Source organism: Talpa europaea (assembly GCF_964194135.1).
Source record: "Talpa europaea genome assembly, chromosome: 9".
NCBI lineage: Eukaryota > Metazoa > Chordata > Mammalia > Eulipotyphla > Talpidae > Talpa > Talpa europaea.
In genome coordinates this window covers 764,020-830,769 of record NC_140076.1, presented here as the reverse complement: position 1 = coordinate 830,769, position 66,750 = coordinate 764,020, and the positions used below count along the sequence as shown (strand labels likewise).

The window sequence follows — 66,750 nt, the reverse complement described above, 5'->3', positions numbered from 1 at the left end:
CCGCCGGGTCTGAGATGCCAGATCCCGGCTCCCAAGTGTGGAGCCCGCATGACATCTGCTGGCAGGTGGCTGGCGCTCCCCCGTCACCCCAGCTGGCCACGGAGCCCAGACCGTGAAAGAACGGAAAACAGGCCTCGGGCACCTCTCACCACCCCTCCCGGCTCACACCCCAGGGACCCCACACTCCCTGCCTCCCCTCACCCCATCTCGGGATGGCCCTCAAGAGGAGCAGAGCCCCCGCCTCCGCCCTGGAGCGCAGTGCCCAGTGGGCGGAGACGGCAGCAGAGACCGCGGGGTGAAGAGCCTGCTGCCCGGACCGCAGACGCCACCTCCTCCAGGAAGCCTCCCTGGTTTAAACCCCCCAACCCCAGGCCCTTCCTGCAACCCCATCTTCTCTGGTCGGCTCCACACTTTCCGCACTTGCTCCCCCTTCTCCCTCCAGCCCCGCGAGGCAGCCGTCCCCAGAGCCAGCCAGCGCTCCCCCTCTCCACGTGAAGATGCTTCGTGTATTTTTAAGTAAAATGATTCCGCATGGAATGTCTTTGCCTTTGTCACAAAATGCGGGTTTCATGCCTGTCCGGACAGCTCGGCCTCACACCCTGAGCCCGCCTGCTCCCACACAGAGCTCAGCACCCCGAGAGGCCCAGGGGAGCCGAGGAGCCCTGGCCACCGCCCGCACGCCCACCGGGGGGCTCCTCTTGGGGGCCGCCTTTGCTTTCACTTTCTGCTTTTGCCGGTTCTCCTCTGCCCCACCCAGCCCGCCTGCGGGGTGACCTTCCAGGGGAGGCCAGGCTTCTCGTCCAGAGGCCAGACCTGCACTACCCCCCGCTCCTGCCCTTCCTGCACCCCGGCGTGGGGGCCGCAGGGCCTCTGGGCTGCCACCCAGGACGGAGCCACAGCCGAGAATCTTGCCCCGCACGTGTCACCTTGCGGACGGAGCTGCGGTCTCGGTGGCTTTCCGTTTTCCGCACAAACACCCAGGGCGGCGGCTGCGGAGGTGGCAGCGGGAGCAGGTGCCCAGGCTGCGTCTGCGCCGGGGGCGGGAGGGGCCTCGACGCAGCTTGGGGGGCCAGGGCTCCCGGAGCAGATCTGGGCATGCGAGAGTGGTCAGCTGGACCGGACGCCTCCCGCCCTCCCTCCCAGGGCCTCAAGCCCCCTCCAGCAGCCTGATGCCCCCGGGAAGCGGAAGCAGCAGGGCCTGTGGCAGCTGTGCCTCGTCCAACAAACAGGCCACGCAGCCCCCAGACCAGGGCTCCCCCAAAGTGCATTCCAGGGTGGGAGTCTTCTCAGAGGGGGCCCTGCCATGCGCCAGGACCGACCCAGCCTGGAGAGCCAGGAAGACCTTCGGCGGGCGCGGCGCCCAGGCACAAGCAGGGCTGGCTGGACACGCGGGCCGGGAGGTGGGGCGGAGGGGCGCCGGCCCCCCAGAGACCTGGAAACTCAGGGACGCCCGCGTCAGAGGCAGCTGGTGGGGTGGGGCCGAGTCAGGCCCAAGCACCACAGAGGAGGCCGGAGAGGGGCTACAGAGGGTTCCTGGGGCGCAGCAGGCTGCAAGCGAGGACATTTGCTGAGTGAGGGTTCTGAGGACGGGACTGCTGCCCTCCCCGTCCTTGGAGGCGAGGCCAGGCCCCTGACAGCTGTGAGTGACCCTCCTGGGGTCCAGCTCCAACTGCAGGGGCCCCTCCCTGCCATGCCCTGCAGGGTCCAGCCCAGCTGAAGCAGCACCTGGGGACTCCACACTGCTGGGGGGGGGGGGGCTGCCCGTCACCATGAGGCCGGCACTGACCCGCTGGACCCACGGGAGCTAGGACCCCAGCAAATGGATGGAGGAGACGACGTGGGGGTCTGGGTCACCCCCTGCCCCCCCAGCTGCCCAGCTCAGGGCTCATGGCCCCACCTGAACGCCCCCCACCCTTCCGGCACCTTTTCCCTGCTCTGCCACCCGCCCCCACCCACTTTGGGGGCTCCCTCCGGCTCGGGATGAGAGCGGGGCCCCACCTGCCTCCGGGTGCTCCCTCCCAGTGCCCAGCAGCCGCAGCCCAAGCCCCATCCTGGGGGGGCCCGGGCCCCGTTTTCTGCCCACCTCTGCACAGGCTGAGCCCCGCTCGCCACCCCGGGAGAAGCCGCTCCCTGCAGCGCCCCACCCCCACGACGCCCCACTCCCGGCCCCAGGCAGGGCCGGCGGGACCCCTGGGCGGGCCGGGCCCCCTCCCCGGCCCCCCTCCCGCGCCCCAGCCCCGGCGCCCCTGGGCAGGCACCCCGGCCAGCCGGGCCCCGCACGGCCCCGGCCGGCAAGGCTGAGGCCGCCTGGCTGATAAGCCGCCCCGCAAAGTCGGCAGCTCTGTCAAAATATTTTTAGCGTTTGTTCTGTTTAAAAAACCCCGAGGTATTAGAGTGCACTAATCTTTAAAAAGGTTAATTTATTCATAGAGATTTTGACAGAGATGTATGGCGCGGCGCAGCGCGCCCCTTCCCGGGGGGAGCGCCCGCGCGGGGGGGCCCAGACAGGCTGGCGGCCTCCGCGGCCGCCCGGCACCCCCACGGCCCGCCCCGCGCAGCCGCCGGACCCCTCGCGCCCCAGCCCGGCCGGCGGAGGGGGGCTGCGGGCCGGGCTCCCGGGGGCGGACGCGGAGCCTGCTGACACCGGCCTCGGCCGGGACCCCGCGGCCCCCCCTCGTGATCCGAGAGCCGCCGAGAAGCCCCTTCCCCGAGTCAGCCCTGCGGGCCCGGGCAGCAGCAGCGCCGAGCTCCTCCCGGCTGGGCGTCGGGGCCCCGGGCAGCAAGGGTCCGTGGGCACCAGGGGACCCCACGCAGACGGGGCCTCCCCAGGGGAGACCAGCCGGGCCCTCCCGGGGACGGAGGCTGCGGCTCGGCCGTGTGCTCGGGCCTCCAGGCCCACCCGCCGCCCCGGCGCCCGCTCCTCCCTCTGCCCAGGCCTCCTGGGGGCTCTCGCTCGGCCCGGACGCCGCACAAAAGCCCCCTCCTCCAGGAGGCCCTCGTGACCGCGTCTCCTGCCCGGACGCCGGCCCCACCGCTCTGCGTCCCGGCCACCCCTCAGGAGCCGCTGCCTGTGCTGCCCGGAGCTGTCTGCGGGGCGCGGCTGCTGGCGCGGGCAAGGCCTCCGGCTGGGCACCTGCACCGCCCGTTACCCGCCCACAGCCTCCTGCCAGCCTCTCACGGGGCCGGCGCCGGAGCCCCGGGGGAAGCTCGGAGGCGGCGGGGGCGCGGGTGAGGAGGCCCTCGCAGCGGACCCGGGCCCGGCCCCACCCCAGAGGGCCCCCGGCGGCCCCCCGCCGCCCCCGAGCCTGGCCCCGGAGTCCCCGCTCGGAAACCTCCGTGTCCTTGAGAGGCAGGGCCGCGGGCGGTGACACGGGAGCCGCGCCCGCCCGTAAACAAGGCAGGAGAGGGCGGGGATTGGGTTTCCCGGCCGAGCACCGTAAAGTAAATACAGGGCGGCTTGGGGAGCGTCAGGTGAATTAGCCTGATTCGAGCTGTCAGCTTTAGGAAAAGTCTAAATAAACAGAGCCCGCGGCCCTCCCGGCCGGCCAGGGTGAGGACGCCGGCCCGGCAGCCGGCTCATCCTGCGACACGGACACGGTGGCCTCGGCCGGAGACCGCGGGGCTCCCCCAGCCACCCCAGCCACCCCAGCCTGGCGAGGGCAGGGCGCCCAGCGGCGGGGGCGGGGTAGGGTGGGGCGTGGCCCCTGCTGCCCGTCGCACTGGGGCCGGCACACCTGGCCCCGCTGACCAGCGGGGTCACCCCACCCTTCAGAGCCGGGGCTCACTCAGAGGTGACACGCGTGCCTGGGGCGTGGGGGCCCGAGCGAGGGGCCAGCGCTCCCCTGGGGGGTGCAGGCTGGCAGCGGGCCGCGACCCTCCCCACCTGGCCCGCTGCTGCACGGACAAGGGACAGACCCAGGTCCAGGGCAAGGAGGGGCTGCCCGGCCTCGGACGTCCTCCCACGCAGCCCGGCAGCGCTGCCCTTTCCTGCGGCCCTCCCCAGGAAGCCTGGCCGGGCCCGGCCCAAGGGGGGGACCCCGAGGAGGGTCTCAGGACCCCCCATTCCAGGCTCGTCCGCTCCCCTCCCCGGGCCCCGCGCACCCTGACGCCACCCCGGCCCGCCCCGGCCCGCCAGCAAGTACCACGGCTGCTGCGGCTGGGCCAGCCGGAGCGGGGGCCGGGCTGCAGGCTGAGGTGAGGGGGCAGGCGGGGTCCCGGGGCACGGCCAGGAAGCCGCTTGGTCTTCCCCACACGGAAGTCTGTTCACCTCCGCCGCCTCCCCGGGAAGCCGGGTCCCCAGACCGGGGCCACCAGCAGCCTCAGCCCGCCGGCGGGTCAGACCAGGACGGCCGGCCCCGGGGTGGGCGGGCTTCGAGGTCAGCGCCCTCCCGAGCCAGCCGGGCCTCCAGCGCCGTGGACGCATCCCGGCCCACCCGGGCCCGGGTCTTCGGCCGGGCCCAGCTTCCTGGGCGCCCCGCACCCCTCCTCGGGCTGCAGGGGGGAGGGCAGGGCTCGCCGGGGGCCCTGGAGGGTGCGGGTTGGGCCTGGGGCTCTGGCTCCCCGGGTCTCCCTCAGGCAGAGCCCAGCGGAGGCGGGTGTCCCCAGGGAGGCTGCGGGCCGTCCTGCGCCACGTGCCCGGGCAGCCCCTCTCCAGCGCGGACTCGCCCCTTCCTGCCCCCTCGGGGCAGCACCCCGGTCACTTTGTGGCATTTGAGAGTCTCCCCAGCAACGCCCCAGGTCACGGGAAAGAAGGGGAGCAGAGCTCACCCGCCACACGCAGCCCAGCTGGGCCGTCCCTCCCCGCTCCCCGCCTGGCCGTGGGCCCCAGCAGTCCCACCACGTCCCCAGACTGGGGTGGGGGGAGCCTCGCAGCAGCGAGCTCAGCCTCAGCCCGTGACGAGGCGCCACCAGAAGGGGGCGCACCGCCCAGGACCAGAGCCCCAGCCAGGCCTCACCCCACTTCCAGGCATCCTGCTCATCGAGGGGACCCCGGGGCCCAGCCCCGTCGCGGCCTCCTCGGGGCGCACGGAGCAGTGGCGTGGGGGGCGGGGGAGTGCCCAGAGCCCCGGCAGGTGGCGTCCAGGGCCGCCTCGGGGCTTCATGAGTCGCGCACACCCACGGCCCCAGCGCTGGCACCTCAGCCCCAAGCGAGCAAAACCCTTGAAATCGCTGCTCGATGACGCCCGCGAGCCGACACCCGACGAATGAAATTGCCGCCGGGCCTGAGCTCCGGGCGGAGGGGCCGCGGCCGGGGAGAGCCGCTGTGCTGGGCTGGGGTCCCCCAGAGACGCCGGGTGAGTCAGACCCGCAGAGGCCCCGCCAGGAGCGGCGTCTCCTGTCCGTGCCCAAGAGTCCGACGCCCTGCCTCGGGGCTCCCAGCGCGTGCGGCTGGGTGGGCTCCAGCCCCTGGAGCTGGCACCCCGGCAGGAGAGCACCCCTCGAGGCCCCAGAGACACCAGGCCCCAGGCCCACCCCTGCTGCCCACACCCAGCGCCCCCAGGAGGGCGGGCGGCGCCACCGTCCAGGTGCGCGTGGGCGCCGATGGCGGCTTCCGTCCTCGAGGCCACGCCCAGGCCAGTGTCCGGCTCCAAGCTGGGCCTCAGGAGGCGGAGGTGGGTGAGGGAGCCCTGCCCTCGGGGCAGCCACGCAGCCTTCTAGAGATGGTGCCCACGCGCTGGACCGGCCTGCAACCCCGCCCGCGGGAGCCAAGCAGGCCAGAGCCGCCCCACGGAGCTGCCCGGCCCTACCCCGGGGACGGGGTCTCCGCGCCCCTGCTGGAGCTGACTTCAAGGAGAGGCGTCGTGGTCCAGGGAGGGGCTCACGGGGGCCAGAGGCCGCAAACCACCAGCAGCGTCCACCCTGGAGAGCTGCCCAACAGCACCCCAAGAAGAAGGGGCGCCCGGGACAGGCAGAGGCGGGCGTGCTGCAGCCCCTCACAAAGGCACAGCCCACCATGCACCCACCTGCCCGGGCCCTCACACCTGACCCCACGGGGGCAGCGCCAGCACCCCGACAGGGGAGGAAACTGAGATGGCCCCGCTGGACCCACGACCCCTCCTCGGCCCCGTGGGCTCCAGAGGGTACAGTCTCGGCCAGACCCAGAAACCCAGGGGCTGGGGGCGCCCGGGACGTCCTGATCACAGTCACTGGGGTCTTCGCCCGCGAGGCCAGAACCTGGTGGGGGGGGGACATGGCCAGACGCCTGCCCGCGCCGCCCGGCCCCTCGGGCACTCCAGCTGTGCCCTGCAGCGCCTGTCGGGGGCGACACCCGGGTGGCCCCTGCACGTGGGGCCACACCAAAGCGCCCCCAGCCTGGGAACTGGGGGGCCTCCTGGGGGGTCGAGGGAGGAGGAGCCCCAAACGCCCCTGAAAGCCCAGAGGCGGCAGAGGTGGGAGCCCACGCCCGGGACCCTGCGGCAGCCTGGGGGCCCGTCTGCTGCCCCCTGAGCCTGGACCCTCCTACCGGCCGGGGTGGGAGCCCGGGAGGACCCCGCTGCTTAGCACCACGCGCCCGTGACCCCCCGGCTGCGTCTGCCCCCAGATCACACTTGCCCTTGCGCCTGCCCCAGCCCTCGAGCGTCAGGCAAGCCCCGAACGTTGCACGATCCTGAGCCCCAGGGCCTGCGCCCCAGCAGCGTGGAGGCTGCCTGTGCCCCCCCCCCCCGCCCCGCAGCCCCCCGAGAGGCACGCTGGGGCGGGCGGCGGCGGGTCAGTGCGCACACGCGCGGGCGTGGCAGCGGGGGGCACACGCGAGTCCACACGGCAGGGCACACGTGCGTGCAGCGGGCGAGCACGGCCCGGGCGGGCAGGTGTGTGGGCGGCTGGCGCGTGTGGACGGCGGCTCTGCGCCCCGCCTGCGCCCCGCCTGCGCCCCGCCCTCACCCCGCAGGGCGCCCCCAGCCCATGGCCGCCCGCGCCGGCTGCCCAGGGCTCGGCCGCAGGGGGGGCGCAGCCGGCTGGTCCGCGTGTCCCCCAGGGCGGCCGGGCGGGCCGAGGGGCGACCCCGAGCTTATGAAACAAAGGCTCCGGCCCCCCTTGGGGTCCCGGGAGCCGCCCCAAGGACTCCCAGTGGCTGGAGCTGGAAAACCCAAAATAAATCACGCAGTTAAGTGGGTTCCAGCGCCCAGTGTAAATAAACACCCCGAGTTCACGCGACAGAGAGAAATCCTGGCAGGGGGGCAGGAGGGGGAGGGACAGGGAGGGGAAGGGGGAAGGGGGAGGGGCAGGAGGGGGAGGGACAGATAAGGGGGGAGGGAGGGGTCACCCCTTCGAAGAGGTCCCCGAGCCCGGGCCGGGGCAGGTTCAGGCCGGTCTCCCCGCACCTGTTGGGGCGCTGGGCGCCCCGGGACCAGGCTCTGAGGACCGCGCAGCCCCGCACCCGAGGGCGTAGGGCCGGGCCGGGCCGGGGGGGCGGGGGGGGCGGGGGGCTGACCCTCGCGGCCCGGCCTGGCCCCCAGCCGCCCGGCGCCCCCCTGCGCGGGCCCTGCCCCCCGTGCGCCCCGCAGAGGGCGGCCCGAGGCCTGGACGCGCCCCTCGGCCCGACCGGTTGCGCGCGGGCGTCTCCCCGAGGCCGGCACGTCCCTCGCCCGCCCCGCCGAGGCTGATTAATGCTAATGGCCGCCTCCCCGCCGGGAAAACGCATTTTCCATAATTTAGCTGTCGGGGCGGCGCGGGGTTTATAAAACACGCGCGCGCTGGAAGGGCCCGGCGGGAGCGCCTGGACGCGCGGGCAGCAGCTGGCCCTGCCCCGCCCCTGCGCCCCCCGCCGCCTCTGTGCACCCCGCCTACCCTGCGCCCTGGCCCCTGCGCCCCGGCCCCTGCGCCCCGGCCCCTGCGCCCCGGCCCCTGCGCCCCCCGCCGCCCCTGTCCCCCACCCCGCGGCCCCTGAGCGCCCCCCGCCACGGCCGGGCAGCGACCAGGGCGGGCGCCCCGCCTTTCTCCGCTGTCCCAGGGCTGGAGGGGAGACTGGGGTCCTCCGAGAGCACCCGGGGCCTCGCGGGGGGGCTGGGGCGGCGTCCCGGCGGGAGCCCCGAAGGGTCAGGCGCTCCCACAAGGCCGCGTGGCGGGGGCGGCACGGGGTCACCCCACCCCGCTGTCCGGAAACCGGGGCGCGGCGGGGCACGGGAACGGGCCGCGGTCCATCGGCGGCTCCCGGGGCGGCGCGCGCGGAAACCCCCTCCTCGCTTTAATCTCCCGGCCGGCCCTTCGCCCCCAGCCCCCCTAATTGAAACTAATCTTCGCGGGCAGGGCCTGTCTCCCCCCTAATCCCCTCCGCGGACGCGCACATGGTCCCAATTAGCCGCTCCGGCCCGCACTCCCGCGGCGTGATTGGCTCCATGCGCGCTCGCGGGCAGATGCTATCGCGGCTCGGGTTACCCGGCCCCGGGCATCGCGGGCCCACAAAGGCGGCGGAGGGCGCGAGGGCCGCGCGCCGGCCCTTCTGGAAGCTTCCTGCGGGCGGGGCGGCCCCGGCACAGCGCGGGGGGCGCGCGGGCCCAGCCCCTCCCGGGCGCGCTGGCCGGGCCAGCGGCCGGCGACGTCTCGGGTTCATTTTTCCAAAGAGAAACTGAAATGATCGCCCCTTCCCGGCGGCGGCCCGCGCTCCCCGGCCGCGCACGAGCACAGGGGCGGGAAGGGCGGTGCGCGCGCGCGGTGGCCACGGGGCCTGGGGCGGCTGGGGGTGTGGTGTCCTGGGCTCCCCCAGACCCGCACCCCCCCCCAGCCGCCCCAGGCCCCGTGGCCACCGCGCGCACGGCCCACTCACCGCACCCTTGATTTAGGAGTGAGGGGCCGCAGCTCCAGCTGCGCGAAGCACCCACCACCAGCACCCAGGGGTGCACACCCGGTGGCCGCAGCCTTGGTGTCTAGAACAAGCCAGATGGGGAAGGAGCTCCCCACAGGAAAACCCCCCAAGACCCACTGGATGGACCCATCAGGCAGGCTCCCCGGCAGCCCGGTCCCCTCGCACTGACCACAGGCAGCCTGGCGCAGCCGGCACCTCCCTGCCCTCACACCCCCTCACAGATGGGGGCACCCCAGGTGGGCATCTGAGCCCAGCCTGTGGCACAAAACTGACCTCCCATCCCAGGAAGTGGGGAGACACGTGCTGAGAATGTCCAACGTGACCCACCAGCGCCATCCCCTGAACAGGATGGCCAGTCCAGAGGCCAGCCTGCCCTGGGCCCCCAGGCTGCCTCCTCCTGGCAGGCCCAGGAGTCACTCCCAGGACGCAGAGCAGGGGTGAGCTGGCAGCCTGGCTGACTCAGCACCCCCCTCCTGGTCTCTGCCGCTCCCTGGCCTGGAGGGCAGGGTGGAGGAGGGGACAGGAGGCCGTGGGGGCGGGTAGGAAGCCACAAACATCCCGCTGGAAAGCAGAAGACAAAAACTGGGCAAAGTAAAATGAAACCTCAGGATCGGCTGAAATCAAAGCAGCAGCAGCGCCAGGGGCTGGTGGGCGTGGGCGCGAGGGGACGCAGCATGACACTGAGTGGCTGGAAAGTCCAGCAGTTTCCTTCTGAGTTAAGCCTGGACACGCCCTGGGACCCGCTGCCGGGGCAAAGAGCAGCCGGAAGCCCAAAGGCCAGCCCGAGCGCTACAGGCCTGCAGCTGCACGGCAGTGGCCAGAGCCAGTCAGGGGCAGGGCCCGACAGAGGGCACGGCCCGTGGGTCTCACCCACGCACAACTGCAAGACGCCTCAGCCCCAGGAACTCACGGAGTTTTTTTTACAAACAAGGGACACAAAGAGCTCACTGTGGCCACACTTGGCGGCCACCTCACCCAGGGAGTGTCCACCAGAAGCACAGGTGGGAGCAGAGGGCCGCTCGCCTGTCAGCAGAGCTGGGCGGCACTGGCCAGTAGTGACGGTCACCACGGGGGACCCAGAGGCGGTGTCAGAGACACCCAGGTGAACAGCTCTTTGTGAGAAGCTGGATGACACCAACGACAGCTCTTTGAGACCCCAGGCTTGGGCCTCTGGGGCTCTTTCCAGGCCACGGACAGGCAGGACGGAGGCCCCATTCCTGCAAGACCTTGGCTTCTCTCCCTCCTTGGAGGGCCGAGGCTTCTTTCCTCAGAGTCCAGAAACAGAGTCTTCCCTTCTCTGGAGGCTGGAACAGTGACGTCCTGCAGCGCCCACCAGCCCTGGCTTACATCCTCCCTCAGCATGCTCCGCCCACAAGTCTGATCTGATTGGACCATTTTCAGTCCTGTGGCTGATTGGACCACCTAGCACCAATCAGCTCATAGCTCACACCTGATTGGTCCATTCCACAATCCCAGCACCACATATAAAAGGGAGGTTGCCAGGCTCCAGGAGCCAGAGCCAGAGCCAGCCTGTCGTGGAGCAGCAGGTGAGAGGCCTCTGCTGCTGCGGGCGCCCGCCCTGAGGCTGAGGCGGGGTTCCAGTTTCATCCTGAGTCCCCACCCACAGAGTGAGAACTTGTCAGAGTGGTGCTGTGCGGCCATCCCAGGCGGGTAGTTTCATTGTCGATTCTCACAGATGAAAAGAGAGTTTTGGTGCCCTCGGTAGATTTTACAGGCCTTAAGCACCGAGTGGGGGGACGGGCCAGCAGTCAGGGAGCCAGCGACAGCCCCCAGCTTCAGGGTGATGCCACCCCGCACTCAAATGAGGAGCCCCTTTTATCCCTCGCTCCTGGGCACAGGCATCTGTATCTCTGTATATATGTGCCCGTGCTCACCAGGCCCAGGCGCCCACGCACCTCAGCTCCGGGCGTCCCAGCCTGGGAGGAAGGCAAGACCACAGAGGCAGCAGTGGGAGGCAGGAAAAAAGCCTAATTTAACTCCATTCTCCCTACAAATGGTCAAAAATAATACTAGACATTTACCCAGCGGAGACCCTGATAAAGCAAAAGACACACGAAGTCGTGGACATCAGCAAACACAGTGCGGAAGCGGAGGGAGAGGGGTGGGGGAGACTCCAGGGCGGGGGTGGGGAGACTTGTCAATTTAGAAAGGGAAATGAAAGCTTGTGTTCACCCGCCGGACCCCGCAGCACCCTCCCCGTGTGCCCCCATCCCACCCCCAGGCAGGCCACGGGGCTGAGTACAGCCCCCAGGCATGCAGGGGACAGAGCTGCCGACGAGTGCTCACCCATCTCTGGGTGCTGGAGCAAAGGGCTGGACGGTGGACGGTGTGTCCCAGGAGGAAGCATCCCAGGTTCCAGGGACCCACTCAGGGGTACCGGCTGGGAGGCCCCCCAGACCCATCGACAGTGGCAGGACCCCAGTGCTAACCTGCCTGGCAGTCTCGCAACCCACAAGCCAGCTCAGCTGCCTCCACACACCCGCGGCCTGTGCTCTGAGAACAGTGTCGTGCACGGGATCTGGGGCCACGCCCAGTCAAAAGGAAAGAGAGGCCGAGAGCTGAAAGCTGGCCCCCACTGGACACTCGGGTTCCAGCTCTGCTGCGGGGAGCACATTCCTGACCAGCCCTGAGGAGTCCACGTCTAGGCCGGAGGGGGCTGCGGGGCTCAGAGCTGAGGGTCACCGATGGTCACCGACGTGGCGAGTCCCGGCTATGGACGGGAAGGGGAGAAGCTTAACCAAAGAAAGTATATTCAGAAAGTGGAAATTTTACCAGAAACTTGGAATCTATGAAAAATAAGAAATCTAAATCGTAGAGTTGAAAACTGCTTTCACAGGAACAGTAATAAGGCTGGCAGTGGACTTTGCAACAGGTGACGGAGGACAGTGTAGGGCCTGAGATGAGAGAGCTGCCCTAACGCTATGAGCAGCTCCTGTCCTCGCCAGACATCCGAGCGGGAGAGGAAAGCTCGTCCCCACAGACGTGTGTGCCCAGATGTTCCCAGCAGCACTGCAAGCGCCAGGGAGAGGACGCCCCGGGGCCCACTGGCAGCTGATGAGAAAACGGGCATGTCCACAGGTGGAATATTACTAAGCCATAAAAAGTACCGCTTCGTGCGGTTCTGTGTGGAGGGACCTCAAAAATATGTTCATAAAAAGCAGCCAGTTGCAAAAGAGCCCACTGTGTTATCCCGTTTCTACAAAAGGTCCCAAAAGAGGGGAGAGAGAGCAGGTCAGCAGCGGCTGTGCGCCGGCGCAGGAGGGAGCACCGCACGGGCGGGAGGTGGCCTTTTGGGGTGATGAAACCAAATTGATGTCCAATTTGAGTGCAAAGACAGAAAAATTCGTTGACTTTCTGCTTAACGTATGACTGGCATACGAGTCAGGCTGTTTTTTAAGAAGAGCTAAAAGCATTTGCAGACAAAAACAGAGGTGACTGCACACACGAGCCAACGGAGGTGCCCCTGCACTCACACACGCACGTGCACTCACACACATGCAGGGGCACACACGTAGGCACACACGTGCATGCACTCGCACACACGCACACACGCACGCACACAAATACATATGAACAGTTCCCAGACAGCAGCAAAATTACCCCAAACTGGAGAAATGAAATTCCTGAGGCGGCTGAACCCCAGAGGGGGAGCGGGCTGAATCGGGGTGAAGGAAGCTTCACTGCACGAAACAACAATCACGTCACCAGGAGTTTCGGGCGCCGCAGAATGACGCGCTCGCAGCGGGGAGTCGAGATCCCCCGGCGCGCAGAGGCGCAGCTGCAGCGCTCAGTCAGGGCAGAGCCCACGAGCTCGGCGGGATGGCCCGGCTCGGGCCTGAAAGAGAAGAAAGAGCAGCCAGGGAGGAGGCGGGCGAGTGAGCGGGAGGCTCAGAACACCCAAGGGGCCCGCATGAGGAACTGAGGCAGGTAATAGGGCGAAACCCCCAAACCCCCAACTGGGGATCCTGTCACAGCGAGGTGCTCCGTGTCGCGGTTACAAGATGCGGGGAGTCGCGCTGCCTGCGGGAAAACCAGCCGCCCGCGGCTCGCCCTCACTCAGGTCAGAGCCAAGAGGCGGGCAGCGGGTGGGGGACAGGGGCACGGGGAGCTGGCGAGGGCAGACGTCGCAGCCCGGAGGCCAGTCGGGGTGACCCTTCGGTCCCCATTTCCGCGCACCTAATAACATGACAGCCCCAAACAGGCGCCTGCACCGGTGGGAGGGACACGGGTCACGGCTGCGGTCGCAGCTTTTCCCGCCTCCTCCGGAGCGGCGGGGCGGCCGGGGCCGGGGCCGGGACAGCACGGCCGAGACCAGGCACGCAGCGTGGCCACCCTGCGCCCCGAGCCCCAGCGCCGGGCTTGAGTGCGGCGGCCGTCGCCGCGTTTATCCGCCGGGAACAGAAGGCGGCGGGCGCTTCCCGCAGGCGGCCCCAGCCCGGCAGTGAGGAGCCCCCCGGTCCTCGCAGGACGAAGGCCCCACCGGCCTCACAGAACTGACCAGAAAGCGACCCGCGGAAGCACCTGGGAAGCCGGGACGGGCGCCCTCAGAGACCAAAGGCCTCCGCCTGACAGCGGCCAGCAAGCCCCAGCGTAGACACCGCGCTGGGTGGTGAGGCCTGGACGGGGCCCCCAACTCAGAAACGAGGCAGAGGTGGGTCCCATCTATGAGCCCCTGGAGGCCCGGGGCGATGACGTGGAGGGCCGGCTCCCAGGCGGGACAGTCACCCCGGCCGGCCCCTGTGTCCAGCGCCTGCTCTGCTCCGGCCAGAGCTCTGCAGCCCCGACTCCAAACCCACGATGTCTGCGCTCAGAAGCTCGGGGTCCCCAGGGCCTCATACGCTGACCACACTCCCGGCTGCTGGGAGGCTCCAGGCGTGGCTGCAGGGGCGGCCGTGCGCTGCCCGGCTGGTGGCCACGCGGGAGGCGGCCGTGCCCAAGGCGCCCTCCCCCGACCCTCCCCCCAGAAACCCCCGGAAGCCCCTTCCCGGCAGCTCTCCCCGCGCAGCCCCGGTGCCCTCCACTGGCGCTGCCCCTGCAGCCAAGGGCCTCTCCACCGCCAGCGGCAGACGCCGGGCCCTGCCCGCCACCAGGCTGCTGGGCAGGGCAGGCTGGCATCTGGGGGAGTCGTGACAAGTGGGGTCCAGGCTCCCCTCAGGAGGGTCCCGCCTCTGCGGACGTCCCAGCCCGGGCTCGTCCCCCAGAGGGACGGGAAGGCCGGGAGGACGGTCAGTGGGTCCCGCGACCAGCAAGGGCCTGTGGACAAGCAGGCGGGGCCCGCGCTGGGCCGGGGTCCTCAGGCTGGCGGGCGCTCCTCCTGCCACCTGCACTCGGCCACGGCGTCTGCGGGCCCCGGCCACGAGGCAGGCGTGGGGGCGGCGGCAGCGGCGGCTGGGGCAAAGGGCAGCCTGCACCCCACCTGTGCCGCTTAGCCAGCCACGGCCCGAACCCTGTGGGGTCTCCCCGGCACGGCGCGGCCGGGCGCTCAGCAGGAAGGGGGCTCGGCCCCGCCGCGGGGAGAGGAGCTGCCCGGAGTCCCCTGCTCCCGGCGCTGCTCCCGGCGCTGCCCCCGGCGCTGCCCAGCGTCCACGGTGGGAGGGGCGTGTTCTGAGGGGCAGGTGGAGCGAGGGGGCGACCACCAAGGACCCGCGTCCCGCCGTCCCAGCCCGACCGGCTCTATTAGGAGACCATGTTTTATTAATCCTGGATATTAAAGTTTAATGCTGTGATTACAGGGAAATGGGCTGCACCGCCGAGGAGCAATGGAGGACCCCCAGAGAGCCCGCGGGGGGCGACATCCGTCAGGGCCGAGCAGGCGGCGCCGTCCATCACGCCGCGGCCCCGCCCCGCACAGCCTTGCCCCGGCTGCCGGGTCACTCCCGCGGGTCCACGTCCAGCCTGGGGCCAGGCCCAGCCGCTCGTGCCCCGCAGCCGCTGAGATGGGGGCCCGCCTGGCCTCCCCACCTGGACGGAGCCGCTCGGGCGCCGGGGCTGCAGAGTCCAGGAGGCGGCGGGCCCTGCTGACCACCACACCCAGGCGGAGGAACCGGGGTGCAGGGCCGTGGCCAGGCTTCATGGCCAGGAGGCAGCTCACTCAGCTGGGATCACCCCGGCACAGCCCTGGGGGCTTCCCGGGGCGCGGGCGGCGTGAAAAGCAGGAGCGTGGAGCCAGATCATCAGGGAGGCGGCCCACGGGGAGCAGGCCCGGCCGTCCCCAGCGCTGACCGCTTGACCCCAGCAGCAGGGCAGGAGCAGGCCCCCGGGAGACCCCAGCCCTCCTGGCAGGCAGGGGAGGGCCAGGGAGATGGATCCCCGGGGGGAGCCAAGATGGGGACTCACCGGGCCCAGGGGCGGGGAGTCAGACCCAGAGGCTGTCCCCCGAGGGGGCAGCTCAGAACCCAAACAGAATCGGGGCACAGCCAGAAACGCCCCAGGGCACCGGTGGCACCCCCATGTGCCTGGTGTCCCTGCAGCCCCCAGAGGGACGGCCGCCTGGAATAGCCCCTCAGCGGGAGGCAGCTGGCTGAGCCTGTCCTGGGGCCGCAGCTCTGCAGCCGGACACGGGCCCTGCCCCCCAGGCCCACGGAGAGACGGGTGTGGGGCTCAGCCCAGAGCTGGGGCGCCACAGGCCAGGGGCCCTGCTTCTCCCTGCAGACCCCGCGTGCCCCCAGAATCTGTCCTGCCCCTCACAGATGCCTCCCGGAGGACGCGCAGCCCCCGGCGCCTCTGCCCGCACCCCGGCCGGCCTGCCCAAGCAGCAGCGCAGGGACGAGGGCCTGGCCGCTGCGGCCCGCTCCCCTCGCCGCCGGAGACGCTGACCGGGTGGTCGCCAGAAGGCAGCCCGCCCTGAGCCTCCGCGGCCACCGGCAGGTGATTTCAGTTCAAATTAATGAAAATAAACAGTGAAGCGGCAGCCCAGGGGGTCCTGGGCTGCTCAGCAGCCGCCGAGGCCGGTGCCCGTGCAGGGGCAGATGCGGGCGCCCGCCCGGCGGGCCACTCCAGGGCGGGGCTGGGGCCTGCACCACCTGGGCAGGCTGGGCAGCGGCTGCCCATCCCCCAGGGCCCTGCACACAGTAGGCCTCAACGAGTGTCCTTGTTTGCGACTGGCACAGCACGTGAGTAGAGGTGAGGGGCCGGTCAGGGAGGGCTTCCTGGAGGAAGTGGCGTGTCAGGCGGCGAGCGGGCGAGCCAGCGGGCAGGATGGCGGAGGGCCGGGTCGGAGACCAGCACTGAGCTCGCGGCGGGGCCCCAGGTCCAGGGCCGCCGGCCAAGGGGCACACGGAGCCGAGCGCCCTCCGCACGCCCCGCTCCTCCCGCAAAGCCTCCGGGAGGCTGGAGGCGGAAACCCCCGCTGGGGGGCCGGGGCCGGGGCTGGGGGCGGCTCCCTGCAGGTCCGGTGGTCCAGCCGCTCCTCCGGCCCCGGCCCGGCCCGAGAGCCCCGCCAGCCCGACTCCCGGTCTCACCTGAACCCGGTGACCGTGCCTGCAGCGGGAAGGAGCACACAGTGCGCGGCAGAAAGTCCCTGCCTGGTGTTGTGTTTTTTATTTAATTTTCCAACGAGCACGCTCTTTTATCATCCCAAACCGTGAAAGTAAATTAAGAAGAAATGGGTTCCTTTCAATTAGGCGCCGCGTTGCTTTGAGTAACTGCCTATAATTCTATTTAATGAAAAAATAAAATCATTATTCCACGTCCCCTGCCCTGTCACAGGCCCACAGACGGGCTCCATTAGCGTGCACCGTAGATTTATTTAATTAGAAAAATATTTTGTTTTCTCTGATTCTTTGGGAAAAGGGAAAAAAAACCTCCAGGCACAAAATTAATCAAATCTGTTACCTGGTTAATGCCCCGCGCGGGCACCTCGCCACCCGCGCCGGTTCCGCCCTGATTTCCACCACGTTGGACGCGCGCCCGAGCGCTGCCCGCCTCCCTGGCTGCGTCTGCCGCCTCGGATGCCAAGGCCGGGCGGCCGGGAGGGGGACCCCGTGGCGGGCGGGAGGGGCGCGGGCCGGGCGGGCCGGGAGGGGCACACGTGCTGCTCGTTACCGCGGCCGCGGGCGGCTGGGCCCGACACTCCCGCCCTCCGGAAGGGGTCCCGGGACCCGCCGCAGCCTCGGTGCCCCCACCGGCCCCTGGGGCGTGTGCTTGAGGCCGTGGGGCTCCCTGAGACAGGCCCCGTGGGCCTGGGGGAGCCGCTGGGGGCCCGGCTGGGGTGCTGACATGATTCGGGTTCATCGTGGGGTGCCGGCGGATGGAGCTGGCTCCTCCTGCCCTCCTGGCCTGGGCGCGGGGCACCCGGTGACGCGGAGGACGGCCGCAGCTGGGCAGGACGGCCAGGAGAGGCAGGAGGTGACGGCCCGGCCACCGTTTCCCTCTCAGGCCCCACGGGGAGCTCTCGGCAGGAGCCGGGCCCTCGGGTGGAGGCTGGAGCCCCCCACCCACCGCGGGGGGCAGGGGCTGGGAGCCGCTCCGAGGAGCCTGGGGCGGCGGGACCGGCCGGCGCTCGGCCCCGCTCGGGGCCATGCGGTGCCCCTTCAGGACGCGCCTGTGCCAACACCAGCGGCCACGCGACCCCTGTGGACGACACCAGGTCCCGCGGCGGCTGTTCGGCACCCCGTGAGCCGGCCCCCGAGCCCCTGCCCCTGCGGGACGCTGGGGCCGGCTCCCACGCTCGACCCATGGCCGCAGCCTGCCGAGGCCACTCCCAAGGCCCCCCAAACCCCAGGTCCTGCTAGAGACAGGAAGTGGGAGGTCAGTGGTTTCTGGTCTGAGGTCAGGCCAGGTGCCGGTCTCTCCGGCCAGCCTGGACACAGGGCAGGACAGGAGAACCGCTGTCCCCAGCACAGCACTGAGTCTCTGGGCGCTGGCTGGCCCCCGCCGCCCCCACCAGAGGCCCTGACTGCTGCCCCAGGTTCAAACGGTCCTGCCAGAGGAGGGGTGTGGGGCGCAGGACAGGAAACTGTGGCTATGCCTCAGCCTTGGGGACCCCAAACCTGCGTGCACCCCAGGCCTCCAGCAGCTCAAGGGCAGGCCCTGACCATTGCCCTCTGCAGGGCTCAGGTCTCCCCAGCTGACCTAAGGGGGCGTCCACGCCAGCATAAGGCCATGAGCACTGCGGGCGGCCAGGTTGCCAGGCGACCTCCCTGCTGGTCTCCACAGTCCACAGGCCAGGCTGGGCCGGGCCAGCCCCACGGGTGTGTAGGGGGTGGTGGGAGGGGGCAGCAGAGGCACCGCAAAGCTGCAAAGCTGGAACCAGCCCGGGGCATGTGCTCACTAGTCCATGCACATGGCACACGCAGCACACACGGGCACACATGTGCGCGCACGGCCCCTGCCCAGGCTCAGCAGAGACCGCAGGAGAGCACCCCCGCCCGCGGCCATTGGAGGGGGCCTGTAGGGACAGCTGCCCGCCTTGCCCCTGCTGTGGCCTCGGGAAACCTGCAGAGCCTTCCCGTCTGGCACCTGGGCAGGCACCCTGCCCACCCGGGCTCCCCTGGTGCCCACGGCCCTGACCCTGCAGCTGGGAGGGCGGCCTGCGCACACCTCGGGAGGAACGGCCAGCCCACGGGGCCTGGGCCTCGCCTGCTCGGACCACACGCACATCCCCCAGGGACCAGAGGGCGCCCCTCCCGGGAGACCCGGGGCACGCAGCAGCCTGGTGGGAGTGGGCGCAGGCGAGGGGGGTGGGCAGCCCAGCGGCCTGGACCTCACAGGCCCCTGCACCCCCCAGACGCTCTCCCAGAGCAGACCGTGGCGGGCCCAGGGCCTCCTGACCCCGGCCCAGGCAGCCACCCTGTGTGTCCCAGGGTAGCCCCGAGTCCAAGGCCGCCTCGGGCAGCAGGGACACGCGCTCCGCCCACTAGCACCACCAGAAACCCGGGCACGTCCAGGGAGGCGGCAGCCCGGCCCCAGGGGTCAGGGCCTGCTCTCCCGCCGCCGCCGCCCGGCAGCTCCCTGCGTGGTCCCAAGCACCGTGTCCGCGTGTAGTCAGCTCGGCGGCGGCCCCCAGCGATGCCTGGGCACCAAGCCTGGCACCTGCGACGTGTCGCCTCACCTGCCGCTAGTCAGGGGGCTCCAGAGAGGGGGCGCTGGACAGATGGACAGAGTGCACCCCGGGGACAAGGGACGTCGCTGTCACAGACGCGCCCGCAGGACACCCACACGGAGACAGCGGCTCCCCCAGCCTGCACCCCCAGGCCACCGCCTGAGCGAGCCCCTGCCTGCCGCCTGGGGTCCCAGCCCCAGCGCCCCGGCCCGGCCCGGCATGGACACGGCCCACCCCTGACACGCCCACCCCGGAGGACTTGGCCCACCCCAGAGGACACCGGGCACCAGCGCAGCCCAGCCCAGCCCTGCGCCTCCCCGGCACCGGTGAGTGGGGCCGCTGTGTGGAGCCGGAGCGCCCTCTGCTGGCGGCCACGCACAATGGCCACGGGGGGAGGCCCCGGCCACCGGGTCCGCCGGCCCCTGGAGCAGCGGGCGCTGGGCTGCCGGGAGCCAGGAGGGCAGAGCCCCCAGACCCGCGGCCTGCAGGAGTCTTGCCAGCCTGGCTGGTGCAGCCCGTGAGCTGCCCGCCCTGAGGGCGTGCGGGAGGCCCGGGCCCTGCCGTGGTGCTTGTGACGGGCTGGGGAGACCCCGGCAGGAGGCAGGTCTGAGCCAGTGTCCCTCGCCTGGTTCTGAGCCACGAGGGCCTCAAGCTTCTGGGCACCGAAGGGCTGGGGTCTCTGCTGTGCTGGCCAACAGGAGGCCCGGCACCGAACCCCACTCCCAGAAGCCTGCCTCCCAGCCGGGCCCGGGCCAGCCGTTCTGAGAGCCGCGGCCTGGAGCACGGGCCGGGCAGCCGCCCGCTGCAGTTAAAATCCAAATCTTCTTTACTTCGTGAGTCAGAATCAGCGACTCAAGGACTCGGTTTACACAAAAAGCCAAACCCGCACGGAGCCCCCCAAGTCCAGGAGCCAGGGCTCGCCGCGCACCCAGGCCCAGCTCCAGGCCAAAGCGCCTCCTGTGGCCTCAGCGTCTGGTCCGGAGACGCCGCCCCTCCTCGCAGGGGTGTCACCTGCCTCCCCAGAGCTGGCATCCACCCCACAGCCACGGCCCCAGGCGCCTGCGGGACGCCCGGGAACAGGCTCGGCCGGCCCGCTGGACAGTGAGGCCCGGGGGAGTGAGCGGAGGTCCCCGGCGCCGGGCGGCACTTGGGCAAGCTCCTCGTTTCTTTTTCTAAATGGAATGTGGCACCTTTGAGAGGACCCCCGCTGCAGGCCCCGGGCAGCACGCAGGGCCGCCTGTGGCCCGGGGCTCACTGGCCGTCACGGCCTGAGGACACGAGAGCAAGGCCCCGGGGGGCGCCTGCTGGGCCCCCAGGCCCCTGAGCACCCCGGGGCTGGCAAACTCCCAGGCCAGCGGAGGGGGCAGCCAGGCGCCGGGGGCCAGCAGCTGCCCAGGCCTTGCCGCCCGCCAGGGCCCTGGTCCTCACCGGGGGGAGCCCCGCTCTCCCTGCGCGCGGTTCCGGGTCTGGATGGAAGCATCTTATTTCCGTTCAAACCCTTCCGTGGTCGATAAATCTCCCCAGTCCTGGATAAATCACTCTTGTTAATTCTAATAAATTAAAATGATTAATTTAGAAAATCTTCAAACTCGCCTAAAATTCCAAAAACGCTCCCCAACTCGGTGGAGGCATCTTGTCCACTCAGGGGGAAATGGCCGGTCACGTGGCTTCGTTACTAAACTTGGCCGTGGAGCCGGCAGCCGGGGTGGGGGGCGCACGGGCCTCCGTGGCCCCAGAGGGAGGGCGGGCGCCGGGCAGGGCCGGACCGGGGCCGGGGCAGTGGGACGGGAGGCAGCGGCTCAGGAGGGACAGTGCATACGGGGTGCAGAGGTGTGGGGGAGCCGAATTTCCTGCCTGGCCGCCCTTGTGTCCCCCACTCACCAGCTCTGGGGCTGGGCCAGCAGCCGGGAGCCAGGCCCTTGCGCGTCCCCGAGCCACGCCCACCAGGACAGCCGCCTCCCGTGGCCTCCGAACCCCGCACCCCGCCCCAGCGCCCCCTAACCCAGTGCCTCCGCCCAGCCCAGCGGCTTCAACAGCAGGAGGCTCTGTGTCCGCCTCTGGGAGCCCTGACGCCCTTACGCTGGCCTGATGCCATGGTCAGGACCCCTCCAAGCGCCAGCCTGGGGCCACGGGTCACACCCTGTCCTGCCGGCGGGGCTCCCTAAGGCCCTCGGCCTCGACCCACTGTCCCTCCAAGCGGCCCCTGGCCTCCCCTGCCCCACACCCCCTCCTCCCTGCAGCGCCTCCCTCCTGCCCCCAGTGGGCACTGCTCCCGGCTGGCCTGGGCACGGCAGGCAGAGCCACACCCCCCGGAGAGGAGGCGCCGGGCCCGGAGCTGGAGCAGAGGCAGGAGGCTCACTGGCCAGCACAGGCCCTGCCTGGGCAGACTCCTGGGCTCAGCACCTCGTGTCCTTGTGGCTTCAGGGGGCACCTAGGGTGTGCTGGGGTGCTGAGCGGAGGGCAGGCCCAGCCCAGGGCGAGTGAGCAGAGCCGGCGCCTGGCGGGGGGGCTCCGGCCGGGGAGGGGCAGGCGCCGCAGAGCTCCACGCTGGGGACAGAAGCGCCCTCCCTGGCTTCCTCCGTCGCCAGGTGGCCTTTGGGACAGCAGCCTGCCACCCGCCCACCGGCGCCCGCTGGCCCCCTGCAGCAGGACACCCCCGCCGGGACGTCCCCTCACTGGGCCCTCCCGCAGCCCCTCGGCGTCAGCCCACCCATCCCTCCGCTCCCCCTGCCGCGGGGCCCTGGACGCAGCCTTCCCGGCCATCCTGACGGCACCGGCCACCCCGTCCCTCCATGGCCATGCCCCGGGCTCGCCCAGCCCAGCCCAGACTCTCCGCTGCCCTGTCCAGCCTGGTCGGCCCCACCCGGCCGCCTTCTCCGTCGGCGCTGCATCAGCCCAGGTGCCGCTCCCAGGGCGCCCCAGATGGTGCCGAGGCTGGACGTGCGCGAGGCCCCCGCGCCGGCCACAGGAGGGCGGCGCCGCCCGACTTCATTAATCTCACCCCGCGCGGCGTCCCAGGGCACACGGTTCCTTGTAAAAATGATCTGGCGGCTAATTAGACTGTTTATAACTTGTTCCCCGATCGCTAATGATAATTAACATGCAAATTAGCTCCGGGAGGGGAGACTCGGGGCCCCGGCTCATTACCACGTTAATTACTGTTTGCATGCCTAAGCGCCCGGACGGCGGCGAGTAATGGGCAGCGTGGCCGCCACGCAGCCGCCCTCCGCAAAGTCATCCTGCCGCCCGCTCCGGGTGATGGATGGCGCCGCCCGCCCGCCGCCCCGGCAGGGGGAAGGGGCGAGGGCCGGAGGCTGGCAGGGCCCGCTCCCCGCTCCCGTCGGCGCGCACCGCTCCGAGCCTGCGCTGACAGCTCTTGCCGAACTCGGGGTGACCCGTGACTCCCGCGACCTTCCCCCTCCCTCCCTGCACCCCAGGCGCTGCTGTGCAGTCCCGCCCGGACACCCAGGGACCCGTCAGCGGCAGAGGGGCGGGTGGTGGGGCCACTGCAGCAGAGACCGGCCAGCCGGGCCTCCCTCCGGAGGAAGAACGAGCGGAGGCCGAGGAGGTGCGGGGACGAGGCGCGGGCAGGGCGAAGGCCCCGGGCAGGGACGGGCCGGGAGGGCCGGGTCTGGTGCAGCGGGGGCTGAGCGGATGACCAGGTGCCGGGAGATGGACGGGAGGGGCGAGCCCTGTGGGTGGAAGCTATCGTTTAGGGGCGCCCCAGAGGCCCCTGAGGGAACACAGAAGGGCATCCTGCTCCCCCCACCCCACCACGCTGCCGCACCAGCTGCCCCCGAGCGGACACGCCCACGCCAGGTGCGCAGGCCTCCTGCTGCATTATTGATGGGGCGCACGGGGAGAGCAGGTGCGGCCCCACCCCCGCCAGGCCTGCAGGAAGCCCAGCCCCCAGGGGAGGGTCAGGCACCCGCAGCCCCCCGGCCGCCCAGACCGGAGGCTGAGAGTCCACGGTGCCTGCGGCTCCTGCCCGAACCCACCTGCCGTGGCCACGGTGAGTCTGGGCCTGGGCAGGACGGTCAGGGACCAGGAGGCCGAGCCTGGGGCAGGGGCACCGGGTGGGCCCAGCCCCCCTCCGAGAGCGCCGGGGCGACACGAGGTGCTGGGTGGCCACTGGGTTCAGAGAAATGGCCAGTCACGCCTGGCTCCTGGTAGAAGGGAGGGGAAGGGACGCACCCCAACAGAGCCAGAGCACAGGGCCACCCTTCTGGGGAGCCAGACGCAGTCATGGCTGTAGCTGAGGGCCCTTCCCTGCGGAGAGCCAACAGGTCTGCCTTTCCAGACAGGGCACCTGGGGGGAAGGGAAGGTGGGGTCCCCAGGGGGGCTGAGCCCTCCCGCCCCCACATAGGAGACAAGGCCGGCCAGCGGAGGTCAGGGTCTCCAAAGGCCCCTGGGTCTGCCCGCTGGGGGCAGCTCAGACACTGGGGCTCAGAATTCAGCCCCTACCCTGGTCCTGAGTCACTGGGGTGGGGGCGGGGGAGCTGGGCGCTGCAGGCAGAGGGCGTGGCAGAGCAGGTTCCGACCCGCCTCCTGGCCTCTGGGCCTTCACTGGGGTAAGGCCTGACCTTGGGAGCCCTGGGGTCATCTAGAGAGAGGCACCGGAGTGGCCTAAGACACACCCGCTGGCCCTCCTGAACCTCCTAGCGGCCAGACACCCCCGGGGCTGGCCGCTGACTCAGACAGGCCCAGCGAGCCTGGCCCTGGGGGCGCGCTCACTGCTCTCCACCTCCTCGGCAAGGACTTGGGGGGCCTGGCCCACCCCCCACGCTGGAGGGAGAAGCCGCAGACCCGAGGTGAACCCCAAGGCCCACACCAGTCATCCCCGTTCCTGAACGACTTCCTGCTCCTGCTTCTACCTAAGAAAGTTCTAGTAACAGGATGTTTCCAGCGGGTGGGTCTTGGTCCCGGAGTCAGGGTGCAGCTGGGGCAGCACCCACAGCAGGGCCCACCTGCTCCCACTGGGCCAAGGCCTGACCGCCCTCGTCCCTCAGGACAGGCACCCCCTGGCCTTGGGGATCCGCATGGGGGCTGGTGGTGTGCCCCACCCTCCACAACACTCTGTCAGACCTGGCCACACCTGGGGGCTACTGGGCAGGGACACCAGCAAGCGGGAGCAGCAGCCCCTGGGGGTAAGAACTCCCTTGCCCCCCTATTCTCGTGGGGTTACCCTGCCCCAGGGGCTGTCTGGTGCAGGCACCCCCAAGTGCACACTGCCTGGACCCAGCCGCCCACCAGAACCAAACCATCCCCCTCAAGCCATGGGTGTGTCCCCAGCTGCCCAGGGGCCGCCCGTCCATCTCTGGGGGTCCTGGCAGCTGGGTGGGGCCAAGGGCAGATGCCCCAGACATGCAGAGTGTCCTCTCCGCGCCCCACAGGAAGCTGCTGCCTCAAGTCCAGCTGCCACGTGCGGCCGAGCAGCTCATCCCTGCCGCGCTGCGGCCTGACCCCCCCACACCCCGCAGCAGCAAGCGGCCCCGCAGCCGGGGCAGCCCCCGGCGGCCGGACTCGGGGCTCAGCTGCCAGCGCCCGAGGGCCTGCGGTGCCAGCGCCGCCAGCTGGGGGCCCGTCAGAGCTCCAGGCCCCGGGTCCGCGCCGCAGCGCAGACAGGCGCTCCATCACGCTCCCCTAATGGGGTCATTAGATGGAAGTGATCAAATCAATGGGAAATCTCTTAATCAACTCCCCGCTGCGCCCGCGGCAGCCGCTGCGCCTCGGTGAAGGTCAAGGCGCGCAAGGTCGGGCCAGGAGCAGGGCGGGCGCCTGCTGCCCACGCACCGCAGACCCGAGCCGACTCCCCGTGGGCCTCAGGCCACCCCCCAGGGTGCCCGGGCCCAGGAAGGACCCCTCAGCACCCCTCGCCGCTGGGAGCTGCGCCTGTGCCCTGAGTGTGGGGGGGCACGGTGTGTGGGCCCTTGGGGCGCCCGGGGCCTTGCACTGGGAGGGGCCTTCAGAGCAAGCCTGTCTCTCCAGGGGTCACTCACCTCTCCCCGGGAGCCCCAGGGCGGTGGTGCCAGGATGAGCGTGGCCACCCCCATGTACGCCCCACCTGGCTCCTGCCACCCCCCACCATGGCCACCGGGGAGGGGTCACCCGTGCTGTGGCCCCACCACACCCCAACCCCAGCCGAGATGGGGGAGGCCAGCAAGGTCCTTAGAGCCACCCCCTCTGTGCAGGACAGGCTGCCCGTGGGAGGGCCGCGGGTGTGGGGGCGGGAGGGCCGCGGGGAGCAACCCGTGGGCACAGGGTCCTCCGAGGGGGCGTGGGGCGCAGGGGCGTCTCCCCAGCAGCCTGCAGCAGGAGGGCGCCAGTGGGGAGAGACCTAGGCAGCCTGCTCCGGGTGCTGAGGGTGAGGGTGAGGGGCCCAGGCCACCCCTCCTTCCTCCCCGGGAGAATGAGGCGCCCTGGAGCCGGGCAGCAGCGCCCTCCTGCGCTCCCGCCTGGGCCCGCGCGGGGGCGCCCCCGAGCACCCCACCCCGTGTTGACGCGCTCCCGGGAGACCAGCCAGCAGGGCGCGGGAGGCAGCTGGAGCCGCTGGCACCTTCCCTCGGGTGCGTGAGCGCGTGTGGGGGTGGGTGTCTGTGTTGGGGGGCATTTGTGGGGTGGGGGCACCTTTGAGAGCCCTGTGGGACCCCGGAGAGAAAGAGCCGCGGGCTGCTAGTTCTCTGGGAAGGTTTGGGGAGAAGGCGGGGCGCGGCAGGGGGAGTCCCCAGCCCCGGCCACCCCCAGGCAGATGCCCCTCACCACCCAGCACCCCGCCCGCCCCTGCACTGTCTGGTGGGCCGTGGGCAGAGGGGGAGGCGCCCTGACCACTCAGATCGCCCAGCTCCCGCCGCCCAGGGGTCTGGTGCCCGCAGCAGCCACTGCTGAGCAGGGGAGGGCCGGGGCCCCACCCTGCGGAGGAGGAAGCTGAGGCCCAGAGGCCACACCCCAGCCCCACCGGGCGGCCTGCTGAGCAGGCTCCAGGGGGCCCCTCGCTGCTGCGTTCGCCCCAGCCACCCGGTGGGGTCCGCCCTGCCCTGACACCAGCCTGGGCGGGGAGGGGCGGGAGGCCCTGGGAAACAGGCAGCGGGGCGACCCAGAGGGTGGGGGGCTGGCTGCCCGCGAGCGCTGACCACGCTGCCCCCACCCAGGTGGCCACGAGGACCGGACACGGACCGTGCGGGGAGCCGGCGTGATGTCCGCCCAGGAGCTCGTTGCCTGCCTCTGCCGGGAGGGGGACCAGCACCTGGCCCTGGGGGAGCCCCCGCTGGCCACCGCCTTCTACCTGGCGGCCTTCAGCTGCCACGGCCCCTCGGCGGTGCGGCGCGTGCGCGCGGCCTTGGCGGAGGCCCGGGGCGCGCCCGTGGTGGCCACCCTGGAGGCCTGGTGCCGCGGGGACGGCCAGATCCCGGCCATCCACTGGGACGGCATGGCGGTGGTGTCGCTGACCGGGGCGCAGGCCTCCGCCTTCCTCGCCACCCTCTGCCCGGACCACCCGGCCGCGGCCCTGCACTCCCTGGCCGGCCTGCTGGCCCGCGGGCGCCACGGCGAGGTGGTGCGGCGCTGCTGCGCGCTGCTGGACGCCCGCTCCCGCCAGAGCCTGGAGCTGCGGCTGACCCGCGCGCTGGCCCGCGTGCTGTCCGGGGCGCAGGCGGCCGATGGCGTGGCTGACTACCTGCAGGCCTTCGCCGCCAGCGCCCGGCGAGCCGTGGCCTTCATCCGCACCCACCAGCAGCCCTACCTCCCAGCGCTGGTCCGCGCCCTCCAGGACTACAGCTCGGGGCCAGGGGAGCCGGGGGCCGGTGCACAGGTCGGCGAGTGTCAGGCGCTCCTCACAGCCCTGGCTCCCGAGGGCACCTGGGGCGACGCCCCGGCCCCCGCAGCTCTGCTCCACGCGGGCAGGTACGAGGACTGCCGGGCAGCCTGCAGCCGGGCGCTGGACACCCGCCCCGCCGGCGGCACACCCCAAGGTAGGAGAGCGGGCAGCCCCAGGCGCCAGACACAGTCCCTCCAGCCCGGAGGAGTTCTGCTCTTGGGGTCGGGGGCGGCCTGTGCTGGGGCTGGGGCTGGGGACCCCACAGTGACCAGGCAGGTCCCTGGCCTCACAGAGCACCCAGAAAAGAAACACCGCCAGGCACTGCCCGAGCCGGTGGTCAGGGAAGGCTTCCTGGAATAGGAGGCACTTGAGCTGAGCCTGGAGGATTCCAGGCAGATGAAATCCAATGTGCCAGTCCCTGCGGGAGGCAAGAGCTGGGTGTCCGGGCCACTGACCGGAGGGGAGTGGCTCCGGGGCAGGGGTAGCTGCCAAGGGACTTTGGATTTTACGCTTGGAGCAGTGAGGAGCATGGAGGGCTCAAGCTGCAGGGAGGCCATCGGGGCACTTCTAAAGCTTCCTCTGGCTGTGGCTGCAAAACATGCCGTGGGGACAGCCTTCCGGGTGGTGCGGGCGGGCGGGGGCAGGTGCTGGTGCAGGTGGGCAGAGGACACCACCAGAGATGGTGCAGGCGGGCCGGGGAGCCCACCCAGGGCGGGGCCAGGCGGGAGGTGGGCTGGGCTGGGAGGTGGTCCTGGCAGTGGGGACCGGGCTGTGGTTTCTCCGATCTGGACAGGGTCAGGGAGCGAGGAAGGGGGGGCGGGGCGGGGCGGGGCAGTACAAATGGCCACGGTGGCCGGACTCCGTGGTGGAGGGAGGGGCTTGGGGGTGGGCAGGGAGAGTCCACCTGAGCCCACCTCCGGCAGCGGGGCTGCGGGGCTCAAGGGGTGTCGGGCTCTAGACACACCCGGTTTGAGGGACGTGCCCTGCCGGTCCCCTTCTGGGTCCTCCTCCTGGTGGGCAGCCAGAGCACAGGAGCAGCCCCGGAGCGCCCCGACACCCCCAGAGCGTCCAGGCACTACACCCTGTGGTTGCCCCCTCGCTGAACCGCCGTGGGAACAATCGCCCAGCGCCGGCCACCGGTGGGCGCCTCATTAGGTGCTGGACACGGGAGCGCTGCCCCCAGGGGTCCAGTTGGAGCACGGGGTTGGACTGTCCCGAGGAGGGGCTTGCGGGGCCGGGGGCCGGCTGTCATGGGGGAAGGGGGTGCGGGAGCAGACTCCTGGGGAGGCAGCGCTCCCGGCCACTCATCATGCATTTCGAGGCGACCCCCATTTTAGGGTTTGATGAGAACTGTTACTGACTCCGCTGCTGTCCCCACTGGTCACGGGGCTGCCACAGGAGCACGGAGTGTTTGTGGCGCCCAGGAGAGCACGCCGGCCGCCCCACCCCGAAGGGGGAGCCGCAAGGAAGGTGGGAGGAGGGGGCGTGAGGCGGCGTGCAACCAGCAAGGTGGCCGTGTGGGGTCCCCCCCATGCCTGAGGCTGCGGAGGACAGGCGCCCACCGCCGGGACGCCCGAGACAGTGGCCACGCAGCAAGGAGAGGCTGTGGCATGCGTGGGCAGAGACGTGCTGGACAGGATCCCAAGAGCCCCGTGGAGGTACCAAGCACGGTCGCCAGGTCAAAGCTCGCAGGTGCCGCGGCAGGCCTGGGAGGAGGTGGCAGGATGGGGAGGAGGCGCCCCACGTTAAAGGCCAGCGGAGGCCCCCGCAAAAGCTGGGACAGCTGTGGAGCCAGATGCTCGCCCGGGAGCCCGGCCAGCAGCCCACTGCCCTGCCTGGCCCCTGAGGGTGGCGCCTCCCGGCCCTGGCGTGGGGCTCGCACGCGGGGCCGCGAGCAGGCTCATGAGCGCCGCTAACGAGCGTCTACTAGAGGCTTCCAGCATAAGGAAGGGCCTCTCGGGGCATTTTACCAGCAGCCCTTGCAAGCGCTGAACGGGTCCTGCCCTGTGTTGGAAAGTGGCCTGGCCCCCTGGGTGCGTCCCAGGAAAGGGCTGTGTCCAGCACCAGGCAGAAGAGCTGGAATCCAATCTCCAGGGCGTCAGCGTCCAGGCCCAAAGGCTGGTCCGCCCAGTGCCAGACCCAGCGTCTCCCACCCCTTCCAAGTTTATGGGGGGACGGCGGGGTCCAGCTGTCACAGCCCCCTACACGGGTTTCGTGACCTCGAGCCTTGCCAGGACCTGCAAGAATCGGAAGTGACGTCATATGGCTCCAGGAGGCCCTGCAGGTCCCCCTTCCTCCTCCCCGGACAGTCTCAGAAGCTGGGCCAGTGAGGGACAGAGCGCCCAGGGTCCTCAGCCACGGCCAACACCAGGCCCAGACGTGGCAGCGGGGTCCTTCCGGCCCCGCCCAGTGGAGCACCAGATGGCTGCAGCCAGGAGTGGCCCACAGAGGACCAGCAGCCAGCCCGGCCCCAAGTGAAAGGGGACTCATGAGCCGCTTAAAATGCATGTTGCGTCAAGCCACGAGGTTTCGTGGTGGCTTCTGGTCACCAATAGTTCACAGGCGCACATTTAACTGAGCCAAAGCATCAGTTTTGAAGCATGTTTTAGCCAAAACTGAGCTAAATAATGCAGGTCTTATCGTTTTATGTTTCCGTAGTAATATGTGTGGTGGAAGACTAGATCTCATCGCAGTCTGCACAGCTTTTTTGATAAGATTTAACATTCCTAAAATTTAAACAACCGAGAAGAAGAAGGGAACAGGCTTAATTGAAAAAGACTGTTTCTGTCCAAAATGCACCCAAAATACCACGCTTGATGGTTTTTTTGGAATCTTCCATTTAAACGCAAGAATGAAGAGGGTCTCGCTCTCCCTTGATTCATCGCGGCACCAGAAGTCCCGGCCGGCGCAGCCCGACGGGAAGCGGAGACTAGGAAGACAAACGCGCGTGTCCGGGTTCCGGCGACACGGGAGCGACACGGCGCCACCAGGGGCAGCAGCCGAGCACGGGCCCCGAGGGGAGGCCCCGAGGGGACTTCACAGGAGGCACAAAAAGTGTTTCTGTGTAGAGGCGACAGCAACAAATACGATAACTTCATGGCTTAAATACATGCACTTGCCGCAGCGACAGAACAAAACTGATCTCAAGAATCGTGTGGTTGCAGGGCCACCCCGGTATAAAACGGGCTGCCTGACGGCGGGTGCTCGCCCGCGCTGAAGGGGACTCGCACCGCAGGCCCACACTAAAGCTTGATCAAAGGATTATTTACAAGGAAAGGGGAAATGAGGAAATGGATAACTCAGGGAGAAAACGAGGGAGAAAAATTCTGACATGCCTCCTACCCGTTCCGCTGACCTGGATCCCAATGACCCGCCGAGACCGGGTGCTGCCCGGCCAGGAGAGAGCGAGCCCCACGCGCACGGCTGGTTATGTTCCCAGACAGAAAGACACGGCCGCTGAAGCCCGCCCCAGCTCCTCGCAGCTCTCCCTTGGGGCATGCTGGGATCTGCAGTCCCCGGTGTCTGGGTGGAGTCGGGGTGGGGGCCACAAAGCCTGTGTGGGGTTCGCTCAGGACATCCTCTCCCCCGACAATGTGACTTTAGGGAGAAAATTATACAAACAAGTGAAAAGACACTGAAGAATTCCTATGTTAATGGAGACGTGTTCCATGTCCAGTGTTGGAAAGATTTGCTCTTGGGGAAGAGCACAGAGCCAACAACAGACAGGGCAGGAGGGGGGGTGGGGGAGAGGAATTTGCTCGGCCAGTTGAATTGAAACAGACTATACTGATCCGTCCAGAAGGTTATTGGCTTGAAGGACAAAGGAAAAGACCAACCAAGGACTTAGAGAGGCCAGGAACAGACCCAGCTGCCCCTGGCTCTCAGCAGGGGAGTGAGGGCATTGCAAACCCACGGGGAAAGACAGGGGCACTCCCCGCGGGCAGAGCGGATTCCCTACGTCAACCTTGCAAAAAGGCAGAATTCCACGGGAGTAACCATCTGTGTTTTCTCTTTGGAAAAAGGCTGCTCATTTCTAAGGAAAATATAAGAAAATCTTTAAGACGCATGTTCAGCTTCTTAAGATACAAAAACCAGAAACAATAAAGGAAATGCTGATACGGGCGATGGGATTAAAAGCTCAGGCTCTCTGTCTTGTCCAGAATGATAGAAAATGAAAGCACAGTCCACAACAGAGAAAAAATATTTGCAAAATATATAATGGGCAAATCAGTACCCAGAGTATTTGAAGAATTCCTACATGTCAATAAGGGGGGAAACCAACACAGCATTGGCAAAGCCTTTCCCCAAAGAGAAAACACAGATGGTTAATACACATGTGAAAAATGTTCACCATCAGGTAATGAGACGCTTGCCAATTCAAGCAATGAGATACCCCTCTCCACCCACCAGATTGGCAAAAGGGGGTGAGGGGGGAGAAAGCTTTTCTTTAATAAATGGGCCTCACTAGTAATCAGGAAAATGAAAATTGAACCTATAATGGGATAGCACTTTATATCCCGCCAGATTGTCAAAATGTTTTAATCTAACAATAGAAGATTCTGCTCCCGGTAGTGGCAGGGGAGCGGGACTAGGCCATGTGCTCCACAGACAATATAAGCGTGGATGAAATATAAAATGTAAACATTTGGCAACCGAATAGTGACCAAATGCAGGCAGAAAGTGGAAACGGGCCCTTGAAAGATGCTGCTGCACACGCCGAAATGCGCAGAATTGCCACTTTCTGCCTGATGAATCACCTCAGTCCACACTTTGTCCATGAAAACAGAAAGCCAGAGATGTCACAGACAGAATTCAGGGGTGAGGAAAGTGAATGGAAAGTTAGAAGGGCTATTCTGGAAAGCAGGGAGCCACCTCCAGGGGAGGGGGGTTGAGACCCAAACTCCATGTATTAAATCAACTTGAATCCTTGAATGGTCACACCAAACCACATACCTGAGAGAGACAGGGAGCCTGGAAATGCAGCAGGTAGCTATTGCAGGAACTCAGCGGAGGTTTCAGCTGTTGCCACCAAAGAAGAGACAAAGACTGAATTTGATCTTGGTCCCTTTAAATGCCTGATTAAATAAAATGCATCCTCTTCTGGGGAACATATCTCAATCCAGAGTCTGTACAAAGAATTAACCAGATGTGTAAATAAAAAAGGACTAGACATGCAAAGAAACAGGAACTTAGAATGTGAAACAGAAATAAAAAACAAGCTCAAGATAATGCAGATGCTAAAATTATGAGGACTTTAAAGGAACTATTGTAAATATAGGCAAGGGCTAGTGTAAAATACAATCATAATGAATGGACACATGTGAAATCTCAACAGAAAAATGAAAACTTTTAAAAACAAATGGAAATTCTAGCCTTAAACGTCAGAATAAATTAAATGGAAACACCATAGAATATCGGAGACAACGAAAGAGTAAATTTGAAGAGGGAATGAAAATTAGCCGATATGAAGAACAGAAGGAAAATGCCAGGGCCTTGGTGTCTGTGGGACAACGTCACGGCGCTTAATGGAAGCTCAGAAGGAGAGTCCACCCCTGTCCCCCACCCAGGCACCCAAGGGCCCCCGAGCTACTGCAAAAGCCAGTGACAGGTCAGGATGAGAATGGACAGGAAGCACCCGAGCGTGTCTCTAGGCCTGGCCTGGGGGACCGGCGGGTGGGGAGAGCTGGTGCCAGGGGCTTCCTGACAGGCTCAGCCCTGACGCGCCACTCACCCGCCACGACAGCAGGGCAGGGAGGCAGCATCTGCCCTCCAGACAGGGGTCTGGCCTCTCCTGTCTCAGTGATACGATTGCTGGACTCCTGGCACAAGCACTCACATGAAGGCTGGGAGACAGGAGCCTCAGCCCCGACCGGCCAGCGGAGCCCAGGAGAGGACTGGATCCTGACACCATCATTAAAAGAAGCGGGGGGGGGAGGGCTTAATTAAATGTCCCTGTTGGCTGAACTTTGGGCCTGTGCAGAGTGAGGGGGCTCCCCGCGGGGCACGCAGGCACTGCCCCCCTTGGCTGTTACCACTGCACCCTCTTGTCGCTCGCTGGCCTCGGCCTCCAGGCACTCATCTTAAAGATGCCAGCGCCTGGGAGACCCCGAGGGCCCATGCGTGAGCCCGAGGGCTTCGGCATCCACAGCGCCGGCGGGCCGGCTCCACAAGGCTTCCCCGACGCCGGTCTCTTTCCCCAGGCGAGCATCTGGCCGTGCTGCTGGTCACCCGCGCGGCCGCAGCCTTCTTCCTGGAGAGCGGGGTGCACGACGTGCTGCGGGACCTGCTCGAGGCCTTCCGCCAGTGTCCCTCCGGGGCGCGGAGGCAGCTGCAGGCCGTGCTCTCCGCCGGGGACCTGGCACGCTTGCGAGCCCAAGCGCAGGAGGCCGTGGACTCCGGCTTCGCGGGCTTCCAGGAGGTCGTGCGGCGCCGCCCAGAGCTCCGCGAGGACTCGGGCCGCGAGCTGCTGGCCCCAGTGAACCAGGCGCTCCGTGTCCTGCTGCGCGTGGCCCCACCCGGGGCGCGGCCGGCCCTGGGCGCCCGCCTAGCCGAGTGCCTGCTGCTGGGGGGGAAGGCGGCCACTGCCCGAGCGCTATGCGAGCGCCTGCTGCGGCCCGGGCGCCCCGCCAGCCCGGGGGGAGACGACGCCGGGAGCCTCGCGCCCCTCCTGGCCCTGCGCGGGTTCTGCGCGCTGCACACTGGCGACATGCAGCGTGCCCGGGAGGACTTCCAGGAGGTGGTGGAGCGGGGCCCGCCGCATGCCAACAGCTGCGTGCGGGCACTGTGCGGCCGAGGCCTGCTGCGGGTGCTGGCGGGCAGCGCGTTCCTGGGCGCGCTGGACTATGTCACCGCCTGCCGGCTGCACCCCGAGGACACCCTGCTGGTCGCCAAGGCCTACGTGCCCTGGAACCAGCGGGGCCTGCTGCTGACCGTGCTGCGGGAGGAGGGCCGCCGCATGCTGCAGCGGGGCGCCCCGGGACGCCAGAGCAAGGGGGCCCAGCGGGACCAGCCCGCCGCGCAGGAAGGGTAAGGCAGCTGCGCCCCCTGTGGGCTCGGAAAGGTCCCGGGTGTTTCTTCCTGTCTCACCAACGAGTGGCGAGTGCGGGCGGCTGCCCCAGGGCCTGGTGGCAGATCAGCCCCGGAGCGCGGGGCCTGCCCACCGGTCAGACTAGGAAGTCCAGGAGGCTCTCGGCCAGCGCCCCCCTGCGCTGCCTTCTGGGCGTCTCTGTGGGCGCAGAGCAGCGGGAGGCGGGCCCTGTGCCCGGGTGCAGTCGACGCCCCTTCTCTGCCCCCTCGCAAAGGCCCCCGCGAGGTAGTCAGCCCATCCCGCACTCACATCCCAGCGCTGCTCCTGGATTCTGGTTTCCTGGCCTTAGGGCAGACAGTGCAGCCTCCCCCAGGGGCCCCCCCGCAGGCCCAGCTGCCGCTTGCCCCAACCCTGAGGCCCAGTTGAGGCTCTCGGGCCCCCCAACGTGAGCCTCAGCTGTTGGACCTGCCTGCCAGGCTGCTGGGAGGGGCAGGAAGGCGTTTGAGCAAACTTAAAAGTGCTTGGTCAGGGCCCCCCTGGGGGGCTGTTTGGTGCCAGCACCCCCACACTTCCTCCCCCCTCCCACCCTGGCGCCGGCAAGGAGGGGCCTTAGCTCCTGCTGCTGCTCCGGCTGAGCTCCCTGGGCCCTGGCCCTCCCCTGGGGACACAGCCACCCGCCCTGGGCCCCAGAGCACCCCGAGTGCAGCCAGCCTGTCATCCTGCTCTACACCCCAACTCTGCAAGCCAAACTTTTACCCCGCTTTCTGCAGAAAAAGAGTAGCTGACCAGCACAGCCTCCACCCTGAAAACACCTGCCTGGGGTGGGAGGAGAGGGCCATGGGGGGCAGCTGTAGGCCTGGGCTGGGGGGCAGTGGTCCTCCCAGCAGGGGGAGCTCCCTGGGCTGGCGGGAAGCAAGCCACCAGCGCAGGCTCGGGGCAGGGCTCGCGGGAGGCCAGCCCCCCGGGCCGGTGGAAAGGGCGCGGGAAAGGGCTGACCGCCCCGTCCGCTCCCCCAGGGATGCCCGAGGCGTGCACCAGCTGGCCACGCTCCTCCTGGGGCTGGACGAGGAAGACGAGGCCTCCTGCCTCCTGGCGGCCGACGCCCTGTACCTCCTGGGCCGCCTGGCCGACGCCCACAGGACCCTGCTGGTGGCCCTGGCCCGCAGGCCCCAGGCGGCCCCCGTGCTGGTGCGGCTGGCGCTGCTGCAGCTGGGCAGCGGCTTCTCCTACGACGCCGACCAGGTGAGGCGGCCCGGGCCGCAGCCAGGCCCGCGGGCCCCGACAGCGCCGTGCCCGAGCCCCGGTTCTGGACGTTGGCGCAGCTCCCAGGCCCAGCCCCGCCCGACCGCCTCCCGCAGGCCCTCGTCTCCCCATCTGGCCCGGTCCTCGGGCTGTCTGGGGAGCCTCCGGGCCAGCACCCCGGGCCAGCACGAGCCCCGCTGGAGGTGCTTTTGTTGTGTCCAGAAGAAAAAGGGCCGAGAACTTCCCAAACCTTCCACCAGACTAAGCGTGGCCTGGCCCTGCCCTGGAAGGGGGTGGTGGGGGGCCCTGTCCCCTCCCCTGCCGAGCCGCCTCCCCTGTGCTCCCAGGAGAACAGGCCTCCCCCCGATGTACGGAGGGCCGGGGGCTGCACCTGGTCAGAGGCCATACTGGGGGGGCCTCAGCCATCAGCTCCCACTTCCCGTCCTGGGCTTGGTTCTGGGCGCCGCGCCCCAGGGTGCAGGCGGGCGGCAGGACACCCCACTCGGACCGTGTCCACGGCCAGCGGCCAACAGGGGGCAGCATCGGGTCTTGGGGAGGACCCACCGGGTGAACATCGCGGTTCTGTCCGCCTGGGCATGTCCCACCCCAAAGGCCAGCGGCGCCTCCCCCCGCCCCCCCAGCGCGCACCCCCCATGCGTCATGCTGTGACGCCCCTGTCCTCGCCCTCCCATTTGGGCTTCCTGTGGACAGCTCTGGAGACGCCTCGACCAGCGTCAGGGAGTTGGCGCGCGGGGACAGCGCCCACGCCCCACCCCGGCCCCCACCAAGCAGCAGGGGAGCAGCCCCCTGCTGCGGCCCCCACCCTGCCAAGGGGGTGCGCTGCTGGCACAGGCAGCCCTGCCTGCTTTGAGCTAGGCCCCCCATCTAGCCCCCTGGCCCCCTTAACATCCCCCGCGAGCCGCGCCCACTCAGGACCTCCCCCACGGGCCACCCGCGCCCTGCCTCCACAGGCCACGCCCCCACAGCCCAAGGGGGCCCCCTCCCTGCCCAACCCGAGGGGGATGGGGTGCACTGCTGGGCGCGGGGTGCCAGAGGAGCGCACTGTCTCCCCTCGCCCCGCAGCTGCTGAAGAAGGTGGTCCAGTCCGGGGACACGGCCTGCCTCGCGCCCACCCTCGACGTCTTCTGCCCCGAGGACCGGCAGCTGCTGCGCGGCCACTGCCACTCGCGCGCCCTGGCCATCCTGCGCGCGCGGCCGGCAGGGCCGGAGAGCGGGGCCCACACCAGGGAGGCCATCGCCTACCTCTCTCTGGCCATCTTTGCTGCAGGTGCTGCCCGCCGCCCCGGGCGCCACACCCTTGGGGGCAGGGACCCGCTGGTGGGTGGCGGGCCGGGGCCCCGGGCAGGGCTCGGCTGGGCATGTGTGCCCCACCGTGTGCCCCTCTGCTCTCCCAGGGCCCGGACTCCCTGGCCCAGGCGTCCAGGCGGCCTGCTCAAGCCTGCGGTGGGCCAGGTGGCCGCACCCTGGGCTGCAGCCCTCACACTGCGCCCCGAGGGCGGGCAGGGGTGCCAGGCTAGGGCCTGCTCTCTCCACCCCAGGAGGCGAGTGCCAGCTCCCGGCAGCTTCCAAGAGCAGCAGAGCTTCTGTGGGTGTGCACCTGCCTGCTGCTGGCCCGGACCCCCCGCTCCCGCAGGCCCACAGGAGCCTCAGAGCTGGGTCCCTGAGCCCCCTGGTCTAGGGCACCCGCCCCCAGAAGAGGGACTCTCCAAAGGACCAAAGGACCCACAGCGAGTTTCTAGGGTGCGAGGTGTTGGAAGTGCAACCTTGGGGTCAGAGTGCCAGGAGGGGCCAGGTGGCCCTAAGGGCCCTCACGCCCCGCTTCTAAGGTGGGGTGAGGGAGAACCCAGAGGGCTGAGAGCGAAGGCCACTGTTTCACTGGGCGGGTGTGCCTGGTGCCCACAGGCCCTGGAGGGTTTCTCCCAGGACAGCAACTAGTTACCTAGCCAATTAATTATCTGGTTAATGAGCTGACTAAATACCCAGCTCACTATTCAGCTAACTAGATGACTATCTGACCTAGCCAGCTAACTAGCTGGTTAACTAGATAGTCAGCTAGTTGGTCAGCTGGTTAACTCTACTTTGGTAGCCAGTTAGCGAGTTAATTAGCTAGATAATTAGTTATTCACTTAGTCAAGTAGATAACTAGCTAGCTAATCAGCTAGTCAAGTAGTTAGCTATGTAACTAGTTATTCAGCTAGTTTGTCAGCTTGTGAACTAGTTAAGTAGCTAGTCAGCTCGGTAGCTTGTTAAATAGCTAGTGAGCTACTTGTTAACTAGTTAGCTAGTCAGTTTGTTAGTCAGCAAGTAAGTCACTAATCTACTGGTTTTTTGGCTAGTTAACTAGTTAGCCGAGTAATTAGCCTGTTACCTAAGTAGTCACCTAGATAACTAGTCAGCTTGTCAGAGAGTGCACAGTTAGGAAATTATTCAACTATTTAACTGGTCAGCTAGTCAGCTGGTTAACTAGTTAGCCAGCTACTTGACTAGTTGCACAGCTAAATAACTTGTTAGCACATTAGCAGTTTGCTGGTGGGTTGCTCAGCTAGTTAACTAGTCAGCTAGTTTTTTAGTTGGCTGCCCTCAGAAAGATTTCTGTGGTCAACACACTCATCAGGGAACCCTCCGGAGCCTGGGGGCCCGGCTGCTGCACCTGCGGGAACACCTGGCAGGGCAAACACCCCAGCCTCAGGCCGGTGACCTGCCCCCAGGCTCCGCTTTGGATCACCCAATAAATTCTTGTCAGCTAGCCAGTCAGCTAGGTAACTAGCCAACTAATTAGCTCTCTACTCGCTAGTTAGCTAGTTAGCTAGATAACTAGTAGGTCACTAGGTATTTGGCATGTTGGCCAGTTACCCAGCTAGTTAACTAGGATTAACTAGTTGGGTAGCTAGCTAGCTAGTCAACTAATCAGTTGGCTAGTTAGTTAACCAATCAGTCAGCTGTTTAACTAGCTGGTCAGCTAGCTGGCTAGTCAGTCGCAGCGTGGGCACCGGGCAGGGCACAGTAAGTGCAGGTGAGGGCGGGAGGTGGCGCTGACCCGGCCCTGCCTCTAGGGAGCCAGGCGAGCGACAGCCTCCTGGCGCGCGCGCGCTGCTACGGGCTGCTGGGCCGGACGAAGACCGCCCTGTTCGACCTGGACCGCCTGCTGCAGGCCCAGCCGGGGCACGTGCCCGCGCTGTGTGGCCGCGCACTCCTGCGCCTGGCGCTGGACCAGCGGGAGGTAGTGGCACTTGCCCCCCGGCACTGGCAGGGGCAGGGCACGCTCGGGGTGGGGGTGGGGCACCCGGGAAAAAGGGGCCTGCCTTCCTCCTCACCCCCGAGGAGAGCAGCGGCCGGCCCTCCGTGTGAGCCCACGGAACCCCCACCCCACGCTGGGCCGCGGACCCCCGGGGGTTCCCTCGCACCCAGAGACCCCGTCCCCCACCCCCCACCCCTGCCGGCAAGAGTGCGTGCGCCAGCCCTGGCCGCTGGGGCCTCCGTGAGTGCGACCCCGGCCGCCTCTTGGCCCCCCCCTGAGCTGTCCCCAGGGGCCTGAGGTCAGCAGGCAGCGGCAGGGCCAGAGCGGCGCTTTCCCAGAGCAGCCCGCCGGGGCCCCACAGCCAACCCGGCGAGGACCCTCCCCGAGCGCAGCAGTGTCACCGCGCGTGAGTGAAGCTGGCCTCCTGCCGGCCTTGCTGGGCGGGGTGCGGCCCACGGGTGGCGGCCTGCCCGCGGTCTCGCTTCGCTCCAGGGCTGGCGCCTTAGCAGCGGAGGCGACCCAGGACAGCCCGGCTGCCGGTGAGAGGGGCGGGGCCGCCCCCACGTGGGGGCCGCTCGCTGCGCCAGCCAGGCTTGCACCTGCGCCGCCGGGGCCCGCCCCCAAGCCCTCCTGTGCTGGGCAGACCCCACGGTTCGCGGGGACAAGCCCATTAATCAGAGATGGGGTTCAGCCAGGAGGGCGCTCCTGCTGAGGGGGTTCCGAGGACCTCCGAGGCGCCGCAAACAGCCCCTCTGAGAGCCACCTCGGCAATGTCTCCTCCTGCCCCCCAGGGCCGAGGACACGAGGCAGGGTCCTCCTGTTGTCTGAGAGTCGGACGTGGGAGCAGGGGCTGTGCCGCCTGATGCCCACCTGGAGCCACCCACGTGCCCCGCCCACCCCATGACGGGAGGCTCAGTGTGCGGAGCCCCGAGCCCGCCACCGGGTCCAGAGCCCCGACCCCAGCAGCGCCAGCAGTCAAGCGACCCCTGCGCTGCCGCCAGCACCGGTTAAGCGGCATGGGAGGGAGTGCCCATTCGGGCTGTGGGTGCCCCCAGCGCCGGCCCACCACGGGGGCTCTGTGCGTGGCAGCTCTGTGCGTGCAGACCAGGGCAGTTTTTTTCCTGCGAAGGTAAACCAGCTGCTCTGGGGGGACCGCGGGCCTGCGCTGGGGCAGGAAGGGCCCAGGCCTGGCGTGGGGTCATGGAGACGGACCGTCTTTCCATCCACCCATCCCAGGGTGCGCTCCAGGCCCCACACTTGGCACTGGGGGGTGCTAAAAACAAAAATCTGGGTGATGTACACGGCACCCACCCTAGGCACGGCACACCAGCCCTGGGGAACTGCTTTCCCTGAGAGAAGGGAACCCCGTGGAGCCCCCCTGCACCGGGGCCTCCTGTTGCTGCACAAGGGGTGGGGCGTGGTCTCCGGGGTGGAGGCCGAGGCCGGAGTTCACGGGCAGCGGTGGCTGGACTGTGCGAGGAAGGACGCTGCCAGAGAGGAGCGCCGTGCAGAGGGCGCAGGAGTCTCCCCGGGGCCTGGGCTGCGCCTGCAGGCAGGTCTCGGGGTCCTGGTCTCGGGGCTGCGCCTGCCGGCAGAGCCCCCCTGTGCTGAGGCTGAGGCTCCTCGGCGACCCAGAGGCAGGCAAGGTGGGGGGCACCGCAGCTGCGGCCCAGCCAGAGCAGAGAGAACTTTCCGGACACCTTGGAGGCTCAGGTGAGGCCGCACCCCAGCAAAGGCTGTCCCCTGAGACGACATTCAAAACCAGACGGACTTGCCCTGGCGAAGGACAAAACCAAATCTGGGAGGCCCAGAGCGACCCCTGGATTCAGCCGCCCACCCGCGGGGCGGCCCCCAGCCCCCGCAGCCCCCGCTCGGCCGCAAAGCAGCAGCTGCCGGAGACGCGAGCGGCCGCCGAGGAAGGGGCGCCCCGCGGAAGCAGGCCTTGAGGCGGCCCCGCCGCGGCCCCGGCAGCCCCGACCAGCAGGCGGCCGGCCGGGCGGACACGCCGTCGCGGCAGACAGACGCGCGCCGGGGGCCGGAAGCTCCAGGGAGGCTGGCAGGGGCAGATTTCAGATTTCACGTGCGGCGCCACCGCGGACCGGACCGGACGCGGCCCAGGACGGTCAGCGCACCGTCGCCGGCCAGCAGCAGGAGCCTCCGGGCTGAGGAGCGGGGGCAGCGGTCCCACAACGTGAGGGCGCGCCGGCCGCAGACAGGCCCCGCGCGACCCGGGCCCAGAGGCGAGGGGGAGACGCCCGGTGCGTGTGCGTGTGTGTGAGGGTGAGTGTGTCTGTGTGAGAGCGAGTGTGTGTGATGTGCGTGAGAGTGTGTGTGTATGTGTATGAGTGTGAGTGTGTGCTGTGCGGTGCATGTGTGTGTGTGTGGTGTGCGAGTGTGTGGTGGGTGTAGGAGTGTGGGGGTGTGGGTGTGCGTGTGGTGTGCATGATGTGTGTGGTGTGTGAGTGTGTGATGTGACTGTGAGTGTGAATGTGTGTGTGAGTGAGAGTGTGCAGTGTGTGTGTGCTGTGTGTGAGTGTGTGTGTGGTGTGACTGTGAGTGTGTGTGTGAGTGGGTGTGTGCAGTGTGTGAGCGTGTGGTGTGTGCGGTGTGCGTGAGTGAGCGTGAGTGTGAGTCTGAAGGAAACGAAGACACAAGCCCCGAGGCCGGCACACCCGGATGAGCGAGGAGCCACCCACCCCGGGGCCCGCGTCTCCGGGGAGGCGTCTCTCAGGCCCTGGCGCCCGCGGAGGCTGACCCCGTCAGGGGAGGGCGGGGGGGCCCAGGACAGGTCAGAGCCTCGGACCTCAGGACGGGGCAGAGGCGGGCCGGGCGCAGAGCCCAGAGCCCCAAGGGCGGCGCCTGCAGGTCCACCAGGCGGGTCCACCAGGCGGGTCCACCAGGCGGGCAGCGCCTTCCTCGCGGCCGCTCCGACCACAGCCAGGACATTGGGCCTCAGCCCCGCGTCCTCCCCCGGCGCCCAGGGTCTGGGAAACGCGCAGGCTGTGACCTGGGGGTGCAGGCTGTGACCTGCGGGGCGCAGGAGGGGGGCCCGGCGGAGCCCCACTGCAGGGAAACACCACAAACACCCCCCAGCGCAGGGGGCGGAAAGCGGGGGACAAGGCCCAAAGCAACAGGGCAGACAGAAGCGGGGCCGGGACCCCAGGCAGGGTTGGCGCCTCCAGCTCCCTGCGGCTGCCCCGCCCGCTCCCCGCCCCGGCCTGGGCTGTGCTGGGTGACCCCTCTCAGGCCCCCGCCTCCAGGAGCGCCCACCGCGCCCCGCGCCAGCCCCCCGCACCCCCCCCCAGGCCTCACTTTGGCGGACACTCCCAGGGATGGGCGGTCAGGCCCTGGGCCGTGCGCTGGGGTGTCCCCGGCTGCCCCGCCCTCACCCTCGCCCCACAGGCTGCGGCCGACGACCTCCTGGCGGCTCTGCAGCTGGACGCGCGGGCCGCGCTGGCCGAGATCCACGCTCTGAAGCCCGAGGCCCGGGACCTCGTCGCCCGGGGCCTCTGCTCCCGCTGCCGCGCCGACCTGGGCCAGCAGCTGGACGCCGGGGCCCGGCTCGGCCCGGAGGACGCCCAGCGCCTGCGCGCCGCGGGGGAGGCCCTGGTCAGCCTCGGCGGGGGGTGCCCGGGCCCGCAGCTGCTCCTGGTGGACGTGCTGACCGCGGCGGGTGAGTGCGCGGCCCGGGCCTCGGCTGCTGCTCCAGGCGCTGGACCCGACTCCAGGGGTCAGAGCCCGGCAGCGGGCGTGGGGGGGCTGGTGTGCACGTGGCCACAGCTGTCCCCGCGCGGAGCCTGCAGGGACGGAAGAGGGTCCCCCAGTTTCAGTCGCTCAGCGTTTCTGCAGCAGAGCCCCAGCCCCAGCCCCAGCCCCAGCCCCAGCCTGGCCTCTGATGTGAGAGGGGGGACCCTGCAGCGGCTCGTCCCCCCCCCCCGGCACGGTGACCAGCCTCAGGGGCCCCGGGGTGCTGGCAGGAAGCAGGCCCTGGGGGGTCGTGACAGGGGCCTGGGGCTCAGCCTGGGGGCGTGCAGCTCAGTGACCCCCGTGGGGCGGGGCCAGCAGGTGGCCCTCTGCGCCCCCTCGGCTGCCCCACCGGCCCGGCCCCACCAGTGTCCTCCAACCCGCAGGCAGCTACGAGGAGGCGGGCGCCCGCCTGCAGGAGGCCCTGCACCCCGCCCCGGCGTCCGCGGCGGCCCTGGCCCGGCGGGGTGTGCTGGGGCTCAAGAGGGGGGACGCGCCGGCCGCCGCGCGCGACCTGCAGGGCCTGGCGGAGGCGGACCCCGGGGACCTGGGCTTCCTGCTGCGGCTCCTGGAGCCCGCGGAGCGCCGGAGCCTGGCCCAGGTGCGCGCCCGCCGCCCCCCGCGGGCGCCTGAGGGGGTGGGGGGCAGGGGACCCCGGACTGGGCTGGGGCTCCGCGTCGGCCCCGGGGGCCCCAGCCGCCCCGGGGCCCAGCAGCCCCCCCTCTCCGCAGGCGGCGGGAGCCCGGGGGCGGGGGGCGCCTGCCAGCCCGAGGGCTGCTCCCGAGGCGAGGGGCGCCCGCGCCCCCACACCCCTGCAGAGGGGCGAGGGCCCCGCCGGCCGGCGGCTCTGGGGCGGGGCGGTGGGGGGTGGGGGGTCCCCTGAGAGGGCGGGGCGGGGACGGCCCCGGGAACCCGCAGCTCTGAAACCCCGGCCGCGTCCAGGCCGCCGGCCCGGGAGGAGGCGCGCGGGGGCCGAGCGGGCGGCGCCCTGGCCCGGGGCGCGGGGGGGCGCGGGGGGGCGCGGGGGGGCGCGGGGGGGGAGCGGGGGGGCGCGGGGGGGCGCGGGGGGGCGCGGGGGGGGCGCGGGGGGGCGCGGGGGGGCGCGGGGGGCGCGGGGGGGCGCGGGGGGGCGCGGAGCCAGGCTCTCTCGGGAGGGGCCCGGGGGCTGCGCTCCGGGGGGCGCGGCGAGGGGGCGGATTCGGGGGGCTCCTGGGGGCGCCCGGGCTGCCGCGGGGCCGCGCCTGACGCCGGGCCGTTGCCTGGCGACGCGGGTCGACCCGGAAGCGAACCGGAAGCGGTGCGCCCCGTTTCCGGCGCGTGCCCCGCCCCGGTGCCGGCCCGCGCGGTCCGACCCGGCTCCCGGCTGGGCCGCCGGGCGTGGGGGGTCCGCGCCCCCCCCCCGCCGTCGGCCCTGGGGGGGCAGCCCCGGCGCGCGGCCCGGGCGCGGGGGGAGAGAGCAGGGCGGGGAGTCCCCCGGCCCGCGGCGCCCCCTCCTCCGGCCCGCGGCCCCCCTCCTTCTGCGGCCCCCCGGCCCGCGGCCCCCCTCCTCCTCCGGCCCCCGGCCCGCGGCCCCCCTCCTCCTCCGGCCCCCGGCCCGCGGCGCCCCCTCCTCCTGCGGCCCCCCGGCCCGCGGCCCCCCCTCCTCCGGCCCCCCGGCCCGCGGCGCCCCCCCTCCTCCGGGGCGCGGGGCAGCGGCGCCCGCCTGGCCCGGCCGGTGGGTCCGCCCCGGGGTCGGGGCCTCGGCTGTCGCGAGGGGCCGGGCGGCCTGGGCGCCCTGGACTGGGCAGCGGCCCCGCCGGCGCGGCCCGTGGGGAGGTGGCCGCAGGGGAGGCCGCGGGCGGGCAGTGGCCGGGTCAGCAGAACCTCGGCTGCCCCGAGGCGGGGCGGGGAGGGAGGGGCGCAGGCCGGGGGTGGTTTGCTGAAGGGGGGGCGGGGGGGGGGCGGTCCTGGCCTCCCCGGGGAGGGGGTGTCTCCAGGCCTGGGCAGTGCTGGGGTCACCACTGGCTCCCTGGCCCCTCTGCAGGTGGCGGCCCGGGAAGCTGCTGCCCTCCTGGAGGCCGGCCGGCCGGGGCAGGCGCTCGGCTACTGCTCGCTGGCCGTGCTGGCCGGCGGGGGCAGCGCCCACCACCTGCGCCTCCGGGCCGCCTGCCTGGCCGAGCTGCAGCAGCTTGAGCGGGCCCGGGGGGACCTGGACCGCGTGCTCCGGGAGGCTGCGGGGGACGCCGGGGCCCCGGTGCGGGCGGAGGACCTCTGCTGCCAGGGCCGCCTGCTGCTGCGCCTGGGGGACGAGGCTGGGGCCGCGGGGGCCTTCGCCCAGGCCCTCCAGCTGGCGCCCGGCCCCGCCCGGGGCAGCCTGTGGGAGCGACCCGGCCGGGCCCCCACGGCCCGCGTGCTCCTGCGCCACGGCCAGCGCTGCCTGGAGGAAGGACGCTTGGCCGAGGCCTGGGGGGCGGCCCAGAGCGGCCTCCTGGCCGACCCGCGGCACCGCGGCCTGAAGAGGCTGAAGGCAAGGATCTGCAGGGCGGCATCCCCGGGCTGCCGGCTGCACTGACCGGGCCTCCCGGGCCTCCTTCCCGGGCCCCTTCCTGGCCCCGAAGCCGCCGCCTGCAGGGCCTGCCCTTCCCCGCGAGGACGGAACTCCTGAGCCGGGTGGTCACTCTGGCCGCCACCTCCTCTGCTGCCCGCCGAGCCGCCTGCCACTGGGCTCCTCCTGGCCGCCGGCCGGTGGCCCAGTCTGCACCCACCCCTCACGGAGGCCCCGTGCCCAGCCGCTGCCAGGCCCGGCCCGGGAAGCTGCGCGAGGTCGGGACGCGCCCAGCTCGAGCAGAAGGGGTGGGGAGGCCAAGGCGGCCTCGGGGAGCACAAGGTCAATAAAGTTGGAGTGGAGGCGTGGAGGCGTGGAGACGTGGCGGGCGGTAAATGCATCCGGGGCACCGCGCGTCGGGAACGAGGGGACCCCGACAACCAGTGCAGTCGTGCGAGGCCCGAAATGACACTCGTCAGTCCCACCAGCCTGAGGCGCTCTCGGGGGGCCCCCCCACTCCTCATGGACGTCCCGGCCGGAGCCGATGAGTCGGGGTCAGCCTGGTGGCGCCTGCTCCGTCCACTTCAGCCACAACCGGGCCTGGAGGACAGGCTTTCCTGCTCGCGGTCTGCAGGGGATGAGGGGTGCCCGCGCTGTGAGGTCACGGGGGCGGGGGCTGCCTTCTCGGTGCCCCAGGGGTACGGAGCACTTGGGGTTCCGGGAACGAGGGCCCATGAGCCTGGAGGGGCCCCCGCAGCTCGTTCTCCCGGTCCCCCGGGCTCGGAGAGGGGCCTCCCCAGGGTGGGCCTGGGTCCTGCTCCGCTGGTGCCGGCGTCTGGGGAAGGACACTCGTGGCCAGCGGCTCGCTGTCCGGCTCGCGCCTCAGACAAAATCCAGAGCGCGGGAGGCAAAGGGGCGGTGGCCGCCCCCCTCGGCTCAGCACAGAAGCGCAAGGCCCAGGCGGGGGAGCCCTGGGGGCACTACCTGACCAGGTGGACTCGGGCCCGACGGGGCCGGCGCATGGGGGGGGTCCCGGACATACATGTGGGTGGCCGGGCACCGCCTGCCAGGTCTGTCCCCCTCCCCCCCACCCCCGCGCTCGCTCGGGACACTGCAGTCCCCTCCCGAGAGCGCGGTCTCGGCAGAAGCGCCGCCGGCTGGCTCGCGGCCCCAGGTCGAGAACCCGAAGCAAACCCCACGGCCGCCCCAGCCCTCCCAAGCACCCCACGGGGAGCGGCGGGGGCTGGAGGTCACACGGCGGGCGGCCACCGCGGTGGGCCGAGTGGGGTCAGACCTGGGGTGCGGCCACGTCACACTCCACACGACCCCACCGCCGTGTCCCGACGCCTGCGCGGGCGCTTGGGAGTCTCAAGTGCGGTAACCAGCCCAGCTGCGAAGGGTCAGCCGCCCAGCCGGCCAGCGCTTGTGCCGGGCCTGCCCAGCGCCCCCTGGCCGCTCTGCCCCTCGGCTGTGCCCACACGCGAGCACCCCCGAGTCTCTGGGAGTGAGAAGTGTCAGTTATTGGGGTGCATTCGCTGCCAGAAAGCCACGCCGCATGGGCTCCGGCGTGAGGCTGGGGTCGGGGCTCCCCAGGGCCTGGAAGGGGGCCCCAGCTCTGTGGGCCCCTCCCTCTTGGCCCCAGGCACCCCGGCACCCAGGAGGGCCGGCGCCAGCTCCTCTCCCCTGACCGTGGCCTCAGCCCACTCCTGCCAGCCCCAGGCAGCGGCCTCCAGGACGCGCCGGCCCGCCTGGGGGGTGGCTGAGCCCACGCTGGGGCAGGCGGGGGACAGCCAGGGGCTGAGGAGATCCTGTGTCAGGCTGGTGGGTCTGGGGTCGGAACCCCACGCTGCTGTCCCCCCCGGGAGCAGGCTCCAGGGGAGCCACCCAGACCAGGGCCGGACTCCCCGCTCTGGAGAGGGCTGTTCGCTCAGCCCCAGCGGCGGCCCTGCCCCCACCCCCTAGAGACCCGGGGTCCGGGGACCACTCGGCGCATGGGGTCCCGAAATGGAATTGAGGCTTCAAGGGCGACCAGGGGCCCGAGGAGGGAAGTGGCTTCGGGGGTTATGCCCGTCATGGGGTAGATGCCCGGCCCACACTCAGGAGCCCCTGGACCGCCAGCCCCTGAGGATGGGGTCTGAGGAGCCCCGGGGTGGGGGCCAGAAAGCCAGGCCCCATGCCCGCGGAGGAGGGTGGGACCCCACGCTCCCATCCTGCATGAGCAGGGACGCCCCCCGTGCCCTGGCAAGCCCCAGAGCCCACCACCCTCACTGGAGCTGAGGCGAAAGGAACCCCCAGGAGTGAGGGGCCTTCACAGCCCAGGGCCAGTGGGCCCCCGGCCCCGCCTCACGGGCAGCGGGCAGTAAGAAGGGGCCAGGCTCCTTCCCAGCAGCCCCTGCGGCCTATTGGGACTAGGGGGTCTAAACACGGGGGGGGGTGGGGGGAGCAGGGCCTGCACCAGGGAGCAGGGCGCCCGCCACCCCTCCCCCACGCCAGCCCAGCCGGAACTCGCAGGCCGAGCAAGAGGTCACTGCCTCCAGGGAGCCCACGCCTGCATCACAAAGGAGCCCGGAAGCCTGAAGCACTGTCCCCCGCCTGGACACCCTCCCCCTGACCCAGCTGACCAGACCCAGCCCTCAGACACCTGCGCAGCAGCCGCCGTCCTGAGCGGCCTGAGGTGAGCCCAGCCTGTCCCCTGCTGGCCAGCTCCCCTCTCAGCACCCCACGGGCGCCCGTGTCCAGGCCTTCCCCGGGGCAGGCCGGCGGGCATTTCACCTGTGGCTCACCCGTGCCTGGGCCAGGCAGGCCCCTCCCCAGCACCGTCCCTCCGTAAGGGCCGTCCCCCCCCCAGCAGCCTGGAGAGCCCTTGGCGTGTCTCCAGGACACAAGGCCCCCGCAGCCGCCCGCCTGCACTACCTCTTGGCACGTGGCTTCGTCCCGGGCCTCAGCGCCGGGCTCAGCGTTCGTGCGGGCTCACACTTGTCATGTGAGGTCCCCGGAACTCAGCAGGGAGCCCCGACCCATAAGCGGGAGCTGCACTCGCCCAGCCGGGGCTCCACCCGCCCAGCCCGGCACGCACCGGCCATCCCTCGCTCGTCCGCTCATCCTGCAGATGTGGGCGACCCCTTCGGTGGGTGGCAGCGGGGTGCCAAGGACCAGACGGAGCCCTGCCTGGCACTGAGGTCCCCAGGCCAGAGAGCCACGGGCATGCGGGCTCTGTGCGGGCTGTGCCGGCTGCCGGCAGGACCAGGAGGGAGGGGGCGGCGGCGGGCCCTGGAGGGAGTAGCCCGAGGTCAGAGCAAGTCTGCGTGTGAGTGTGTGTGGTGCGCACGCCCGCTTGGGCGGGTCCCTGGGCGGGGACGCCCAGACAGGTTGGGCACGCCTGAGCCCCCTGCAGCAGGCCCCGTGTGGGCAGGAAGGTGCCCGCGCTCCCTGGCTGGCGTCACAGCGGGGGACAGGATGGCACCTCAGCTGCTGCATAACCCCCAGCCCGTGGGCGCGGGCGCACAGAGCCGCAGGCAACAGGCCCAGAGGCTGGACCCGGGCGGGGCAGGTGCTGAGTGTCCACACGGAGGCCCGAGGGCCCTGCACATGCACACAGCACAGGGACCACGTGTGTACACACGTGCACGCTCACACACTCACAGGCACTCACGCGCAGGGAGCTCGCTCAGGCCGAGTAGGTGTCAGTGCCCCGTCCCGGGCCGCGGCCTGCCCCTGACCCCGCAGCGGCTCCTGTATCCCTGGCAGCTGCCCACTGCCCAGCTGGCTTGAGAGGGGACCCCTGTCCTGCTGACGGGGCGTGGGGGGGACGGCAGGGCCTGTGGAGGGAGCGTGGAGGTGCCTCTGCCCGTCCGACGATGCTGTGTGGTCAGCACCACCTGGCCTGGGCTCCAGGCAGGGAAGGTGGGCAGCAGATCACAGCCCAGCACCCCCGCGTGAAGTCCTCAAGCAGGAGATCGGGCCTCCAGGGTCCCTGGGCCGACCCCAGGCTGTGATCTGGGGGGGCCGCAGACAGCCCTATGGGGAGCTGGCACAGGACAGGATGCCCCGGGTCAGCAGCCCGGCCTCCTGGGCACTCCCAGGCACACCCAGACCCCCAGAGCCTCTGGCCAGGAAGAGTAAACCCATATGCCCGGAATGGAGAGGGGGGCTGGACCCCAAGCCCCCCGCACCGGCCTTCCAGCCTGGGGCAGGGCTGCAGCAGCCGCCAGCCCCACCCCGCCTGCAGGCTGCCTTGGCCTTGGGGTGTCTCAGCCCTGCGCTCCTGTCTAGACTCGAGATGGGGGAGCCCGAAAGCCCGGTGGGGACGGTGGAGATCGCCGGCCTGTCGGGGCAGAAGCGCCGAGACTTTCTGGAGGGGGGGCTGCTGCTGCTGCTGCTGCTGCTGGCGGGGGCCCTGGTGGCCGTGGGGCTCCTCTACGCCCACGGCGGAGGTGAGTGAGGCCCCTCCCCCAGGCCCGCGCCGCGCCGCGCCCCTCCCGACCCGGGGTCCCCGAGCCCCCACCCCGCAGCCTCGCTCCCGGCAGGGTCTGTGCTGCGGCCGGGGGCGGGGCACTGACCTGCGGGGCGCAGCCCCTTCCAGAAGGCTCTGCGGTGCGGTGCTGCGCTCCTGCGGGCTCCTAGCGCATAGCGCAGGCTGGGAACTCCAGGGAGTGCAGGCGCCCCGCCCCGCGGCACCCCTGCCCCTCGGCAGCCTCCCCCCCACCCCCACCCCCACCCCCGCGCGCTGCAGACCCCGTGGCCAGCAGGAGCCCTCGCTGCGGACCTGTCCCGCTGCCATCGGACGCACCTGCAGCCTCCAGGGACCCTGCCCTGGGGACAGGACCTGCCGGGATAGCCCTGGCAGCCCCTCGCCCCCCAAGGCCGGGTCCCAGAGCCGCAGGGTCCCAGGCCATCCGGCAGGCCGCCCTGCAGCCTCTGTATCCGCAAGACAGCGGTGGGCTGGGGTCCCAGGGGGCAAAGCCGGGGCTGCCCTGCAGGGACACCCCCAGGTTCCCCTCCTCTGTCTCCAGACAGGGGCGGAGGAGCTGGCACTGGCCCCTCTGGGGGTGCTCACATGCAGCCCCCCGCAAATCCCAGCTGCCGCCCACGGCCCAGCCCCAGGGGTGGAACACGCCCCACCAGAGGGCTGGTGGGTGCCGGATCCCCCCGCCCGCCCCCCCCACCCCCAACCTAGTAGCAGGCCCGGGTGCTGGGGCCTCCCCTCCACACTCAGCATCCGGGCCAGTTACTAGAATGTTCCCTCCGCCCTCCCAGCATCCCGGGCAGGACTGAGTCTGGGGACCAGAGTGGGTGCTGCCTGCGGTTGTGAGGGGAGCCCCCCAGGGCAGCTCCTGCCAGCTGCTGTGGTCAGGACCCCCTCCTGCTCCTGGTCCCTTAGATCTGGGTGACTGCCCGCCAGGCCCCCTGGGGACCCCCAGAGGCCACCCCACCGCTGTCGGCCTCGGGCCTGGGGAGCTGCCACATGGCTTAGGTGCGGTGTTCCTTGGCTTCCGAGTATGTTCTCGTGTCCACTGTGCTTTTGTATTAATTCATGAGCTATTTTGGTTTCCAGTGCACGGGGATTGTGTTGTGTTGCTGCCTTGCTCTGGCCGGCTCCCGGCGGGAGGCCGCGGTCCGAGTGGTTCGGAGCCGCGGTCCGAGGTGTTCGCTGCGGCGGCCGGGCCCCCTCAGAGACAGCAACAGACCCAGCAGATCAAGGCCAACCTGAGGAGAACGAACCCCAGAAGAGACGTCAGCTGGCACGCGACAGAGGCCAGCGGCAGGCACAGCGCGCGGGCACCTGCTCCCCGGGAGCTGAAGGCCCCGCAGGGGCCATGTGGGGGTGCCTGCGTGGCGCCTGGCTGCGCTCCCCTGCGCCTGACCCCCATCCTGCCCCGCGTGGGCTGCCGGCTGCCTTTTCCCGCTCGCAAGATGGAGGATCCTGCCTGAGGACTCGGGGCTGGGACTGCAAACCCACGGCCAGGACGGGAGCCCACGGGCGGCCGAGTGGGGCACTGCGGGGGGCGGGCAGCGGGAGAAGGTGACCGTCCCGGCTGACCTCGAGCTGTGGCACACGATGACCTCACCCCAGGGCCCCCCGGGAGGGGCCTGAGCAGGGCACGCTGAGCCAGGGCCTGGCGGTGTCCAGCGCAAAGGGGCGGAGCCTGCCCGGCCCCGGGGTCTGTCCTGGGCGTGGACAGGAGGGCGAGCCCGGAGGGAGGCTGCTCCCTTCCTGGTGCTGTGCAGTCCTCCCGCCACGTCGGGGCCCTCGTGAGGACACGTGTCGCTCGTGTGGGCTCTGGCCTGACAGGACCCACGTCCCAGGCTAAGCACCTTGTGCTGGACGGAGGCCAGCGCGTCCACCCCACGGCCTGGACCTGGCCTCCTGGGGCGCCACGGTTCCTCCCGCTGCCCCGGGCGGGTGTCCGTCCCGCGGGAGCACTGCCGAGACCCGTCTGCGGTTCTCGCTCGGGGAGCTGCGGGCGACGGGCGGGCACGAGGCTGGAGCGGGCCGCGGCTCTCTGTCTCGCGCTGGCGTGTGCGGGTTCGTGTCTTTCACCAATTTTGAAAGCCCCGTGGGCGTCACCCCGCAAGGTCGCTCTGCCCAAGGTGTCGCGAGGCCGCTGGACGCGGACTGAATGGCGCAGGCCTCGTGCTGTTCCAGTTTGGGCGTTTGTTTGTTTGATCATTTTTAAATGTTTAGAATGGTTTTAATTGTGCAAAATTCTTGCAAAGATAGTACAGTAGCCCCCCCTTATTCCAGGGGTGTCTGAAACCACCAGGCTGGGTCCCCTCCAGCCAGGGTTAGCCCCAGGAGATGCCGAGGCTGCCCAGACAGTGCTCCCCTAGAGTGGGGGTGGGCGGGGGTGACAGCAGCTTCAGCACCGAGGGGACCCCTTCCCAAGGACACCTCTCCCCTGCGCGAGCCTGCTGTCCCTCCCCGGCGGGCGCTGCAGCCGCCTGTCAGGCCTGGGTTCGGCCCAGGGCCCCGGGATAGAAGAGAGTCAGAGGGGGCTCCTCTGAGGGGAGGAGGTCTCCCCAGGAGGCCCTGGGCGCTGGCATGTGGGGCTGCCTCCCCTGCTCAGGCAGGTGCTGCTGGGGAGACCCCCAATGTCAGCCCCCAGGCACCAGCCCTCACTGCAGGAGGAGGGGCCCAGGGCCCAGCCGTAGGAAGCGGCCAGCGCTGCCCCCCGCGGCCCTGAGCACCCCAGGAGCTGGCGGCGGGGAGCTGAGTGCTGTGTTTCTCCCCAGGGAAGCAGCTGCCTCTCTTTTCTAGCCGGCTTTGCTTCTCAAAGGAAGAGAAGACCATTGTAAAACGAAAACCCCGAGGTAGCTGTGCCCCCACCCAGACAGCCCCCACATGGGGGGCTCAGAAATGGGGGCTCCTGGGGACCAGGCGCTCGGTAGAGGGCAGAGCTGTGGCCCAGCCAGGCCAGGCCAGGCCCACCGCACGGCAGGCCCAGGGTGTGCAGGGAGGGCGGGGGGCGGGGGGCAGGGCAGGACTGGATGGAGGGGGGTCGGGGGCAGGGACGCGGCGCTGCCTCCACTTTACACAACGGGGCACCCAAGGGGGGTGGGGCTCGGTGTGCAGAGAGGGCAGTGCCCGAGGAGCTGACCCCCCAGGGTGAGAGCTGGCCGGGCAGGGCGGCGGCCCGGGCTGGCTTCAGCGGTTCTGGGCCCCGGGGACAGCTGCCGGGACTGGGGGCCCCGAGAAAGCAGAGGGTGTAAAAGGGGTTCTCAGGTCACTGCAGGGGTCAAGCAAAAATGAGGTTCAGCCGTACTTGAGACCCCCACCTGGCCGTGCTGGGAGCCCAGACCTCAGGCTGGACACCCAGCCCCGCCCACCCCTGCGAGCCTGCCCAGCTCCCCCCGTGCCCCTGCCCCCCACGGCCCCCCCGCGGGCTCACGCGCTCCTTGCCCGCAGCGGTCAGCCAGCCCAAGGACATGGAGGTCTGCACGACCCCCGGGTGCGTGATGGCAGGTAAGCCCCCCCGCCGTGCATGGCCCCCCCACAAGCAGGAGCAGCTGCGGGAGGCAGGGCCCTCCGGGAGGCCACAGCCCAGGGCCGCCCCCCCACGCCCCCTTCCTGCACCTGCAGAGAGGTCACCCCAGCAGACATCCTCTCGAGTTCTTTCCAGGAATTCGTCTCAACATGGGGACCCCATCTTGCTGGTGGCAGATACAAAAAGGGGGAAATGATGTGGAAAAAACTAGAGAACCCCGAAACGGGCTCGTCCTCCCCCTCAGGCGCGAGCAGCCGAGGTCCCGCCCCTGGAGGGCAGTCTGGGCGGGCGTCCGGGCGGGGTCCAGCTGGCCCCTCGGCTGAGAACATGCACCGTCCCCACACCCTCGGGGCTCCAGAGGCCAGGCACCCCCTCAGCAGAAAACAGCCCCGTGGGGGGGCTGCCCTGCCCCCCTCCATGCCGTGTGAGCAGGGGGCTCGGCCCGGGCAGGCACCCCGCCCCCGGGCCCTGGGCTCCAGTGTCCCGAGCTGCTCGGGTGGGGGTCAGGAGGGGCTGCAGGCCGGCGGCGGAGAAGTGTGCGCCGCCGGGGGCTCAGCGCGGCCGACCCCGAGGGCACGCGGGCGCTGGGCCACCGCCACGGGCCTGCCTCTCCGGCGCAGCCGCCAGGATCCTGCAGAACCTGGACCCGCGGGAGGACCCGTGCGAGGACTTCTACCAGTACGCCTGCGGGGGCTGGCTGCGGCGCCACGTCGTGCCCGAGACCAACTCCCGCTACAGCGTCTTCGACATCCTCCGCGACGAGCTGGAGGTCATCCTCAAAGGTGGGGGCCGCGCGGCCGGGCCCTCCCCACGCCCAGGCCGGCCCCCCTGCTCGGCCCGCGCTGCCCGCGCCTCTGCTCCGCCCGCAGGCGTGCTGGAGAACGCGTCCGCGGAGGACCGGCCGGCCGTGCGCAAGGCCAAGATGCTCTACCGCTCCTGCATGAACGAGAGTGAGCGCCGCGGGCGGGCCGGGCGGGCCCGGGACTCTCGCCAGCCTGGGCCGGCCGCTGCGGCCCCGACCAGCCGCCTGGACCCCACTCACACCCTGAGCCCGCAGGGCCGCCGGGAGGGGGGCGAGGGTGTGTGCGCGTGTGGCCGCGTGTGTGCCTTACCTGCTCGTGCACATGTGGCACGTGGCCAGGCGTGTACACGTGTCTTGCATGTGCACCGGGGAGGCACGCCCAGGTGTGGGGGGGTGTATCTGTGTGCATCTGTGGGAGCGTGTGAGTACGTGCCTGTGTGCGTGTCTGGTGCACACGTATGGCTATGCACATGTGCGTGTGGGCAAGCGTGTGGGCAAGTGCGTGTGGGCACGTGTGTGGGTGTGCATGGGCTCCCCAGGCCCTCCCAAGGGGCGGCTGGGTGGGGCTTGGGCTGGGCACGGGCCCCTTTGGGGTCCAGTGAGTGACCCGCCCCCTCAGGTGTGATAGAGAAGCGAGACTCTCAGCCCCTGCTGGACATCATCGAGGCGATGGGCGGCTGGCCGGTGGCCATGGACAAGTGGAACGAGACGGAAGGTGAGGCCGGGCGGGCGGCCCTGGGCGGGGGCTCCTGGGCCACGTGGGAGCTTCCACGCAGCCCCGCAAGGGGTGTCCTTCCCAGAGCCCTGGCAGGACCCTCTCCCGGGGCTCCGTCTGGCGCACAGGCACACCGAGCAGCTGGCAGCGCCCGTGTGGTGCGGCTCTCAGGGGTGCCCGGTGGGCAGTCTGGGAGTCCCTGGTACCCAGGCCATGGTGTGCCGGCCCCCACGAGCTGGGCAGGGGCTGGGGGACCCAGAGGCCAGCTAGCGAATGACCCCCAGGCCCCAAGTGGGAGCTGGAGCAGCAGCTGGCCATGATGAACGCGCGGTTCAACCGGCGGGTGCTCATCGACCTCTTCATCTGGAACGACGACCAGAACTCCAGCCGCCACATCATCTACGTACGCGGGCGGCGCCGGCGCAGAGCGGGGAGGGGCCGGGCCTGGGCGCCGGGACCCTGCCTCGTGCCCAGAGACGGCCGGGGCCGACAGGAGGGCGGGAGCCTGGCCCCAGGGCACCCCTGGCCACAGCTAAAGGCCAGAGAGCCGGTGACGGCCTGACCCGCCTCCAGCCCGGCCGCCGCCCCCCGGAGGCCAGGGGCTCCAGCACTGACCCTGTCCAGGCCCGGGCGGGGGGAGCGGTGAGGCCTGCCGGCCAGGCTGTGGGGTCTCAGGCCCCCGCCTAGGGTCACCCTCTTGTCTCCAGATAGACCAGCCCTCCTTGGGCATGCCCTCCCGGGAGTACTATTTCAAAGAGGGCAGCAACCAGAAGGTGAGTTGGGGCCTCGCCGCCAGGCTGGACCCGGGCCCCGGCCTCCCCACCTGCCCCGCCCGTGGCCCCGCTCTCCCGCGTGTCCCGGGGCGCCGCTCCCCACAGCTGGCCCCGTGACCCGCTGAGCGCTGGGCCTCAGGTGGTGTGACCTGCCGCGTCGCTGTCCCCATCGAGGGGGCGTCCACAAGGCCCACACGGCCCCCTGCCACACTGTCCCGTCACTGCTGAGAGACCTGGCCGGGGCGCCGGGGCCCGGGGACGACGCCCTGGCCTCCTGCCTCTGGTCAGGAGAGGGGAGCCGGGAGCCGAGCTGCGGCCAGAGGGCAGGAGGCCGGGTGGGGCCCGCGGGGTGGGGAGGGGTCAGGAAGGAGGACAAGGAGCAAGTGGGCCACAGGGGAGGTGTGCGGGGCCCCCGGGCCGTAGGGAGCTCCGGGGCCAGAGCTAGGCCGCTGCTCCAGGAGGGAAGGGAACGAGGCCCAGGGAGGGGCGGGGGGGCTGGAAGAACCCCAGGGACCCCCAGGGCTCAGGCCCCCGGCCCCGGGTCAGGCCAGCAGCTGTGACCAAGAGTGCCCGGGGCGTCGGCCCAGCCTGATGCCAGGTCAGGGGAGGAGCATCCGCTGTCCGCGCAGAGGTCCGCCCCTCCCAGGACGGGCAGGAGAGGGCACCCCCAGGAGGGAAGGCGCCTTGGGGCCCTTGGGCCTGGACGAGTCTGGCCAGGACAGCTCACCTTGACCGCACCCAGCGGCCCTGGTCTCTGCTGAGCACCTGCTGTGCCCGGCGCGTCCAGGCGTCCCACAGCCGTAGACTGGGTCTCTCAGCCCCCCAAATGTTTGGAGATGGGTTCACGCAGCCGAAGGGAGGGGGTGGGGGGCCTCGGGGCGGCCCAACCGCAGGTCTGAGGCAGACACAGGGCCCTGGGAGCCACGCCCCTCGGCAGGCTGCTTCAGAGAGTGTGGACGCACGGGGGGCCTGGCCTGGGGGGCAGTGTGGCTGTCCCCCCAAGGGCTCTCCCGCCGCCTGCAGCTGCCGTCCGCCCCGGGGGTGAATGGGGCCCGCCCTGGCCGTGCCCCCAGTCCAGTCCCACGGCGGGGCGGGGCCAGCTGGTGGGGGCCGCCGCTGCAGCCTGCCACCCGGCCAGGTGCGGGACGCCTACCTGCAGTTCATGACGTCGGTGGCCACCATGGTGCGGAAGGACGCACGCCTGCCGGCCAGCCGGCGGCTGGTGCGCGAGGACATGGTGCGGGTGCTGGAGCTGGAGACGCAGCTGGCCAACGTGAGGCGCGCCCCGGGCTCGGGCGGGCGGGGCGGGGCCGGGGCCTCCCCGGGACCCCTGCTTCGGTCAGGCCACCGTCCCCCAGGAGGAGCGGCATGACGTCACGGCCCTGTACCACCGGATGAGCCTGGAGGAGCTCCAGGACAAGTTCGGCCTGAAGGTGAGGCCTGGCCCGGCGCCCTGGCCTGGGGGCGGGGGGCGCTCAGCCCGCCTCGCTGCTGCGGCCCTGTCCTCGGAGACCGGCCGGCGGGTCCCGGAGCCGCTTTCCCGCCAGGGAAGCAGGTTAACGGGCTGTTCGCGGCGGCCGCCGGTGCCCGGGCGCTGGCTCCACCCCAAGGCCCGCAGGGGCCGACGGCTCCGGCACCAGGTTTTGAGAAGGAGCTCGGTGCAGGGGATCTGGCGGGGCAGGAGGGGCAGCAGCTCGGCCCCCCTCGGGAAAGGGCGTGGGGGGCAGGGGTGGGAGCACAGGAGGCCAGGGTATTAGTGACGTGCAGGCCGGGGCGAAGAAGCCGGGTCTGAGCGAGGCCCCCTGGCCAGCGCTCCGGGCAGGCGTCCCCTCGCTGGCCGCCTCCCGCCCCCTCGGAGGCAGCGCTCGGCTCTGGCCAGCCTGGAGCTTGGCTCCCACGGGGAGGGGGGCGGGGGGTTGCCGCTGGCAGCCAAGCACCTCTGTGAGAAGCAGCAGCGTCTGCTCTGCGTCGGAAGGGGCTGGAACTCCGCTTCATCTCTGCATCCGTGGCAGTGACCGAGGCTGCCTGGCATTCGCTCTCCTTGCGATGCCCTTACCGTGGCAGCAGGGTTACTCCTGGCTCACAGCCCGAGTGGACGGCGGCTGTGCTCCTCAGACGCCGGCCGGGTCCCCCGGAAAAGCCAGTGGGTCTGGCCGCCCCGTATCCTGACGCTGAGCGCGCGCCTTCCCTCCTCACTGGAACGGTCTTGGGGGCTGGGCTTCCCGGGGCCCGGAACTCTGTGCCTCCCCTTTACCCGCCGGCTTCCTCCCCCAGGGGTTTAACTGGACCCTGTTCATCCAGTCCATACTGTCCTCCGTCAAAATCAAGCTGCTGCCCGAGGAAGAAGTGGTGGTCTACGGCGTCCCCTACCTCAGGAACCTGGAGAACATCATCGACGTCTTCCCCTCCAGGTGAGCCCAGCAAGGCCCGCGGGCCTCGCCTGCCTGCCCCTCCCATCCCTGTCCCTCGGTCCCCCTCTCCACTCTGCGGTGGCCCTCGGCCCTCTCCTCTGAAGTGACAGGGGCGTGAGGGCGGGATTTCCAGGCGGAGGAGCTGGGCCTTAGAGGTGTCAGCCCGCCCCGAGCATATCAGAGCGCAGGGCAGGCCAGACGGCCCCTCGGGGCTGCCTCTGACACGTCCTCTGCCCCCTGAACCCCTCCGTGGGGCGGGCCCGATGGCCTGGCCCGTGCGCTGTGCTCCCTCCCCGGCCCGCCTGTTCTGTGCTCTGCCCCGCCGCCCGCAGGACCTTGCAGAACTACCTGGTGTGGCGCCTGGTGCTGGACCGCATCAACAGCCTGAGCCAGCGCTTCAAGGATGCCCGCGCCAGCTACCGCAAGGTGAGGGGACCCCTGGGCTCCCGCCCGCCCGCGCTCGCGCAGCCCTGTAGACCGCAAGCTCCTGCTGCGGGCCTGGCTCCAGCATCCACCCGGATGAACCCTGAGGCCCCGGCCTCCCGGGTGGTCAGACCATAGCCTAATGGACCAGCGGGAGCCCGCGTTCAAAACCAGCCAGCAGGACAGGTGCAGGAGCCGATGCTGAAACCTGAAGGCGGGGAAGGCCCAGGCGCTCAGGAGCAGGGACGCCGGCCGGGAGGCAGATACGGCTGGTGCCGGTGCAAAGGCCCTGAGGCCGGGACGCCAGGGCCACGCGGGAGGCGGGTGCCGCCGGGCTGGAGCAGGGCCCGATTGCATCTGACGGCTGCTTGTGTGGTGATCCTGGCTGCAGGGGGCAGGGGAGGGGGCAGAGTGAGGTCTCCTTAGCTGTCCTGGGACAATGACCAGGACGTGCAGGCGACAGGGTGGCCGCCCTCCAGGTGGGGGTGAGCTTTTGGGTCAGGGCACGCCCGAGTATTGGCAGCAGGAATCTGCGGGGCGACATGCTTCCATCGTGCGCCTCTGCAGACGAGCAGACAGGCCCATCCCCACTCTGCTAATGGGAAAACGAGGGCCCGGGGGAGCTAGCGGCTCCCGGTCAAGCTGGACATGCCCCGGGGCCTGCTCTGGGGTCAGTGCCAGCCTGTGCTGTGCTGGGGGGAGGAGGCTGTTGTCCTTAAGGGCGGAGTCCTGCCAGGACCCTGCCAGGAGCTTGGGGCCAAGCCGTGCCCACCAGCACCCCAGAGCAGCAGCCCAGCTCCCAGCCTGGACTGGAGCCCTCCCCTTAAAACTGCACCCCCTGTCCCCCCACCCACGACCAGCATCCAAAGGTCAGTCTCGCTTCATCCCGTGTCCTCCCTGGGCACCCAAAGTCAAGGCAGGGAAGTGGGTTTGGTAAATGCGGGGGGAGGGGTGATGGACGGAGGATGGTGGGTAGGGGATGGGGGACGGGTGGAGGGTGGAGGGTGGACGAGGACGGGGGTGTGGGTGGGGGATGGGGGGCCGGCGATGAGCGGGGACCCCCGCAGGCGCTGTACGGCACCACGGTGGAGGAGGTGCGCTGGCGGGAGTGCGTCAGCTACGTCAACAGCAACATGGAGAGCGCCGTGGGCTCCCTCTACGTCAAGGAGGCCTTTTCAGGAGAGAGCAAGAACGTGGTGGGTGCCCGGCCCCTGGGCTCAGGCGCTGCCCATGCAGCCCAGGGCCCGGCGCAGCCCCGGGGGTGGCGGGGGCGGGGCGGCCTGCACGGGGGCCCAGGGAGGGCCCTGCTCCCCGCAGCGGCGCACGCACTGGGGGGCACGTCTGCTTCTGCCTGGTCACGCGGGGAGCCGGGGAGGCCCCGCTCCGGGGAACGGGTCTGAGCTGCACGGTCGGGCAGGGGCAGCGGGCGGGGGCGGGGCTGAGCCTGTGCCCCCCAGGTGCGCGAGCTCATCAACAAGGTGCGCGCCGTGTTCGTGGAGACCCTGGACGAGCTGGGCTGGATGGACGAGGAGTCCAAGCGGAGGGCCCAGGAGAAGGTGGGCGAGGGGCGGGCGCCGGGCACCCAGGGTGGGGGCTGGGCCATCCCCGTCACACCCACGTTAGAGGCGAGGGAGAGGCTGGCGGCGGCTGGGGGGAGGGGGCAGAGGAGCCGGCGCCGAGTCCTGGGGACGGGGGAGCCCCCGGCCACGGGACTGGGCGCCTGCAGCGAGGACAGTGAGGGCCCGGCCGGCCTCCAGCGGGCTGGCAGAGGGCAGCCTCCGGGCGCTCCGGCCCCGCCCTGGGCACCAGTGCCTCGGCCTCTGGCCCCGCCAGCCTCCCGCAGCCTGCGAGGAGGCGGGTCCCGGCCCACACGGCGCGGGGGTCCAGAGCCGGGTCGCCCGGGGGCCGGGCCAGACCACCCCCTTCTTCCCCAGGCCCTGAACATCCGGGAGCAGATCGGGTACCCCGACTACATCCTGGAGGAGGGCAACAAGCACCTGGACGAGGAGTATTCCAACGTGCGCCCCCAGATCCGCGCCTGCCCCGCCCGCCCGAGCAGCCCCAGGGACCCCGGGCCCCCATTACCGGGGTGGGGTGCTCTGGAGCCCCCTCGCCACGCACGGGTGACCCCAGCGTCCGCCGTTACGGAGGGGAGCCTGAGCCCCGGAGGACGGAACAGCTGGCGTAGGCCAGGCCCCCCCAGCCCAGGGCGCCCCGAGTCCCCTGGGCCACTCTGCCCGCCCCACCCGCCCCACCCTGACCTCCGCCCTGACCCCCGCCCGCGCCCAGCGTGGCCGCCCCTCCCGCCCCTCCGCAGCTGAACTTCTCGGAGGACATGTACTTCGAGAACGGCCTGCAGAACCTCAAGGCCAGCGCCCAGCGCAGCCTCAAGAAGCTGCGGGAGAAGGTGGACCAGCACCTGTGAGCGGCCGCGGGGCGCGGGCGGCGGGGGTGGGTGGGCTCTGGCTCACCCCCCACCCCCCCATTCCCCACCCCCACCCCCCGCACTGTCCTGGGCATCAGGGTGGGCTGCCGGCCGGGCCCCCCGACTGACCGTCTCTCCCAGCTGGATCATCGGGGCCGCCGTGGTGAACGCCTTCTACTCCCCGAACAGAAACCAGATCGGTACGTCCAGCCCTGCCCCCCGCCCCCCCCCAGCGCCTGAGGTGACCCCCACCCCTCCTCCTGGGCACCCCAGCCTGCTCCCGGAAGAAGAGCGGGGGCCACCTCCCCCACCCAGGAGCCTCGCCTCCTCACCCCTGCGGGAGGCGCCGCTCTGTGTCCCTGGGCGGGTCAGGAGTTTGGGGGTGCCGCAGAGGCCCCGTCCCGAAGGCAGCAGAGTGTGGACAGAGCCTGGACCTGAGTCCTGGATCTCCCCGCAGCCCCTCGGCCTCAGTTTACTCATCTGTAAAATGGGGTCACGCCCACTGCCTCCTGCACTGCACCCCAAAGGTCCTGGCTCCCGGGAGGCGTGCGGGCTCACAGCGCGTCCTCTGCCCCCCAGTGTTCCCCGCCGGGATCCTCCAGCCCCCCTTCTTTAGCAAGGAGCAGCCGCAGGCCTTGAACTTCGGGGGCATCGGGATGGTGATCGGCCACGAGATCACCCACGGCTTTGACGACAACGGTAGGGGCCGCCCCGGGTCAGAGCGCCCCTCCGGGTCGCGCGCACCCCCCTCGAGCAGCAGCCCCGAGGGGACCGCGGGCCAGGTGGGGCCGCGGGGCAAGAGGGGGGCCGGGCCGGAGCCGCGGACCGGCCGGCAGCCCCTGCCCCCCGCAGGCCGCAACTTCGACAAGGACGGCAACATGCTGGACTGGTGGAGCAACTTCTCGGCGCGGCACTTCCGGAAGCAGTCGGAGTGCATGGTCTACCAGTACGGGAACTACTCCTGGGACCTGGCTGACGACCAGAACGTGAGCCGGCCGCCCGCGGGGGCGGGGGGCGGGGGCTGAGGGGCGCTGGGGTGCCCACCCGAGCGCCCGCCATCCCCGCCCTGTGTGCAGGTGAACGGGTTCAGCACTCTCGGGGAGAACATCGCGGACAACGGCGGGGTGCGGCAGGCCTACAAGGTGGGTCCCCGCAGGCCCGAGCAGGTGGGGAGGAGCAACCGGCCTAGGTGGGGGCCGCACCCCGCGAGGCTGGCCTGGAGCCACCGTCCACCCGCACTGGCAGCGGCCCGAGCCTGCCCGGCGTGGGAGGTGGACGCCCGCGTCACGGCCCGCATTTGGCCGTGACCCCCACGGGGCCCCCATGGAGGGACCAAGTCCCAGCGCCGACAAGGTGGGCCTGGCGAGGCCCCACAGAGTGTCGGTAGTCGGGGGGCGCCGGAAGCCAGGGCGGCCCAGCACGCTCGCGCCCGCAGGCTTACCTCAAGTGGACGGCCGAGGGCGGCAAGGACCGGCAGCTGCCGGGGCTGGAGCTCACCTACGACCAGCTGTTCTTCATCAACTACGCCCAGGTAGGGGCCGCCCGCCCGCCCGCGGCCCGCGCAGCTTTGCCCCTTGGTGCGCTGCCCCGCGGCCAGCGGCCGGGCCTGAACTAGGCCTGCAGGGCTTCCCGGGCCAGGCCGGGTGCAGGCTCAGCGGGAGGCGTGCGGGCGCTCCTGTGGGCTTGGGCCCGCCCCCGCCACAGCGCAGCTGGAGCCCTGAGCCTCTGTGCCCAAAGGAGACCGCGCCCCCTCTGCCACCCCCGCCCAGCCTGCCCTCCTGGGCCCGAGGTCTCCAGCACCCCCCCACCCCTCAGGCCCACCCTGCCCGGTCCCACAGCCACGCCCCTGCGGCCCGCAGGTGTGGTGCGGGTCCTACCGGCCCGAGTTCGCCGTCCAGTCCATCAAGACCGATGTCCACAGCCCCCTGAAGTACAGGCAAGTGGCCCCTGTGCCCGCCCCGGTCCGCGCCCGCCCTGGTCCGCGCCGGCTCAGGCCCCTCCACCCGCTTGCAGGGTGCTGGGCTCGCTGCAGAACTTAGCCGCCTTCGCCGACGCGTTCCAGTGCGCCCAGGGCACCCCCATGCACCCGCACGAGCGATGCCGCGTCTGGTAGCCAAGGCCGAGCCGCGCTGGGCGGCCCTCACCGCCGCCCCGAGCCCCCCGTCCGCTCGGAAACCGCAGCCGGCGGGGTCCCGGCGTGCGCCTGGCCCGGCCTCCCGACCGGCCACCTGGGGTGAGCGAGCGGCGCCGGCCGCGCCCCCCGCCCCGCCGCGCGAGGGTCCAGGCCGGCCCATCCACGCAGCCCCGCGGACGCGCCGACTCCTCCGCCCACGCTCCAGAGCGCGTCCGCGCCCGATGTCCAGAGCCTCCGACTCGAGCCAAGTAAACACGTCAAGGATCCGCCGCCTGGCCTGTGTCTCGCGCGGAGGACAGAGGCGGAGGGCCGGGCGGGGAGGGCCGGCTCTGCCCAGGGCTGCAGCTGGCCGCGCCGCCCGCTGCGGGCCTTGGGCGAAGCAGGCCAAGTGGGGGCGAGAAGGGCTCCGGGGAGAGGGAGCACCTCGCAGGCCCCCCGGTGTTCGTGCGGGTGACGCGGTGACCAGAGGTCCCCCAATGCCCGTCCTTCGGCACCGAGGGCAGGTGGGGGACGGAGCTGAGGCCCCGCGGTGGGGCGGGGCTGGCTGCCCCCGGCCCTGGTCACTGGGCGCGCAGGGTCAAGTGCAGGGCGACGAGGGCGGCCACCCTGAGCGGGCGGGGCGCGGAGGCCCGCCGGGGGCCAGGCCAGGGGCGGCGGGGTGCCAGGCCCGCTCAGGCCGGGAGCCCCAAGGGGGTGTCAGCTCTGGGCCTGTTAGGCTTGAGGTGCCTGGCACGTCCCTCAGGGAGGTGTCGGGAGCAGGACGTGCCCGCTTGGCCAAGACGCCCAGCAGCCCCGGCAAGGAGCTAGGGCGTCCTCGCCCCGCCCCGCCCCACGCCGGCCCTCTCCCTAACGGCCTGGCGCCCGCCAGGCCCCAACTCCAGGCCTGGCTCCCCCGGGGTCCTGAGGGATTCCCCACCCTGCAGGGACGCACCCCCGGAACAGCTCCTCCCCGAGGGGCCCGCCTGCCCTGCCCGGGCCCCACAGCCACGGGCTCCGAGCCAAGGAAGAAACGCTGGCTGGGAACCAAGGTTTAATGCCCAGTGCTGCCCACAGGCCAGGCTGAGGTCAGCGCCTGGCGCAGAGACTGGGGGGCCGGTTCCTTGCGTCCAGCTCCAGGGCAGCGGCTGCCGCCAGGTCCTCGGGCCTTCACCTGGCGCACGACTCCTCATGACACTGCGGAGAGCGGGTGTCGGGCAGCCACACGCCCCGGGGTGCTGGGCCTCCCACGGCCGAGGGGCGGGATGGCTGGACAGGATGCGAGGAGGCCACTGCCCCACCTCCTCTCTGAGAGGGCCCCGCGGGCCGCCCGCCCCGCCCTCGCCGCTGCCCCTCCGAGGCGCTGGCAGGACACGGCCCCGCCACGAGCACCTGGAGCCTGCGGGTCCAGCTCAGCACCCGGGCAGGACGAGCGCTCGTCCCGGGGGGTTGGGGGGTACCGGGCAGTGCCCACCCAGGCCCCAGCTCACCCGGGGCGGCTCGCGGGCGGGGACCTCCGCGGAGATGCCCAGGGCCTGCAGGATGCGCTCCTGGGGCCCGTAGTCGCCCGGGGACTTCTGGACAAAGTGCAGCAGCACCTCGTCTCCACCCGCGGCGGGGGCAGTGGGTGGGGGCCCGCGTGCCAGGAGGGCAACCCTGACCCCACCACCCAGGTCGGAGGAGAGAGAGCCGATCTGGCCGTTCTGGCCACGCGACCAGCCAAGCCAGGTGCAGGGCGGGGCCTCGGGGCCTCGGCGAGACAGACTGACCTTGGGGGGGGAAGGGAGGGTCTCCAGCTTCCGCAGCCCCCGTCCTGCCCACCTTTGGTGACCGCCAGCAGCCCCCCGCTCTGTAACAGGTCCCCAGACAGGTCCCCCTGGAGTGGGGAGGCCCAGCTCAGCCCCGGACAGCGCCCCCCGCACTCCCGCCCCCGGGCCGGCCCGCCCTGGCCTCACAAGCCTTGGCAGCCACATGGCGCGCGGGCCTCCCAGGGCGCGGGCTGGGCGCTCAGGCTGCTGCCCCTGCAGGGAGACGGCGCCTCCCGCGCCAGGTGACCACAGACACCCCCACCCGCGCCCAGCCCCAGGAGACAGGCAGACCCGCCCCCCGCGGGCACCTCCCGTCCCCAGGAGCTCTGAGCGGGCACAGGGCAGCAGGCCGGCAGGCAGCCCAGCCACGGCAGCCCCCCAGCTGCCAGAGCAGCCCCCCGCCCCCCCAACTCCGCGGCCTCGGGGCAGGTCCCGGCCGCATCCGCAGCAGCCCGACCCGGAGCGGGCGAGGCAGGGCCCGGGGCGGGCGGGAGGAGGGCAGCGCCCCCGCGGCGCCCCCCTGAAGCCCAGCTCCTTGCAGCCGGCTTGCCCTCGCCCAGGGGGACTCTGGGGGCAGAGGCCGCAGGGGAGACGCCGCCACCCTGCCCGGCGCCCCCGCACCCGCCCCGGGCGGAGAGGGCCAGCGGGCGAGTGTCCCGGGGAGCGGGGGTGGCGGGTGACGGCAAGGGAGGCTCCGGGCGGCCGGGCACACCTGGGGGACGCGCGGGGGCAGGCGGGCAGCGCCGCCCGGGCTCGTGACCCCGCTTCTCCCCACCCCGGGGGCGCGCCCGGAGGCGGCAGCAGCCCCAGGGACTCGGCGCCCGTCCCCCCGCGGGAGCTCGGGCCCTGCCCGTCCACCCCGGGCGCGGAGGGGGGGCGGGGGGTGCGGGTGGGGGGATGGGGGGCGGGGGGCGCAGGGGCGGGGCGGGCACCTCCGCGACTCAGCCCCCGCCCAGGGGCTCCCGCCGCCCCGGCCCCCCGTCCGCCGGGCGCCCCCCGCGCGCGGGTCCAGGCGCCTCGAGGCCGCGCGATCCCGGGACTCCCCGGCAGCCGGGGCCGCGCCGAGCAGCCTGGGCGTTGGGGGACACTCCGGGGGGGACCCCTCTGCCCGGGTCGGGTCCGGGCTCCCGCTCCGGGTCCCCCCAGCGGAGACCCGAAAACGCGGGCGCGCGGCCAGGAGCCCGGCAGCTCCGCCCCGCCCCCGGCCCCGCCCCCGACCGGCCCCGCCCCGCCCCGCGTGACCCCGCCCATCCCGCGCTAACGCTCGCGATTGCTTTTAGCCCCGCCCCGTCCACGCCCGCGTCAGGGTCCGTCATGCATATGCATGAAGTTCCCACCAATGGCGCCGCCGGCGGAGGGCGGGGCGGGGCGGCCGCGGGGCTTGCGCCTGCGCACAGTGCAGCCGGCGGCCCGGCCCGGGCGGCTCCTGCCCGGCTCCGGGGCTCCGGGGCCCGGGGCGCCGCGTCCTGGGCGGTGGCCGCGCAGGGGGCTCCCCACGCCCGAGGGCCCCGCCGCCGCGGCGACGCCCGAACCGGGCCGGCCCCCTGCCGAGTCCAGCCCAGTCCAGCCGCGACCGGGGGCGGGCGGGGCGGGGCGGGGCCCTCGGGGCGGGCGGGGGCGGGGCGGGGCCCTGGGGGCGGGGCCGGGGCGGGGCCCTCGGGGCAGGCGGGGGCGGGGCCCTCGGGGCGGGGCCGGGGCGGGGCCGGGGGCGGGGCGGAGCTGCCGGGCTCCTGCCGCGCGCCCGCGTTTTCGGGTCTCCGCTGGGGGGGTCCGGAGGGGGAGCCCGGACCCGACCCGGGCAGAGGGGCCCCCCCCGGAGTGTCCCCCAGCTCCGAGGCTGCTCGCCGCCCGCACAGCCCGCGGCCGCCGGAGGAACGGCCCGGGGGGCGCCCGCTGACCCGGACGGGCTCCGGGCGGGGCAGGTGCGGCTGCCAGAGGCGGACACCGCCCGGCCGAGGGGCGCCGCCCCCCAGGCTGCAAGGGGGCCCGCGCCGGCCGCCGCAGGGCCCAGAAGCAGCCCGGGGAGGGCAGCGTCTGAGAGGAGGGGACCCGCGTGGGGCCGGGGCGGCCACCCCAGAACCGAGATCCCGGAGGGGGGGTGCAGCCCAGACGCGCCGCGGAGGAAGGGGGGCAAGATCAAGGGCACCTCACGGCCTTGAGCCCAGGACCGGCAAGCGGGGGGGTCAGGGCACAGAGAGGGCAGAAGGGCAGGCACTGAGAACAGCAGAGGGTGGTGCCCAGGCCCCCGCCCCCGGGGACCAGTGCCTGGCCCCCAGCAGGAGGTGGGCGTCCCCCCGCCTGTGCCCCCGGCAGGAGGTGGGCGTCCCCCCGCCTTTGCCCCCGGCAGGAGGTGGGCGTCCCCCCGCCTGTGCCCCCGGCAGGAGGTGGGCGTCCCCCATCCTGTGCCCCCGGCAGGAGGTGGGTGTCCACCCGTCTCGTCGGGGGCACGTCTGTGACGCCGAGTCAGCGGCACGCGGCACCCGGTCCCAGCGGCCTCGCTGGGTTCTGCTCGATCCTGGAGGTCCACGGTGCTCATGGGGTGCCCACTGAAGAGCCTGTGGGGGTCAGCCTGGGCAGGCCTGGCTGTCGGGGACAGTGGGGACCCACGCCAGAGGGGGGTCTGATGACCAGAGGAAGTGCCCTGACAGGAAAGAGGCCGGGGTGCGGCCCCTGAGATCAGGGCTCACAGGTGGGGGGTCACCCCCAGTGGGGAGTCACTGTTACCCATCCCTTCTGGGCCAGGGGTGAGTGGGCTGCCTCCCAGGACTCCCATCCGGCCCCCAGGGCCCCAGGTGTGTGGTGACTCCCCATGCCCCCCACCT

The 66,750-nt window shown here is 70.8% G+C and overlaps 2 protein-coding genes across 2 annotated transcripts; both read left to right on the top strand.

The window, feature by feature from the left end:
• Positions 1–25,960: 25,960 nt before the first annotated feature.
• On the top strand, positions 25,961–44,535 carry TTC34 (tetratricopeptide repeat domain 34). The gene is made up of 9 exons (XM_084244044.1): positions 25,961–26,834; positions 32,881–33,706; positions 34,724–34,949; positions 36,033–36,237; positions 38,024–38,190; positions 40,064–40,399; positions 41,611–41,881; positions 42,339–42,553; positions 43,976–44,535. Exons 1-9 carry the CDS (start codon positions 26,060–26,062, stop codon positions 44,501–44,503), a joined length of 3,549 nt encoding a protein of 1,182 aa, XP_084100170.1. The 5' UTR covers positions 25,961–26,059; the 3' UTR covers positions 44,504–44,535.
• Positions 44,536–48,726: 4,191 nt separating this feature from the next.
• On the top strand, positions 48,727–62,179 carry MMEL1 (membrane metalloendopeptidase like 1). Its single transcript, XM_084241843.1, has 23 exons — positions 48,727–48,909; positions 51,710–51,787; positions 52,383–52,439; positions 53,082–53,243; positions 53,331–53,411; positions 53,883–53,978; positions 54,263–54,381; positions 54,686–54,751; positions 55,890–56,024; positions 56,095–56,184; positions 57,026–57,162; positions 57,495–57,588; positions 58,653–58,781; positions 59,043–59,141; positions 59,520–59,603; positions 59,903–60,006; positions 60,152–60,210; positions 60,590–60,709; positions 60,863–60,996; positions 61,087–61,152; positions 61,446–61,541; positions 61,870–61,946; positions 62,024–62,179. The coding sequence occupies exons 1-23, from the start codon at positions 48,756–48,758 to the stop codon at positions 62,121–62,123; spliced, it is 2,337 nt and encodes a 778-aa protein (XP_084097969.1). The 5' UTR covers positions 48,727–48,755; the 3' UTR covers positions 62,124–62,179.
• The last annotated feature ends 4,571 nt before the right edge of the window (positions 62,180–66,750 follow it).

Bases quoted from the DNA above. Each gene is read 5' to 3' on its own strand.
- TTC34 (XM_084244044.1), top strand. From the start codon at position 26,060: ATGTCCGCCCAGGAGCTCGTTGCCTGCCTCTGCCGGGAGGGGGACCAG. The intron at 38,191-40,063 runs GTAGTGGCACTT...GGCGGCCCCCAG, and splicing joins TGGCGCTGGACCAGCGGGAG to CCCCCGCAGCCCCCGCTCGG. The intron at 42,554-43,975 runs GTGCGCGCCCGC...GCCCCTCTGCAG, and splicing joins AGCGCCGGAGCCTGGCCCAG to GTGGCGGCCCGGGAAGCTGC.
- MMEL1 (XM_084241843.1), top strand. From the start codon at position 48,756: ATGGGGGAGCCCGAAAGCCCGGTGGGGACGGTGGAGATCGCCGGCCTG. The intron at 56,185-57,025 runs GTGAGGCCTGGC...TTCCTCCCCCAG, and splicing joins AGGACAAGTTCGGCCTGAAG to GGGTTTAACTGGACCCTGTT. The intron at 60,211-60,589 runs GTACGTCCAGCC...TCTGCCCCCCAG, and splicing joins CCCGAACAGAAACCAGATCG to TGTTCCCCGCCGGGATCCTC.